The sequence below is a fragment of the Lagopus muta genome, chromosome 6 (genome assembly GCF_023343835.1).
Source record: "Lagopus muta isolate bLagMut1 chromosome 6, bLagMut1 primary, whole genome shotgun sequence".
Lineage (NCBI taxonomy): Eukaryota > Metazoa > Chordata > Aves > Galliformes > Phasianidae > Lagopus > Lagopus muta.
Window position 1 is genome coordinate 5,960,950 of NC_064438.1, and position 71,571 is coordinate 6,032,520.

The 71,571-nt window shown below is 45.6% G+C and overlaps 2 protein-coding genes across 4 annotated transcripts in view; both read right to left on the reverse strand.

The window, feature by feature from the left end:
* Positions 1-3,166: 3,166 nt before the first annotated feature.
* On the reverse strand, positions 3,167-37,117 carry BAHD1 (bromo adjacent homology domain containing 1). 3 transcript variants are annotated; one of them, XM_048947292.1, is made up of 7 exons: positions 36,973-37,117; positions 13,727-15,367; positions 10,659-11,020; positions 8,919-9,078; positions 7,940-8,016; positions 5,708-5,799; positions 3,167-3,616 (listed from the first exon to the last, which is right to left on the reverse strand). In XM_048947292.1, the coding sequence occupies exons 2-7, from the start codon at positions 15,348-15,350 to the stop codon at positions 3,427-3,429; spliced, it is 2,505 nt and encodes an 834-aa protein (XP_048803249.1). In that variant the 5' UTR covers positions 15,351-15,367; positions 36,973-37,117; the 3' UTR covers positions 3,167-3,426. The 3 variants fall into 3 exon arrangements, with proteins under 3 accessions (XP_048803249.1, XP_048803250.1, XP_048803248.1); XM_048947293.1 differs by having other exon boundaries at positions 36,958-37,117; XM_048947291.1 differs by lacking the exon at positions 36,973-37,117 and adding an exon at positions 15,670-15,688.
* A 19,984-nt stretch (positions 37,118-57,101) lies between these two features.
* Positions 57,102-71,571, reverse strand: part of IVD (isovaleryl-CoA dehydrogenase) — a 16,289-nt gene continuing 1,819 nt past the window's right edge. Inside the window, exons 2-12 of the mRNA XM_048948924.1 lie at positions 70,500-70,589; positions 67,775-67,826; positions 66,076-66,245; positions 65,613-65,706; positions 65,051-65,187; positions 64,266-64,362; positions 59,987-60,080; positions 59,232-59,313; positions 58,865-58,969; positions 57,941-58,013; positions 57,102-57,831 (exon numbers count right to left, since the gene is read on the reverse strand). Of these exons, the coding sequence (XP_048804881.1) occupies positions 57,698-57,831; positions 57,941-58,013; positions 58,865-58,969; positions 59,232-59,313; positions 59,987-60,080; positions 64,266-64,362; positions 65,051-65,187; positions 65,613-65,706; positions 66,076-66,245; positions 67,775-67,826; positions 70,500-70,589 (1,128 nt within the window). The 3' untranslated portion in view covers positions 57,102-57,697. The remainder of the gene's footprint in view (positions 57,832-57,940; positions 58,014-58,864; positions 58,970-59,231; positions 59,314-59,986; positions 60,081-64,265; positions 64,363-65,050; positions 65,188-65,612; positions 65,707-66,075; positions 66,246-67,774; positions 67,827-70,499; positions 70,590-71,571) is intronic.

The following is a 71,571-nucleotide window of genomic DNA, read 5'->3' on the forward strand; positions in this document are numbered from 1 at the left end:
TCGGTAGTGGGACCCATCTTGTTTAATATCTTTATTGATTACCTAGATGAAGGGATTGAGTGCACCATCAGCAAGTTTGCAGATGACACCAAGCTGGGAGGTGGTGTTGATCTGCCTGAGGGTAGGGCAGCCCTTCAGAGGGATTTAGACAGGCTGAACCGCTGGGCTGAGGTGAATGGGATGAGGTTCAACAAGGCCAAGTGCCGGGTTCTGCACTTTGGCCACAACAACCCCATGCAGCGTTATAAGCTTGGGGATGAGTGGCTGGATGATTGTGGAGAAGAGAAGGACCTTGGGGTGTTAGTTGATGCTCGGCTGAACATGAGCCGACAGTGTGCCCAGGTGGCCAAGAGGGCCAACAGCATCCTGGCCTGCATTAGAAATAGTGTGGCCAGCAGGAGCAAGGAGGTGATCATCCCCCTCTACTCAGCACTGGTGAGGCCGCACCTCGAGTACTGTGTTCAGTTTTGGGCTCCTCACTACAGGAAAGATGTTGAGGTCCTGGAGCATGTCCAGAGAAGGGCAACGAAACTGGTGAGGGGTTTGGAGCACTAGTTTTGTGAGGAGCGGCTGAGGGAGCTGGGATTGTTCAGTCTGGAGAAGAGGAGGCTCAGGGCAGACCTCACTGCACTCTACAACTTCCTGAAGGGAGGTTGTGGTGAAGAGGGATTTGGCCTCTTCTCCCAGGCAACGAGCAGGACATGGGGCAATGGCCACAAGTTGTATCAGAGGAGGTTTAGGTTGGACATCAGGAAGAACTTTTTCTCTCAGAGAGTGGTCAGGCACTGGAATGGCTGCCCAGGGAGGTGGTGGAGTCGCCGTCCCTGGCAGTGTTCAAGAGGTGTCTGGATGACGTGCTGCGTGATATGGTTTAGTACGAGTGGTGGCAGTGGTGATGAGGAGACAGGTGGACTGGATGATCTTACAGGTCATTTTCAACCTTGTGATTCTATGATCTTTCTCCGACTGTGCAGAAATGCTCAGGGTTGCCTGGCCAGTAGGTCTTGATGAATCCTTCATCAGATGGCACTTGGGTTAGTGGAAGGCAGCTGCAGGCAACTCACCTGCTTCAGGCTAGGTGTCAGGAATCCCTACCAAGTCAAATGTGTGTATTTAAGACCATCAGTCACCTTTCCATGCTGTTACCACATGCCCATGGCCCCAGGGCACAGCCACTCTGTTCCCCCATCACCCTGTATCATGACAGCAGGAATGGCTCTGTTTCTCCAGTGTCCTCCCTCTCAGCAGGGATCCCATCCTCCAACATCTCCATGCTCCTCCCTTCCCCATGCCATTTTCATCCACCCAAAAGAATTCCTGACTCCCACTGGGCGATATCGCACCATGCAGCCCAACTAAATCATTCCAAGAGACCATCAGTGCCCAAGCTAATTGTTAAGGAGAAATCTGAGCAATTACTTTGACACTAACAGTATCTTGAGGTATAAATGAGATAAGATACTTAGCCCATGAATTCCTGCCCACGCACCTAGCATCAAGCCTCCTGAAGCTGGGCATTCTCCCTTGGGCAAGGACAACAGGGTTTTTCCAACATCTTCTCCAACACTCAGCAGAAATCGTTCCCCCAGCAGCAGAGAGATGCATTCCCTGCTGTCCCACTATGGTGGGTGCCAGTTCTCATCCTCTCTTTTTATGTCCTCTTCCTCTAGACACTTTCCCCTCTTTGGTATGTAGAGCAATTCTGGAGATCTACAGCATTAACAAGCTATTTGCATGTAACAGATTTGATGCCATGGGGTTTTCTTTCCAGACCAGGCGTGCAGCTGTTGGAGCAAGCCAATGCTGTTCCCTCCCACATCCACTGACAGGACAATGTTAAAGCAGTTTCAATACTTCCACTGTTTTACATGAGTTCAGAAGCCCCGCAGAAAGCAGAAAAATGCAAATCCCTACAATTCCAATAAGTGGCTCCAGCCAGCAGGCACACGGGCTAATGCAGCACTGGTTCTCTTTCTTTACATTAGTGCAATCTAAATGTGGATTCCCGGCTTGGTGTGGCTGACTCAACGGACTCTGTTACATTGTCCTTTGGTTTGGTTTAGAATCAACTTCAACAGTTTGCATTGAGATAAGCTAAAGTCTACTTAGGATCTATACATGTAAGGCAAAAGGCAAAGAAATATTTATGAGGCTCAGGTTACATTTTTCAATGCAAACCCTTCCCCAATACTCAGTTCCTTTCAGGAGCCACAAAGCCACTTTGGTGAGCTTGCTCAGATGACAGGATGAGTTTGGAGATGGGGAGAAAGCTGCAGCGCAGCACTGAGACAGCTCTGCTGGTGGCTTCAATGAGAAACTCAGGGTCAGAACAGAGACATAAAGGGGGGTTAAATTATAAAAAAAAAGCTAAAAGCAACACTTTAAGTGTTTGTCATCTAGCTTCTTCACAATGAGAAGATGGTGTTAAAGGACATTACAGACGAATGAACTGGACGAAAGAGTAAACCCACTTCTATCCCTAAAGCTTTCTATGCTATATGAGCAAGCAGTGCTCAGAAGAGAAAACCTGGTTTCCACCAACGGAGCCCACTTGGTGCGCTCCCAGCTTTAGGGCAATGCACATCTGCTGCAATCCTGTGGGTGTGGGTACAGCTCTCCACAATGTCATGCCAGGACATAAAGCCATCAATCCCGCCAGGTCCTTCCCTGTCTCTGAGCTGGAGCAGATTTCCAAGTCTGGCTGCCAAGCCTCAGTCCAAACAGTGAGTTGCAAAACAGTTCTTAAGAAGGTGAGGGGAAGAGAAAGATGAGGAAGAAAAAAAGGGAATAGCTCTTCCTTGCAAAACCTACTCAAGTGTGACTCAAGGCTACTCTGCATTCAAGTAGCCTCAAAAGCAACTGCTGTATTTCGAAGAAGCTCTCGCTCACCAGGAATCCTCTCTCTTTCTTTTTGGACAGAGGAGGCTCCTGCGGTCTGCCAAGGAACTGGTCTCAGTCCTCCCACTTCACACGAGGACATGAGAACCACAGGACTATTACAGCTTGACTCACATAACACACCACCACATCCCTCCTGTGTCTTCCCACCACTCCCACCAACAATGGCTCTGATTCAGCTTACTGGCTTTTATCCCCTATAAACCCTTCTCAATATATGCATCTCTAGATACATATATAGATATAGATTTACATATGCAAGTACCTATATCTATATACATATATTTATTTTAACGTCTATATTTTCATTTATGCTTTTAACGAAGTGCTGTGCTTTCAACCACTGCCTTCCTCCACAGGGATCTGCTCCCATGCACGCCTTTCAGTCCAAGGAAAGAGCACTGAGAGCTCTTGGTTGCGAGCAGCACAAGATAAATGGGTGGGAGCACACAGATGTCCCAGGCTGCCGTCCTGCCATCAGCTCCCCAGCGCTGCTCACCCTCACCACAGTCTCAGTGCAGAGCCATGCTACTGTGGATTCTTCAAGATGCGCCCGTGTCTGAAATCGTAGACATGACGACAGAGAAAAACCAGCTCAGGGTCAGTGTCCTCAGGCACCTTGCGGTGCAGAGGTGTGGAGTATTCTTCCGAGGGAGGAACCATGACGGCTTTCCTGCCAGGGATCCCTTCGACTCGACGCTTTGCCAAGGCACAGAATCTGCAAAGTAATTGCATCGGAAGAGTTAGTATGGATTCACATCATCTTTCACCACACAACTTCTGCTGTTTGTGTCAGCCTTTCTCATGAGAGTGGCTGCCCAAGGATAAAGGGCACAGGGGAAGGGAACATGTAGGAGAATTACCCTTTGCTCAAAAGCAGGACGGCTTTTGATCCCACATTGAACCATACAAAGCAGTTCAATAGTCTTGCTCTCTATACTGGCAGACTCCATCCAGTAGGAAAGATGCTCCAGCAATCCACTTCACCTTTACTACTTTGGCCTTGTTTTTGTTAATTACCTCCCCCAAAGTCTGGCACATCAGGCCATCATTTAGACAGATGCAAGTGAACTGAGTACAACAGGTACCGTGTTTTCTTCCAGCTACCTTCATGCAAGACTGGGACAAAGCATTTAAGCTGGAGGGTCAAATACAATTTTCTCATCCAAAGCTCACGATAAGGGCCACTCCTTCCTTGCTGTTAGAGCAAGATCTTGGAGTACGTATTGACTTCAGGTCCTGGTGACCAAATGCTGTATGCCTACATACAGGAGTCAAAGTCAGGTTACAGACAAGCTCCTGAGTCAAGCTAAAAAGAACATCAGTTTTGTAAACACTCATGCCAGTTTCACACCACACTGTATACATGCATTTCCCTCACAAACAGGTTTTCAACACCAACTATCCAGTTGAAAAAAAGCTGGTTGAAGCATGACATATCAAGTAGCTCTAGGTCAGGGATAAACCTGTCCTCTACACCAGGCTAAGAGCAAAAGGAAAAAAGCTTCATTCTATCAACTGTACTAGCACTTCTAAGATTAATAAACCGGTGGGAAAAAAAGATATCTGTATTCTGGGTGCTTTGCTGTTCTCATGCAGGACACTTCAACAACCCTTCTGCAGGAGCTTGTGGTACAGACAGATTTTGTGGCCAGCTGATTTTGCATCCTACATTAGTAAACCCTTTGGCAAGACTGACCAAGGACAAAAGCCATCTCTGAGAGTTGATGTAAGTCAGCTTCAACTACAACTCCTAAATAACAAAGCAGCCTCTAAAAACCTTTATTTCCTTGTAGGACTTCCAGTGTAAGCAAAGGATAAATTCAAGAGGCCTTCAGGATTCTCAAAGGTGACCTTATCCACAACAGCACAAAAAAAATTCCTGCCTATTGGCAGGAAATTGGCAGGAATTGTTAGAAAGGAAATGAGTTGTCTGAATCCAAAGTCTAGTTTGCTTTTTAGTTTTCAGAAAGAACAAGATCCATTTTAAAACGAGCTGGAAAAGTTTGTTTTTAGAAATTCAAATAGTGGAGCCCTAGGTTAGAAGCAAAACAGCAAGCAGAGAGACTTAAATGCTCCCTCTGTAGTAAGACTCAAAAGTCAACCAGGTATGCCCAGCAAAACTGAAGACATTTCAAGTACTATTTTATGTTACCGGCTTGTGTGCCTATTCAACTCTCATTTTCTGAGAGATTCATACATCCAAGGCTGGCAGTCTTAAGTTTGAACACTCTGATATTCGTATTGACCAGGTTTAAATTTAATCAGCCAAAGCATATCTGTAAGTGCTTTAGTCAATAATCTGACTGATCCTTTTGTCAAAAAATCACTCAAATTTGCAAGCACATATACAAGGATCCAGTAGCAATACTGATATATCAGAAGACATTCTAGCTAGCCATAGCATCTGTGTATCACTGGGGATGAATGTACAAGGTGACTTCCAGACTTGCTCAGTTTTAATTTACCACTGAGTTAAGCCCCAGCACTGTAGGTTTTCCTGTACTGCCCTCCATTGATACCCACATGTGAAGATACCAAAATCATCCATTCACAAGCATTTGTAAACCCTTTAAAGCATCTATCATATACAAAACAATGAGATATGTAACAAGTCTAGCATGGAGGAAGCACTCCCAGGTTACAGTACTGAACCTGTATACAGAGTGAGCGTATCCAATTATACCTAGACTGAAGTCTGTAGGGCAGGGACTATTCTGCTGGGTAATGGCTGGAAAAGGAAAGAATGACAAGTGCTGGAGATAGATGCAGGTCTCGGGAACAGCAGCAAGTTAAGAGCACCACCTACCTGCAGTACTCTGCAAAGGTCAGCACGTAGCACTTCTCCTCTATGCAGGCAACACTGTTTTCATCCTGATGTCGGGATGCAAAGATCTCATTCTGCAAAAGAAAGAAGGAGGTCACCTCGCTGGCCAGGAGCCCCAGGGAGGTAAAGGCAGCTCTACACCATTACCTCAAAGGGGAGGCAACAAAAGCATGCTCAAAGCAGATATTCTTTAGAGCCAATATTTCCAATAATACTGACACTTTGCAGGTGTCCTGTGACCCACTTACAGTGAGTACCAGAATTTTTTCCAGGAACCCATCATTTAACACCCCTGACACTCTCTGTGAGCCCAAGTATTCACACCCTCCTCTCTTACAGAGAGCACAGGAAACTAAAGAAAACAACTCCTACATACGCTGCTTTTGCTCCAACTTATCCTAAACTTGACTTTGTACAGGGTTCATGTGGGCGGAGCCATCACACTACATCCAGAAAATCCAGTGAGTGATGCTTCTGCAAGCAGGAGGTTGGAGCACCCCCTACCCACACACTCCTCTGAGCTCCCAGGGAAGTTCTTCATTCATTTTCCCTTTCCTGTGCTGGAAACACTCCCCAGTCATTTGTAAAGCTAAGGGTAGAAACAGAGGTTGAATGGCACTTTGTCATCTTAACTACTGGCCTGTCACGCAGTATTAGGGCCTTCCTAATTTATTTTTATATCAAAGATAAAACAACCTGTTGTTTTCTCTCTATTTTTTTCATCCCAATTCAATTTAAAAGACTGTTTTAGGGAAGGGAGTAGTAATAGCCATTTTTCTCCCAGGGCAGTTTAGGAAACTTGGCTCTGGTTAGATATGGGACAACGCAGATGGAACAATTTTAAAGAATCTCAGATGTAATTAGATCAGCAAAGATGATCTGAGGCAATAAGGATGCTTTGCACAAGTTTGAAAGTGTTACCTGCAGGCTGTACTCCCGCTGACAGCCCAGAGGAAACAGTTAAGCTCTAAACAGGGCCACTGCTTGGGAACAAGCTTAATCAGAGAAACTGAAAATGCCACATCCTACTTCAGCACATTGAGGTTTTGCTCTGCTCCTTACTTCAAAATTATCTGAGTCATCTTTGGCAAGCCTATTGCAGCTACTCAGCCTACAAGGCAATCTCTCATTTGAAGTCTTGTGTAATTAAGCAAGTGTGCAAAAAAAGTGGTTCAGTTCCTCCTGAGCTGAATACTAGCGTGCTCTCTGCATTGAAATGCAACTAGTCATGCTTTTAATTATGGACCAGAAAAATACAAGATATCATATTTTGATTTAGGAATTAATCTGCGCTCTTCAAATCAGACTGGTACAATTCCCTGGCTGCTCCCCAGACCTGTACTCCCATGCTTTTTTCCTTTTAAGCAGAAGGAAAAAAAAAAAAAAAAAAAAAAAAAAAAAAAAAAAGCATCAAGGATTTTGAGGAGTTGAAAACAGCAGTAAATGTTCATTTTCTAGCTTGGAAACAGCTGTTCTGCCACCCAAAGCAAGTCCAAGCAAAGCTGAGTGAGGTGTGAAGTCACAGTGACTCACACATTTTTCTTTTTAAAAGTGAATGCCTTTACACTGGCACAACATCCTCAAATCAGTCTTAAGTTCTCATCATAAATCTACACAGGGGGCAGATGATGCATCTGCAATTCTGTACAGATTTCTAGAACCGAAGCAGCAGATTTGGGGGTTTTTATTGTAAAAAGGCAGCACGTGACAGAGCTATTCCAACATACTGCATAATAAAAACTGTGGAATTTCACTGGGAGTTTTTTCATCAAGCTCTGTGTTTCTGCATGGATTAGAATGCTCTTTTTGGAAAAGCATCTGATCTTGATTCAGTGTAAACTCAATTCTCTTTACTCTTAAGGTGGCAGATTAAAAGTTTTCGCTTGATGCTCAGGATTTTCTCAGACTGAAGGTAGAAGCATTAAGACCTAACGCAGTTGGGCATATGAAAAATGCAGAACTCCTGTTATGCAGTTATGCACAGCAGTAGACTGGGGGAAGCCCATGTGCTGGACACCACTGCTTCACAAATCTGGCAACAGCTGCACTGCAGCCAAGAGACAGCTCAATTTCACTCAAATGAGAAGCTAAGCCTCCTGAGTTTGAGGCCAACCAAGAATGCAGGAAGATCTCAGGCTACTCCCCCATTTCTTGCAAAAATGTGGGATGTACCAGGAGATCCCTTGCCTCAAGTTCCACATTTGGATGTCTCACCTGATGCATACTGGGATTGCGGCCTCCCTGAGTGTGCTCTGGTCTGTAATACCACAGTAGGCTCATCATCAGCTCCCCTGCAAGAAGATTTATTCCAAGATGTCAAGAATTGGTTTTGCTGCAGTGTTTTCCCACCAACATCCTGCTTCCTCCTCCCGCTTCATCCCTTTCATTTCCACAGCTCTCACGTAGAGACAGCTGTGTTGTGATAGGTATTTCACGCTGAACTAGGTATCCTTTTCTTACAGCAAGGAGCTGTATTAAGTCAGTCACACTGCTATTCCACTGCACCTTCACCCCGTTCTACTTCTGTTACATCATCACAGAGGTGAGTTATGCACAAAAATCAAATGTTTCCCTTAAAGTCTCCACTCCAGCTCACGGTCTGAAAAAACACTTATCCAAAGCTTGGTGCTTGTGGTATTAATTCCCACATTAACACCACTGCCACTTTCTACAAAAAACAACTTTTCTTCCTTTTAAGCTTGAACTGTACCTTGAAATAATTGGCACAGCATTCTTGACTTAACCATCAGTAATCAGATACAGGACCTTAACATCAAAACCAAAAACTCAAATGACTCTTTTCAGGGCCCACCAAGAACTTCTGCAGATGTGCCCATGCCTCATAACAACCCCCAGCCCAAAAGTTGGCTAGAGCATCTGAATAAGCAACAGCTGAGATGCCTACTTCTGTGGAATTATAAAGGAAATCATTGCTAAGATCGCAGTTGGCAGATATTATGTGCTTTCATGACTAGAAAGATTTTAATTACCAGTTCCAGACCAGTGATTAAAGAGATCCTAGAACAACCAGAACTAAAGCCATGGAACTAACCTCTTCCCCTTTGCCACCCAATCTGGCAGCAGCAGAGTGCATCAAAAAGCTTGCAGCTCTCCAAGATACATCACCTCCCTGGTTCCAGCTTGCTCTCATCTGCCTAACGCAGAGGCTAAATGGACCCTTTCGCCACAGTACCTGTTTTGGGGTCTTCCCACAGTGCCGATATCTTCGCAACATATGGCATAGATTTCTTCCTGGGTCCTGATTTCAAGAGGACAGTATCTCGTACCCGGATAATCTCTCCATCTCTCTCCACAGCCTGATAGCTCTTGCGAACGGCTGGTTCAGGTTCATTCTACAGCATTGGCACACAAAAGAAAGAGCAACCCAAGCATACAAGCAAAAAGTTAGTTTACTGTTTGCTAGCCCAATCCAAGACTCCTTTGGTCCTGCTGTGAATTAAAAACTTGCCTAAACCTGCTCAGAGCCAAGTCTTTCCAATTCAAGAGAGCTCCAAGAGAAATCACACGGTGTAAGGCCACTCACAGCATCCCTATTTCCACTTTGTTGGCTTATAAAAGCAAATTTTGGGTCAGAATGATTACTTCATCTATGGGTAGGGCATTTATATGTAATGAAAGTTTATCATGGAATAGCATCCAAATGTATGTAAGCTATCTGTGGTTATCATTCGCAAAGCGAAAGACAAAACAACTATTCTTCCTGCCTAGTCTGGCAGAAAGGAACAGGTCATCAACTAGACAGTAGGTCTCACAACAGGTCTCACAAAAGTACACACCTGTGAAACTAAAACCCTTTCAAATTAAATCAAGCTCCTTCAGTTCTGTAGGTAAAAAGCACAGTGACAAGTCTGAACAGTGGATGAAAGAGACCCATCTCCAGGTTCCATGGACTTTACCCTCGCACACCCCTTGGTGCCAGAGTACATCTCTGAGAGCTAAAGCTACAAACCCTCCCCTGGATAATGCTCTCAACAGCTTGAGGCTGTGCCACTGCATCAAGTGTGTACTGTTGGGCCACAACTTCCATTGCTGTGACATTTAGTTAGCATGGTCAATGCCTTGTCCCACCTTCCCAGACAGCAAATGGGTTCTGATCTTCATGCCCACAGATCTTACATTATAAAATGAAGGATATTAACTTTTCTTTCAATTTAGTTACTAGAAGCAAGCAGACTTTACTGCATTACTACAGTAATTACACTTTCTGTCAGGAAGTCTCCCATTTTACAGCAGCTACTCTCTGCACCTCAGTGCAGCAAATGAGTAAGCGCAGTTGAGAAGACTTCAAAGGAGTGACTGTCCATGCCAATGCGTGAATTACCAATTAGAGGCTACTGAATGCTAGAAAAAAAATCCATGTGGGAGTCAGGAAACTGTTTCAGTCCTCTGTGTGTTCTGGGAGATCTCTGCTGGACTATGGACACTATCTGTGAGAAGAACAAGTTTACAAGAGCTACCTTTGGACAGCTGCTTACAGCAAAGCTAAAACCTTCCTCTCCTCAAAACAGGTTTGACATAGCCCAGGAAGAAGAAGTTGGAGGATGATTTCCCTGTAAGATGGACTCACAGGTGCAGCAGGTAAATGCCAAATTATTCATCATGACAGCATTTCAACTGATGCTAGCAGAGGAGTGGCAGGTTTTCCATCCTCTGCAAACTGTCCATCATGCTGTGCAATGTAATATGAGAAAAACAAAGCCAACAGGTCAGCCACAAAGCCCAGCCCCGCTGATCCACAGCTTGTCTTCTAGAACACTGGACAGCTAACAACCACCACTACCCTGAAACAGAAGCCAAAACCCTCCCCTCTCTGTCATCTTCTACCACTGAAGATACACATATAGATATGGGTACACCAAAAAAAACCACAACAAAACAAAAAATCAAAAACAACAGCACTCCAGACACCTACCACAACATAGACAGCCTTTTCGCAGGCTGTGCCAACAGGTATCCAGCCATTGGTGGCCCTTCGCCTGCTGATGCGCTGTTGCTTTGGATGGGAATGGCCTCCCACTGTTTTGCTGTCAGAGGCATGCAGACAGCCTGGCGTATTTCGGAGACCAGATTTGGAGCCACTGGGAGGCTTTGAGCTCTGGGGACATTCACGGGCCATGGTCTGAGGGTCAGAGTTGGGGGTCTGCAGATGAGGAACAGGTTCTGCAGCTGGTGGCACGCTGGGTACAGGACATCCTGAGAGCGGGTGGGCAGGTGACGCAGGGTGCCCTGCCACCGGAATTGTGAGGTTCAGCTGGTCCAGAGACTTGCAGCCTTCTAAGTGAAGGGAAGAAAAAGAGATTATCTTGTTTGAAATTTAAGACTACTACACAGTCAAGACTGTCCCAGAGTACCGCCATTTTCCCCTGAAATTCTCTTTATGGCTGTAACGCAATTAAGGCCCTTCACACTGTAATTTCATTTTGCACTGTCAAGGGATTCCAAAAGCATGTATCCTTATTTCTAAACTTCCAACGTGTTGCTGCTGATGACACTGCACTACAACAAACCCAGCCGAAATTCCCCAGAGTCATGCCAGCCAGTAATATACAAAAGGCTGGCCAGAGTCCAAAGCAACTCCAGACTGTCAATATATATAAAAGAAATAAAAGGCTTATCAAAATGATAGGAAGGATTAAACCACACTAGCAGAAGAAGCAAGCTTCTTTCCAAAAGTTGAACTCAAGTAATCAGGGGAAAATTGAGAAGATTCTTCAAATTAACTCCTGAAACATGAAAAAATAATAGATCAAAACTATATAAAATCACGCAAGTTGCTGCTTCAACAAAACTATGTCCCCAAAACACATTAGTAACCACAACAGGTAAGCAATCTGGCTGATGCTGCCTCTCAAAAGCATCTAGAACACCTCATGCTACTCCAGAAGGCACAAGACAAGCCCTCAAACCAAGTCGTGGCTAAGAAAAGAGCAAGTTAGACCAGAATTACCCGGTGTCAGCAGAAAGAGAATTCCCAAATGATCTAAAATGCAACCCTAAATCTGAATACATGCTTTCTTAGGGTGACCCGAGGGCAGCTTTCATCAACCTCCTAGAGATGCCTGTAGACAGGAACACAACATCTCTGTGGGAGAATGCTGCTGCACAACACAGAGCTATATAGAAAAAGGTAACAAAGATCATCCACCTGGCCTCAGCAGGCACAGGATCGGTGGGGCAGTGAATCACGTTGTGCCTGTTTCACTCACAAAAGCCCTTTTAGGTTGGAAGTTGAACACCTTGAGTGTACTAAGACAGAAAAGCAAACCACTTTGTACATAACACTGGATCCTGCATATCAGGGTGGGATCTCAGATGGGAGCCTATTGCTTACAATCAGAGTAATCCTTTAATTCCTTAAAATAACCCATTTGAGGGAAGGATGAGAATTCAGAGGCACACACATATGTAAAAGCCAATATCTAAGTATAAACCCCTGTTAACATGTGGACAAACCTCCTTCAGTCTGAAAAACAAAGTCTAAATTATTCAGATATTAAAGCTTTTAAATCCAAGTTGCTCATGTGAAGGAAATCAAAAATCAAATATATGTATTTGATATACGTATACATACACATATATATAAATAAAGTCAGCTTTAACTCAAAATGCACTGCATCCAAACACCTGCTAGGAAAGGAAACTATTCTGCCACTTACTCCTCCACAAAGAGAAAAGACTGTATACACCTGAACTATTGCTGCCAGCACCAGAAGGAATCACCCTGTTTTCAGGGAGGGCTGAACTCTCAACAAAACTCATCTGCACTGCTGAGTCCTTTGTGAAGCTGGAGGCAGTGGCGTGAAAAGTTTCAGGAACTAAGTATTCTGACATGATCTCGGGGAACTATGCAGAAAAGTGTCAGACAAGAACACACTGCTGAACTTGTTGTCTTGCAAGCTTTAGAAGACACTAACACTGCCTAACTCCTGCTGTAGGAAGCAGCACCATGACAGCAAAGATATTTCAGGAATACAGAAATTATACCTCAACCAAATGCTCCCATGTTTCAGTAGTCTCCTACAACGGAAGATGACAAAGCCTTACTTAAACTGAGAGCTGAACCAAAACTCCATCCGCCTACCTGAAAATCTGTTTGGAGTAGCTAAGTCATGCCTTCCTTTGACTCGAACACGTGCACGTAGTTAACTGAGACATCAATGTTTACACTCCCAGCAGCTGAAGCAGCAGCTTTGACTACAGACTGCAGCACTAGCAAGCGGCAGCGCCTAGCTTGATGGCTTTTACACAAAGCACTGGTGTCTGGTAACCACAGCACAGCAGTTCAGCTTTAAATATTTCAAAAAGATGGATTTTAATAGCAAGGGCGGAGTGCCGACAATGTACAAAGTTAGAAAATACAACCCAAACAAACGGGACTGAAATAGGCCAGGCAAACAAGTACCCTACATCTTACACCATTGCTTGCCCCCACTCACTACAAAGAAATTCAAGCATCAGTTCAACCAGCAGACTCAAACTGAATCACTGCACAGCCCTGCCAGGTCAGATCTATAAAGCCTTACAAGACTGCATCCCCTACACAGCTTTCAACATCAAGAGTCTTAACAACGGAGGCACTGCCTGCTTCCCCACACTGCTCTGCGGGGATGATTCAGTACCAAGAGCAAGCTTTTGGGAACAGAATGACACCATGGTGTAGCAGGATAGAGAGAAGCCTTGCGGAGCATCTAGGAATTGAAACCACTCATTTTACACAGATCAAAGCAGCTAGTTCCAGTGCAACAAGTCATGAGTCATCTCCTCACTGCCTCAAATCTTTCAGCAGTTCCATGCCTTCCACACCAACAGTACCTTTCAATGGAGAGAAACCCTCTGGGCTAAAAATAGAGGGAGGATTCTTTTTGATCCATGGCAGAGATCTCAAACTTTGATAAGCCACAAGATAATCACCACTGCCCCAGAGAAGCCCTCATCTTGCTCAGTGTTCCTAGGAAAACAGCTTCGTGCTTTGCACCTTACCTGCTGCAAAAGGCATTTTGTAGGGGTAGCTGTTCCGTCCTGTGTGCACACTGCTGATCCTGCCATCCGGCACATGTACAACACCACAGACACTGTAACTGTTGATGGCTGTTCCTTCTCCACAGCAGTATGGGGAGCTGCACCAGTGGAGTGGCTGGAAATGAGTGCCTGATGGCAAGGAACCAGGCGATACCAAGAGCCCTTCACAGGTAGCAGGCTGCGAAAGTTCGTCCTTGGGGTAAACTGAGCAGTGAGAGTAGCCACGGTATCCACTTTGGCCATAACAAACATAAAACCCGTTCAACGGAGCCAGATCTGAGGATTCATAGAGACAGCCACAATCTGTGTGATTCCCAGGAACAGGCAAAGGGGGGAACTGCTGCACAGGAAAGGAAGGCTGATGAAATTCCTGTTTTGGAGTCGGGGATTTCTCTCCAGGTCTTCCATATTCTGGCTTCATGGAAGCTTGCCCACCCATGAGCAAAGGCAGTCTATGGTAGAAACCCTCCATACTAGACTGCGATTCATAAGGGACAGGTTGGGCTGTCCTGTAGAGCCCAGAGGAGTCCTGCTGTTCTGCTTTCCCGAAAGCACTCAGAGTGAGCCCTCGCCAGCTGTGCTGACCTTCCATTTTTAAGCTGGCCGCTTCCTTTTTGGACTTGACACAATTCTTCCTATTGGCTTTGGCCCATTTGAGCGTAGACTTTGAGCAGTGGTTCTCAGACTTGCCCTCTCCATCTGACTTACTCCTCTGCTTCAGGGGCTGGTCTTTCTCATGGGTCAGCTTCAAGAAAGCCACAGCGTTCAGGCTGGCCAGTCTCTTTGGGGTGGGATGATAGGAGATGGCACTATCCTCTCTCCTTAACCCGTCATCAAAGACCTCATCCAGTGAATGGTCACAGCTATTGTATTTCTGACTGGCCTCATGTCGATTTTTGCCTTTACCTGTTTTCACAGCTGTCTTTTCCAAGGCAGGCCAGCTGTCACCTGCCTTGCAATGCATGCTCTTGGCAGTACAGTCTCCACTGGCTTTGGCAGGGTCCCTCCGAAAGCGCCTGCCAGACAACAAGCCATCATCCCGCTCAAAGAGCAGATTGTTCACAGCCTCCGCATTCAGAGAGGCCAGTCTGCGTTTCCTGGGCTCTGAAGGAGCAGCATCAAGGTCTTCCTCTGTCCCTGGATAAGTTACTGTGCACTTTTCCCCAGCTGAGTCACTCTTGCCCGCCCCCACAGGCTTAACTTGTTCAGCAAAAAAGGTGGACCCCAACTCTTCCACCCAGCTGGGAAGTTCCTTTTTTTTGCAGCTGTGGGTCTCTTTTGACAGAGATCCAGCCACATCCTCCAGCCTGGTGAGAAGCACTTTGCAGGTCTTTTTGTTCACTGAAGGGAGCAGACGTTTCCGCAGCGGGTACGTTTTTCGGACTTCCTGCAAATTCTTGCTTTTGCTTGTCCCCACAAATCCACTCAAACTGCTGGCAACCTCAGTGGCATCCCTGTCCTTTTGCTCGCTGCACTCCGCCTGAGTCCTGTCCATCCTCCCGTTGCCTGTGGGTGATGAAACCTGGCCAGCAGAACCAGCTGGACGTTTCAGAAGGAAAAGTTGTTTCTTCCGGGCATGCGTCATAGGATCAATGTCTAGTCCTGAGAACAAAGAGAAGAAAGCATACCTATTAATACAGGCAAGAGGGACTCATCTCCTCACAACACATCAAGTGCCAATTAGGAAATACTTGGGGAATCGTGTTGCTATACACAGTCAAGCCTTTTTGGGTGACAGGCAGTTAAGCCAATTAGGAGGCAGGATGCAGTGAGATGTGGGTTAATATTAAGCTACAGAACACGATAGTAATTAAAGGTGAGGTAGTACAGGAGCCAGCTTTACCCAGCTCCCAGTTCAAGTAAGTTCCCTACTAAAGCAACACTGCCTTGAACATGCTACAAACTCATATCTAGTAAAGATCATCTGAATCCTGGTCCAGGGCACACAGTAGAGATAAATCCCAGGTATTTGACTGCTTGCACGTTGTTACAGGCAGGTGGTTTCATTGTCACCTGAAACAATTAGAAGAAAAACAGAGTCCACCTACTCACATAAAAAGTAAACTTCATCTATTAAACAGACCTATCAACATTAATAGATTAAATACATGCAAATTCCTGCACAGGTTAGAACCTGTCTACCTGTTGCTGTTGTCTCTTTCTTAGTTGCATTTTACAAAATCTGTGGACACTGTTCAAATTATCATGTTTGGCAGAGAAGCTTGAACAAATATCACATGCTTTCAAAACACATTTATAGAAGGAAAATAATTAGCTGCATAACATTCCTGATTTTTCATTTAGATGGTATGTCAAGACATCCTTAAAACAGACACAAATGTCTGAAATATGAAGAGATAAGATTCTTTGTGCTGGGAGAGGTTTGCACAGAGAGGAAGCACCAAAGAAAGGCAGACAAGCCCCAAGTGCCTTTATCTGGTATCAGTAGCAGAGGTTGGTTGCCCACCTTCCATCATGCCCTAGGCTTTCTGGCTACTCCAAGAGCAGCACCTTACTGCTGAGGGGGCTCTGAGCAGCTGGTAAGCAACAATAGAGGAATAGCTTCATCCCAGCAGTTTGTTCGGCCAAGTGCTGGCTTCAGAGCTATGCAAGCTAATACTGATTTTTCGTTTCCCCTTGTTTCTTTCTAGCAGAATAGTTACTGTGCCTTTGTACTCTTGCGTTTCAACTTCAGCAAGTGACCTGTGGTAGGCTTGTGTCAAATATTTGAGGGATTAAGTGATGCTGCAGTCCAAAAGAACATGTATTCACAGAAGAGTTTAAAGGCAAGAAGGGATACAGCAGGCGATATCTACAAACATTTTAAAAAGAAAGTCTAATTGACTAATACAGAAATCAATTCAATTAAGCCTGTATCGGAGCACAGGAAACAGCAGAAAAGGGCTGTTTCTTGCATGCAATGGTATTTATGAAGCAGTCAGATTCCCATTATCGGCACCAAAATGCCAGCCTTCAGATTAACACCGATGTAGGAGCAGTCTGGTTACCCCCACATCAAGTATCCAGCTGCAAGACATCTCAACTGACACAATCAGCACAGGTCTGCTACTTCTGAGACTGCTAATTAAAGCTACTGCATCTGTAGCAAAGAGAACAAAGCTACCAAATTACAAGAACTGTTCATTTGATATGGTTTAATCAAGCTGATAATTAGATTATCTATTTGAAATAGACCCAATGTGTTTTAACTGACGTCCTTATATATATTCATTAACTAAAGGAAAACTAGGAATTGAAAGCTACTGTGGCTTGCACAATATTTTGCAGACATCAGACTCTTTCCAAGGTGTCTCAGGGTAATGGAACACTTATGCCCCATCACACACGGGATAACTCCATAGCCTGTGCCTAAACTGCAGTGCTCTACGGTGAGCAAGCATTTATGTATATACCCATGTTGTTTCCAATAACCAACGCCAGTTCTGGAAATTAGGAGGATGGTTATCAATTCAGACTGACAAGTTCCCCCAAAATCAGAGTAATTCTTGGAGAAGCAGACACATTAACCACATACAACCTCTGGAGTTAGCAAGAGAATTTCTATTTAAAGCGTGCAAACCAAGGTTTGAAAGTGGTAGACCAAGCATCCTACAGAATCATGCCCTAGGGAAGATTACATCTCCATACAGGCCTGTGGTTCGTTTTACACCTCTAAACCTATTTTCTGTTGTCCCCAACAAAAGATGGAGCCTCCAGCAGAAATGGTTAGCAGAGATGGGAGAAACCCAGAAGAAACAAGTATGACTTACTTAAAAACCAGCATCAGTTATCTCGGTCTCCTTTAGCTTTCACCAATCTTCTATGAGCAGCAGTCGTCTCCTGACTACCACTACTCATCTGTCACATGCTGGGGCTTTATACTCCATCAGTGTTTGAACAAGGAAGAGATCTATTAAAAACTGAGTACTTTAGACATGACCTTCATCATACCAGACCTGCTCAAAAGATACAAAGAAGGCTGGGACAGATTGAAGGAAGGGAATTTTTCCAACAATGAAGGGGAGAATCATTAACAGCAAGAGCGGTAGTCTTCCCTGTTTGACCCCATGGAGAGGGTCAAGACAAACAATAGCTTAATTTAAGTATCTTTCCTGGAACATAAGCATAGAAATGCTTTCTGTTACAGTACTCCACGTGAAAACAGATTTTTAATACATACATTTCCTCCCACTGCCATAAAACCACCTCTCTCCGCAAAGCCCAGAAGCAAGATCTGCATCCTGGTGCAGCACAGGTAGCATCGTCTTGCGCACTGTGGCATATTTACAGGTAATACTCCACAACAGCTTTCATCACTGACAATTGCAACTGGGAACGTGAAGAGAAACACTCGAGTTGAACTCACAAAGATGACAGCAGAGATAGTAAAAAATCACACTGAAGTGGGAAAAGCACCAAGATTCAACACAGTACATTTCAGAGAGTCTCAGTTGCAGGAGCTCTTTGACACAAGATAATCAAGCAATCACAGGCTTTTATTAATTACTTGTCAGTAAAAGAAGGATATGTCTGCACAGATATCCTTGTCGCCTGGTCTTCAAGTTCTCCCCTTCTACTCAGAGCTCAGCTGCTTGAACACTATAAAGCACTTGTCTGCAAAGGAAGAACTAAATATCTGAAAATTTGTGCAAAGACAAAATAAGCAAACCCCATATGTTTTGGATAGCCATGCAAATCCTTTAAGTGCCAGCAAAGAAAACAGCTTCCCCATGATTGTAAACCCTCTGAAATGCAGCTCTATACAAAAGCTACTGAAACGCAATCAAAGTTAAGTAAAACTGAGTTCTGCTTTGTTCCCTCAAAAACTTCCACAAGATCCTTGGATAAAGAAAGAAAATCATCCGTGTTTCTTCCTGACCTACTCAAGTGTTCAGTTTGGAAACCAAGAGAAGGTTGTTTTTCCACATCAAACCCCACTGAAAACCTCAAATTAGAAGTGAGGTGAATTCTCTTTGTTTTCAAAAGCACTCAAAACACACCTCCTTTACTCTGCAGTATCTCAGAATTGGTAGTAGAAATAAACTGATTTTAAGCCTGCAAGTGGTCACTTACAAAGCATGGCTGAAAGGTTCAGTTTCTACAAAGGGAAGTTTGCCATGATATTGCTGCAATAAAACAACTGCCCCAACCCAGTTGAAACTGAAGTGTTTCTCTCCCTTTTCTGATACAACTCACTAGTAGAGGTGGGAACAATCAGGTTTAGCAACTATAATTACTCCTGTTATTTCAAAGCAGTATGTGAATTTATAACGAGACTGGCTAGGGGTGAGGGAGAAGATTCCAACAACTGACTTCATAACCCCCAGAAGCCAACTAGCAACATTTTAGATGTTAGATCTGATCCTTAACATCTCTTACAGATAAAGACTCTCAACCTTTTCCTGAAAGTACTCTCAGCCCTGAGAATCTGCTGTATTTCTCAGTTCTCTGTGTTCATACACAGGTGCAGAAAGAGCTACTCTGAGCCTTCTGCTACAGAGTGCTGCAGAGATGCCACTACAAGTTTTGGAGACTGTATACAGACACAGGCACCAAGACAACAAACAGCTAAAGCAGCAATTTATTCACATTATGAGCATGCATCCAGAAACAGGCACCAAGTCTTACCAGATTGCTCTCCTTACCTGGGATCCATTAATCCCTTCTCTTTCCCCAGCATAACACACAAGCAGAGCTTCCGAATGCTGCTTGAAACTTAAATATCTGACAGTGTATGATTCTTTAGAAATCAGAGTCACGCAGAGCTTACCAAGACCAGCTATTCACAGGGAGTGCCGCATTCCTTTCAGCTGGGAAGGAAGTGTCAGGGCACTTCACCCTATGCCACCTGCGCAGGGCTTCACAAAGCAAGGAGGAAAAACTAACTATACCCAAAAGCCTCAAAGAAATCACAACATAATCAGAAGAACTGAAAGTGAAAATACTTACAGCAGAACCACCCATCCCCTGCGTGCAGCAAAGGAACCGGATTGGAGGTGGGGAGACACTAATAGTTTACTTTAGAAGTGAAACAACTTTGACAAAGCAGCTTGGCCTAGTCCTCTGCATCCCAAACCCACTGAGCATTCTCACAGATGAAGTTGCTATCCCCTTCCTCAAACTGGACTAGTTTGAAAGAATTATATGAGAACTGTAGACCACACCAGACTGAAGAAATTCAAAAATTCAAAATGCACTGGTCTAATTCTGTGCTGTAGTAAAAGCACTACCCAAACAGCAAAGTCTGAAGAGAGATGATGCCTCATTAGCAGGAAAAAAAGCAAGTGTCTTAACAGCTGCACTTTCTGTAATCATGCAGCTGCAGCATCTGCCTCTCCCTCTTCATCACTTGATTGCAAGCGAAATTAAAAGACACCAGTCTGGGACTACCCATTCAAGTACCACTTCCCTTCCTAAGCTTTGCTATGGAGATGCGCCGGTTCCAAGGAGACGATGCCAAAAAGAACAGAAATGTAAAGTTTTTAAAGCTTCTAATCCATTTGGCACTTTAATAACAGAGTTACAACAACACGAATCTTACTCTCCATGCGCAGCATTGTTTTGCTGACTTTCAGTCCTTGTCCACTGGAAGAAGTTATGTGTTTTTGAAATGGTGCAGCTTACACTGTAACAACAGCCCCATAACTGTAGATGCTGGGAGTATTGGCTCCTTTCTCCTTGCTGCTTTTAAAGTCAGATCATTCTCAGCATTATAAAGGATATGCTGCATGAAGAAAACCTCCCAGGATCTCTTGGAAATCTGAGTAAAGCACAGAACTGTCAGGTATCCCAGGCTGAATTGTCTAAATGCAGTGCAAGTCCCAGGAGCATCACTTCAATCTTAGGCACACTGAAAAATTAAAATTGTTATGCATTACAGTTTGTCTTCTTAGGGTCCAGCTCTGATTTCTCTTTGGAGGCTCACTGAATGCTTTGTCATCCTCATGCTCCAGAGAAAACTGTCAGACAGGGCACTTACTGCAGAAAAGGCTTTTTCCCCTCCCCCATCACCATAATCCTTGCCATTTGCCAGCACCTCTTGAATATTAGGTGAATACTCAAGTCCATGCTTCAAAAAGGACAAGCAACAGGGGATCTGGGGCTTGCTCCAATTCCTGCACCACCAAGAGAGGCTCTCTACAAGTGTATGGACTGCCTGCTCTGCTCCCTGGTCCTACACTGACAGTTACAGCTCAGTTGTGAAAGCCCATGCCTCAGCCACATTGCTGCAAGTACTGAATAACATGTGATCCATGATAAATTGCCATGCTGAAGCAACAGCAATTATAACTGGATGCTTTAAAATTGAAGTGCTATGCCGATCTGAAAGCAATGGCACGCTGAGAACAACACACGCTGGGGTGTACTCCCTGCTTGCCAGCTGACCACTTGCATAAACAGGAGCTAGACCTGTTAACACCCCAGCAGAGAAGTTGCACAGCTGATTTCCTGGGAGAGCTTGTCCTGTCCTTGGTTATCTGCTTTCACATCTTGCCTACTGGCAGTGCTGTGAGCACTTTGCAGGGAAGCCAGAATTAAATTTCTCTGGCTGTTCTCACACTCTCTACAGCCCCAGTGAGCAGCTCTTGCAAGGGGAAGGAAAAATAAGAAAAAAAAAAGCAGAAAGAGGAAATAAGAAAAAAGAGAAATCACTGCTGCACCACTGAAGCCTGACCTCAACGCATGAAAGTCAAAGAAACCAGAGCCTTTCCAGCACCTGGAGCAGCAAGGCATTTCATTATCAGCACCATGACACAGCTCATCTTCCCTGGGCAGTGCAGCCCTTTTAAAGACTCAGACTCAGCAAGTGCAATTCTAAATTCCCCAGGCAAAGTGATGAGGGAAGCCTAAGCCAGCACCCTTTACTGGTAGGGAAAGCATTTCATGTCTACTTCATCTCCCCTGGCACTGCTAATAGCTGCAGCAATATGCATGCTGCCAGAGCGGTGTTGGTCCCACAGATACCTCCCAAGGGAGGGTTAGACGCACCTTGTACATCCTTTGGCAAAGAAATGTACCTGCTTTCAGAGAGGAGATGGGTATCAAGAGCTGCTCAACTAACCATCTTCATTCACTAAAGAAGTTTTTTTTCGCTTGCACACTGAACTAAACAGTTCATCACATCTAGCTGGGAAGAGCCAATTCTTTCTACACAAGTGGAAAGGCATTATCTACAAGTTAGGAGGAAACTGATGTTTCCTTGTAATTGATGACAAGGTGTGTTATTTGTGGAACTACCATGATATCTGGAAAAGACACTCCTTTTCAGAAAAAGCACCAGCTTCCCCCTTCCCCCATTACCAATGCTACGAAGCTGCATTACTGTGTCACCTTTTCAGCAACAAGCTACTGCTCAGGCTGAATGTTCAGTATCTGCTATAGCAAAGAACGCATCCGCTTAAGTACAGAAAGAAATGCACGACTTGAGCAACTCAAACATCAGTCACCAAAATCAGACCAAGCCTCACAGTCACAGTTTGTTTATGTACCTACACTATAGAGCACTGTTTCTAAGGCAAAGAGTGTGCTGAAAACCTGTCTGAATAAACACGATCAGTATTTGCAAAACCCATTTCCTTCCATCCTGCAGTCATCCATGGAGCCTCTCAGCAGCACCAGAAAGAACCCCTGGCCACCCCAAACCTCAGGGCGAGGAGCCACTGGGTTTGCATGTCTTTTCTAAACTGCCTAGTTGTGCAGAGCAATTCAGCGACCCTGGGGAAAAATAACATCCAGCCACGTCATCACAAGCAAAGAAACATACAGAATGGCAACCCCCTGCCCAAAGAGAAACCATTTCTTTGCCAATGCAAACACTGTAATTATTCCCCCAGCGCAAAGCCCACTGTTGGCTTCTCACCTCTCAAAACCAACCTTTAAAAAAGAAAAAAGCAGCAAGTGTGACTAACCAAGCCCCAAGCACGCCCTGTGATGAAAGCCCAGATAAGGCAGAGGAAATCCCTGTGCTTGCAAATACCAGGACATGAGCCCTTGGTTGGAGATCAGCCTCAGCTCATCTCAAGGCTAAAAACTTTCTAGCAAGCACTCAAGCTTCAGAGATATTTTGACACTCAGCCTTCTCTGTACCACTCCCCAGCACATCATTCGTAACAAATTCCTTTCAATAATGAAGGCAAAGTTCAGAGATTAAGCAAGAATAGCACCAACATAGAGGGAGGTGCACCACCTGAGAAACAGAAAACAATATTTACGGATTACTAAAGGAAAATTTTCAGCTGCAAGCGCAGCCTGAGACATTTGCATTTGAGAAATCATAATTTGATCTCTCCCTTCACACAGCTCTAAGAAATACCAGATGCTCAACCTCTCCTACCCCTACACAATATTTTGCAATTCTTATGAAATACCCAAGATCATCAGCAGCAACCACCACCATATATAAAACACTAGAACTGTTTAGTACCTATTGTTTATAAGGAATTGCCTACTAAGACTTTAAAACAGTTCAGTGTGAAGCTGCCCCCACGACAGCTATGCTAACAGCACCCAGTAAGACATCTATAAGTAGTCTGAAAAACTAAGTCAAAAATAATTCTCCCGCTTTGACAGTCACATTTTTAGAAGGAGCACAAGCTTTGCCAAGCAAATTAATGAAGGTTTAAAAAAAAAAAAAAAAAGGCCCTGTTCCTGATTTTTCATATACGCAAAACTCAAGCTAAATTCCTACACAGCAAAAGGCTGAGTCTGGTGAAATATCAATCACACGTCACTTTGCTCAGAGAGCCCTGGCTCCATTCCTGCTTACATGACCAAGATGGAGTAACAAATTACTTCCAAGACATGATTTTGAAGAGCAAGCTGCAAGATTTTTCTACACTTAACTTTAAAGCTCTTCTACATAATATCATCGCCCTCTTCCACAACCACCTCAGCAATTTCCTCCAACTACTCAGCTTGAATAATTTAAGGTGTGCTGTGATTTCATGGATGACACATGAAACTGTGCCACCTTTCGGGATTCCAGCAGCAGGTGCATCCCTGCCAGCTCCTCTCCATTTTGCAAAGCTGCCACTGCTGTCCTGTCTCTGGATCTGGACTTCTCTCCTCCTCTTTCAGGTAAGTGCCTCCACAAAGGTCTCTGGAAGCCCTCTTAACTCTTTTTTGCTGAAAACTGTCAGCACAGCACCCCTGAGATCCAAAGATAACATGCTCATCCTCAACTAGCTCAAAAAGAAATACCTAAAACTAAAAGCGATCAAACCTAAGTTTGATCGCTTAGAGGAAATGCAAGAAATACAGGACATTCCTTCAATTCAGTTGGCACTTACTCAACCACCTTTACATCTGACCTGAAAATCTAACTCCAAAAACACTGGTATTTACCCTTAAGTAATTTCACCTGATTTCTGTAACTTCAGCACATCAACCAAAATACAGAGCCCCATCTCCACACCTAAATCCTCAGAATTGTGGCTCCAGGTACTGACTTTCTCAGTTATAATCCCTGAGAGAGGTGCAGGTGAGAAACTGGATTTGTTTCCTCTTTATAGTAAAAATGCAACACACATTTCAAAAGAAAAGATTTCCTTATTTATTTTTTTTAATCTCTCTACCCTCACTCTCCTATCACTCTTCTATCACCTCCTATCATTGAAATAACAGCATCCTCCACACCTCCCCAGCCCAAGAACACAAGCAACAGAAGTTAAGCTGTGCAGTTCTCCATCATTCCCAAGCCAGAACTCAAGTCAAAAAGCTTCTTAGTTACCATCAGAATTCACCAATCACTCTCCTCCCCATGTCTCATAACCCACAGTGAACACTGTGCAGACCTTATGCCTGGAGCTGACCATGCTGCATTTGAACTTAGCACTGGAGAAGTAGTTCACTTGTGGCCGCAACTGGGATATTCTCATCAAATCGGACAAAACTAGAAACCCACAGCTTCAAGATGGGAGAAGTTATAGATTCCTCTTCAAATTTCACAGCTCAACTGTTTAATGCACTCGGTCAAGTACCCCCCCCCCCCCCAAAAAAAAAAAAAAAACAAAAAGCACAACTGAATGGTGCTGCAACACCTCCTGATAACTCAAAGGAGAAAAAGCTTTTTCATTCCTCTGTTTGCCTCACTTCCTCACTTCAGCTGTGCAGGTGAGTTTTCTGGAGCTGAATGTTCTTTGAAAGGGGCCACTAGCTGGCTCTCCATTAAGGTAATTAGACATTGAAATACATGCAGCAGGTAGAAAAGTGGGAGAGGGTTGCAGATTCAAGAGCTCAACTTGCAGGAAATCCTAAATCACAGCTGCGCTGGTACAAGAGACATGTTTTACTTTTGAACCTAACATTACTAATGTCTTTATCACAACAGACTGAACCTCCACCAGCCACTCAGCGATTAAAGTTAATTGCTTGGTCATTACACTTTTCATTACCAAGCAATTAGCCCTTCAAGGTTTTTAAGTACCCGGCATTGGCTCTTCCCCAGATTATTAGGGGCCTGGGATGGGCTGGGAAACCTGAGCATCTCCCAGGGACCACACAGCGCTGTCAAGCAGACTTGGAAGAAGGGACAGAAGTTCCAACCTAATGCCAACCTAAGTTTGATCGTTTCAGCCCAGGAAAGCAGAGGGACTCAACACCTATGTAGCCGTGGGTCCTGAGCAGAGGAGAGGAGTTTTAGGAGCATTTCTAAGATTCTAATCTAGCAAAAAAACACATGGGAGCAGACTCCGAGGCAAGACAGTTGGGTGCTACATACCTCCAGAACTGTTCATAGGTGTTAAACTGACAGAAACCACAAGCAAAACGGAGGTGATTCAGACCCCAGCCACTTTTGAAACTCAAAGCCCAGTTGCTGGATCGTCGCTTCCACTGAAGCCCATTTAACTCCCATTAGAAGCTGGCCCAGCTCCTTCAACCTTTACCCGCATCATTAGAAGTATATACTTAAACACACACATTCGCTGGCACCCAGGTTTGATCACTCATGGCAACACACATTCCCTTTAAATGGACTGGACAGGGTTTCCAGATCTGGGCTGGGAGTGATTTGTTTTATATCCACTCATTAACTTTCATTTATATACCTACAAGTGCATGACACTATTTGGCCATTTAGAGAGGGAGTGATTAAACATGCCTGGCTTTCAGAGCAATAGGTACAATAACGTGCTTCAGTATGGTGAGCCATTTAATGACACTGAAGTACTTTTCAAGTTACATTTCACACAGCTGGAAGGTAAGACAGACAAAAAAAAAAAAAAAGAAGAATCAAGAAGAGTGAATAAATTACACATTCAGCCCCAAGAGCTTTGGATTGAATATTCATTGTTCTGGTCAGTGAAGGTGCTCCATAGAGAGGGACTCTGTAAGGTTATGCTATACAACCTTACTCAGAAAACACGCCCTAAGACCTACACGTGAGCAAGTCCTGCTAACGGCAAATATTTGGGAGTCATCTATTTAATTTGCCTGGCTGCTGCCACTTGATTTGGTTAATGCTGAGCAGGAGGAACAAAGTGTTGGGTTTTGCCCCTCAGGTATTCTCAGGCTGCTTCTGGAACATTCCCCAGGGTTCACAGTATCATCCTGATGGGCCAAAGGAGCATCTAATAGAAGTTTAAAAGTGTCCATCAACAGTGACAAATTCAAGATTGCTATGCTGGACAGGCAGGAATAATCAGTGGCATAAACGCAACAGGTCAGCAAAGCGGCACCCCTCAGAAGGGGGCCAACGTTTATTAAGGAGTACAAGTTGAACAGCCAACTGTCAAGAAGAAACAAACATCATTCTAGAGTGAAATTCCTAAAATGCTGGGTGGAAGGAGAGGGGAACAGGCTCCAGCTCATGTCTCTGTGCTGTATCCAATGCAGGACAAGCCAGAGAGCAGCGAGGGAGTAAGAGCAACCAGCAAGGAGAAGGCGTAGGGGCTGAAGTCATGCAATTAAAAGGGTGGAGGGAAAAAGTCTGTAATGTATAAACTGGCAATATGGCATTCTCCAGGGGATGAGAAGGGCTTACACTGCACTAAGGGAGATTTTAAAAGATTCTGCCTGCATTCTTCCCTCCCGCTGGGCTAGAACAAGCATCAGACTGCCTCAAGAAGTTGAGGTTAAACATAAAAGGTTGGAAGAACAGCTGTCAGCAATGTTTTGGTACAGCTCATCCCCTGCCCCACAGCAGGGTTCATTACAACCACTCCAAGGTCCTTTTTTACATCCTATGCTGCCAACAGGTATGTGGCAATGGGGACAATACAGTTAGCACAGGAGCTGGGAAACTCGTCGGTGATTTTTCACTGCCTGGTTTTAAGAGCACACATGCTCAGCAGTGCATCTTCCTCCTGATTCCTACATCCATCTAGCATCAAAATCTCAGGCTAACGGCACTTCGCAAAAGATATCATGGAAAAAAATAGGCTAGTTAACAGAAACAAGTGATGGGATAGCTCCATACCATGTAACTGCAGAAGCTCATGTACAGGACAGACATTTTCTGGTGCAGATAAACTCCTGAGCACCAGAATTTACAGCTTGCTTCCAGGCTAGAATAGTGAATACCTCATCTATGCCCAACACCTTTCACACCAGACATTATGCTTGCAGCCTTGATGCCATGAGAAGGGCCTATTTCAGCATTTGCCTTGAACAGAGGTACCATTTCATTCCAAGGAGAAGCCAGCAACTTCAGGTGTTCAAAACACTTCAATTTTCATACCAGAGAAGGTCACCATTAAGGAAGCTTGAGCTCCAGAGGACAAGCAGACATCTGATTGCTGGCAAAGAAAATGTAATTAAGATGTTCTCTTTGGAACCACAAAGCTTTTGAGCAATTCAGCTTAGTTTTATGGAAGAATCACAGGTGCCTCCAACTGGATTTTCAGGAAGGTCCCTTGAAGTCAGGCTGTGATTTCAAAATACCCAAACGCGTTAGATGGGACAAAACCCTTTAAGTGCTATACAAGGTGCTCCTCACAAACACCTTGACAGTTCACAGACACCCTGTGCTTCCACCAGCTCTGGCTTCAAGGAGAGTACAGTGCAGAAAAGAACAAAACTTTCGATGAACTTTGAGTATTGGCAAATGGAGAAACTAAACAGCACTGCTCCTTGATCATCATCTCTGGAATCTGAGAATGCTGGCTGGGCTGTAAGACCAGAACACACCAAGGTACCCAACACGTGGGGCAAAGGACTGGGGAAAAGAAGCGCCCTCCTACATCCAAGTTGCCTACACAAGAGCACCAGTGTAGAAGACACGAGCAGTTCAGAGGTAGAGCCTCCAACAGACAAAATTCTCAACTGGATTGCTGTAAATCTGACCGGAGAGAGATGCCTGCAGCTGGAGGAGCTGCCAGCTGACACTGAGCCAAAGCGGCAGCAGGAGACACTCACAGCTCCTGACTGAACGATGGAAGAACCGGCAGAAAGTTTCCAGGAGCTGCTGGAAGAGAGAAGAAAGCTGCATGCAGCAGGCTTGGCTTACCCACAGTACGTGCAGACACAGATGGGTAAGCAGTTGATAAAAAAAGCATGCACTGCAAAGGCCCCCCACCGTGCACCACCACATTGTCCCAGAGTCCAAGACTACCAGAGCCAGTTTTGCTGCTGGCAGTCCAAATATTCAGAGATTTGATCCAAAGAGGATCCGATTTGATGTCGGACGACAGCTGCAAAGAGCTTAGAGCTGAGGAGCTTCAGCCTCAGCCTACAGTTACAATACACAAGGATACAATACAACCATGCAGGATATCCCCAGACACCAGGATTTCTGCTTCTGCTTCAGCTATTTGTCACAGTAAAATATTTTTAAATCTGAGCAAGCTAGCAGCATTCTTTAAACTAAATGACAGATAGCAATCAGGTTTAGAGCTCCAAAGTGAGAATCTCTCTATTCATTCCAGAAGCCAAGATAAACATTTTATTTAATGGCTGTGTTAACAGGCAGAAATACACCTCTCTCTGGAAAGCAAGGCAATTCTGACTGCTAGAGAATTTAAACTCTCAGTTAAAGGGAAATTCCTATTAACGGGGGAAAACTCATTTATTCTGAACAGAAACCAAGTGCAAATTTTGTCTCTGTCTCCGTACAACTTTAGAACAAAGAGCAGAGAAGCTTTTCAGAGCCCCATGGATATAAAAGTCCCATGAGTTCTCTGCGATGATCCATACAGTAGGCTGAGGGGGCTACAAAATAAGAGAGCAACAAGCCACACAACTTTCTGCTCAGGGTAATCTTTCAGGTTTCCTTTTGCCTTGGGTGGGAGATGAGCCTCGAGGTACTGCAGCACTTCCTGAGGTAAGAGCAAGCAGATACTCACCCACTTCTCCAATTCTTTCAGCATCACCTATCACAGTACTGAAACAGCGCAGAAATACTGTGCGTACAGCACTCAAGATGCTTTGCTGCTCTTTTAACACAACCAGGATACTGATTTTTGATTTGCCTAAATTTTCAACTTGTCTTTAAAGAACAAACAAACAAAAACTGAGACTCCTTTGGGTAGGAAAGAGCAAACATTTACTGCTCTCAGTCCAGAGGAGGATCGACAGGTTTTTATATGGGAAAATTAGGACAGCACTATGCAAAGCAATGGGGAAACATTAAGTTCTAAGAGCTGGAATGAAATCTTGAGGGCAGCCCCCAAAGCCACTTCACTTTTTATTTTAATTGACTATGTTTTATCTACACCCAACAGCCCACCTACAGCCTTGTCAAACAAGGAAGAATTCCACACGCTATTCTGTACAGGGTTTTGTAGCTAACCAGGTTTTAATCATGTTGGAGTACCAAAAAGCAGAAATGTCTCTGGTGTGCTCACCTTCCTGCCCCTCCATGGTCCATTTCTCACCATTGCCTCCAATGGTTTCCTTGGAAACATACGCAAGCCTAAGTTGGATTGACATACATTTAGTGGACAGATGGAGTTTTGAGCAGCCTGAAATTCAAGGCCAACTCTCAGAATAAGTCACAATATCAGTGCAAAAAGCACACTGGAAGCCCTCCATTCTTTGTGGAAAGCTCAAGAATCACCTAATTACTTGGTAACAAGCTTTGAGGCAGAACCCTAAGCAAGGTCAGCAATTACTCGTTGTATTAACACAAAAGAAACATTTTTGTTTGGAGGGAAGCATTTCATTTTTGTTAAACACCAAGAACACAGAAAAGTTCTTCAGCTTGTTAGTGGTTTCAGACGGGACAAGTGATGGAAATCACTCATAGGCTCAGCGCAGACACAGTTCACAGGTAGCAATGCACCTGCACTGTATGCTTGCACAAAGAACCTTGGTGCCAGACTGCAGTGTATTCCTAACAACTGTTTTGGAGCAGATCTAATGCTCAGATACTGAGCTACAGTCCGTAAGCAGAGCTGCATCCTCTTTGTTGCTCAGCATCAAGAGGCTCAGGGTCTTAAAACCGTATCTTTACAGAGGTCTCTGAACAGCAGTTTCAGAAAAGCTGGCAATTTATTCTGAAACAATTATTCTCTGGCTCTTCTTCCACTACCTGAAAAGAAATGGATATTGGAACAAATGGAAACGACTTTTTCAATTTCTATTTTAAGGCTGATTAAACAGTCCCTCCCTAATAGGGCTGTTTGTTCTCTCCCAGCTTTGAAATATTTTGCCTCTTTGCAACCAGAACACAAGAAAAATGGTAGAAATCCCTATTACATTCCTAGACATCATCCTTTAAATAAAGTACCTAAGAATGTGAGGAAAAAAATGATAGGGCTCTTGAGAGGGAGAAGGGGCACAGATATCCTGCCTCCACTGATACAAGGTTCCCCATTCCCCACAGCTCAGTACTTGGGCTACTTCTTTTCAACATCTTTATTGATGATCTCAACAAGGGGACTGAGTGCATGCTCAGTAGATTTGCAGGTGACACCAAGATGGGAGGAAGCGTTGATCTCCCAGAGGATAGGAAGGCATTACAGAGGGACCTGGATAGACTGGATCGATGGGCCAAGGTAAACTGCATGAGTTTCAATAGGGCCTAGTGTCATCCTGCATTTTGGTCACAACAACCCCATACAACCCTGCAGTCTTGGGGAGGAGTGGCTGGAAAGCTGCCTGATGGAAAGGGACTTTGGTGTTCTGATGGAGAGTCGGCTGAACATGAGCCAGCAGTGTGCCCTGGCCAACAGCATCCTGGCTTGTATCAGGAGTTGTGATGAGCAGGACCAGGGAAGTCATCTTGCCCCTGTATTTGGTATCAGTGAGGCCTCACCTCAAGTACTGTATTCAGTTTTGGGCACCTCAGTACACAAAGGACATTGAAGTGCTGGAGCAGGCCCAAAGAAGGGCAACAAGGCTGGGGAAGGGCTCAGAGAACATGCCCTACAAGGAGAGACTGAAGGGGCTGTTTAGTCAGAAGGAGGCTGAGGGCAGACTTTATTCACAGAATCACACATTGCTCTCTTCCAGTACCTGAAAGGTGATTGCAGTAAGAGCGGGGTTGGTCTCTTCTCACTGGTGACAGGACGAGGGGAAATGGCCTCAAGTTGCAACAGGGGACGTTTAGGTTGGATATCAGGAAAAAATTATTTACAGAAAGCGTTGTTAAGCACTGGAATAGGCTACCCACGGAGGTGTTTGAGTCATCATCCCTGGATATGTTTAAAAACCATCTGGATGTGGTGCTCAGGGACATGATTTAGCAGAGGTTTGTTAGAGTTACAGTCAGATTGTGGTTGGACTTGATGGTCTTGAAGGTCTTTTCCAACCTGGGCAATTCTATGATTGTAAATCATTCACTAAACAGTTAGGGATACGTAGGAGAACTGGGTTTACTACGTTTGGGATTCAGGGCACAAACCCATAAAAGCTAAGTTCAGCTCTGCTCCTTGTGCAGTTGGCTGAAATGTAAAGAATTCCCAATTTGAGATTCACCTGTCCAGAATGTCACCTGTCATTTAGCCAGGTGTCCTAAAGAAAACCCCTCTTCCTCTTGGTCTGCACATGATTACAGCAGACAAACCTCTTTCCTCTGCTACCTTCCTCACACTGGAAAGATGGTTTCATCTCCAGCTTTGGTTTCCTGCACTGATTCCAAGCTAGACAAAAAAAACAAAATCAAACATGCTTCTTGCATATTTGTATGTTGTTTTGTTAAATAAACATCACCCTTCACTTTACTCATCCCTCCAAATCATTGCTGTTTATCAATATGATTATTGCTGTTTGCTTCCACACTGCACCTCCATCCTCCCTCTGCAGAGGGAGATGCATTAATACCCTCCTCCACAAATCCTTTCCCCTTCCATGCTATTCCCAGATCAGCCAGAACATGTTCGCTCCCCCGGCACACTCACATAACACTGTCACCCTCACCAAGTCCCCTCCATTTTAGGGCCTCGTTAAATAATAATAAAAAAAAATAATCCAGTTGAAAGAACTTCCCCAGCAAAGGCTCTGTGCCGAGCAGGCACTTTCCGACTCAGGCAGCACTGTGAGCACCGCGGTGCTGCTGCTCAGCTGTGCTCCCCACCGCAGTGTCTGCCCCTCCAGCCTGCAAAAGTCAGCTCCTGCCTCTCCTCCGTGCGTACCCGCAGCTCCTTGGCTGCGGATGTAATCCCAAGCTAGGTATTCAGCAGGCAAAGACACAAAGAGGACACGATAGAACGCTGTGCAGCATGAAGGCAGACGGGAGCGGGCTATTTTCAGCGCTTTGCACAGGCCACAGCCAGGAACAATAGAAGGCCGTGCGCGGTGCAGGGACAAGGCAGCAGTGCCCACGCTGCTCGGTACTTCTCCAGAGCTGGGATTTTATTTCAAGGATGATCATTCAGACGGCAGCAAAGCTGTCAGCATTGAGTCAATTGAAAGGAAGCACCTCCTCTTTATTTCTGAAAGCATCGTAAATAATTTGAAATATCAATATGCAAGCAGACATTAAAACACGAGACCTTTTATACAGACCAAGTCTGCTGAGCTGGGCAAGCCACACGCACTCAAAGCCAAGCAGGAGAAAGCTCTTAAAAAAAAAAAAAAAAAAAAAAAAAACTGCTTGAAGAACAATGGGTGCCAGAAAGCATTCCTGTGATATGGCTTACAAAGCAGGAGGGAAAATCATCGTTTCCTTCTTTAGTCACACCTTTGTTCCAGAAAATCAGGACACAAGGAACACAGCAACCTGCAGCTCTGAAGCAAAGCACTGTCTTATTCTCAAACATGATGCAATTTAGCAAATTTAATAGATCCCATGACTACAGGTGCCAAAAGCATCCTGACTCAGCCCAGCTGCTCTGTGCGCAATTCCCAACATGTGGAATAGCACCAGGAGCACCTCAAGAGCAACTACGCTGCTGCACCACTCTGCTTCTGCAGGGGATGGAGGTGCCACGACACGTGCAAAGCCTCCCTGCCCTGATCTCTCCATCACTGTGAGGCTGGTCTTCATCCCAGCGCTGCAGTCAGCACCTCACAAAATCCCCTACTGTGAGCTGGGACACTCAAACAGCAAAGGAAGAACTGCAAAAAGAACAGCTGGAAGCAGCCCTTAGCAGTAAGCAAACCAAACATCTTAATGAAGATGCATCTGCAAGGCAGGGTTTTTAGAAGGTGGTAGAAGGAGTGCTCCTGCATGAAAAGCTTCAAGTGAGACCCTGGTCATGCTGTGCTCTCAGTGAGCCGATGCACATTCCTTTCCCGTCTTAATAAGTGTTTATTTGCCATGCTCCACTGCTAACAGTGTAGTTACGCACACCAAGTGTGTTTGCTTAGAGCCACCAGTCTCACATCAAACTACACCGCATGTTTTCACGGTACTTTAACCAGCCAAGGAAGGACCAACCGTCCCCACCACTTAACGCAAGCGAGCCCAGGCATTGCTTGAGCACATCAGGCAAAGAGCACAAGTGTCCCATGTCTCATTTTCAGCTTGCTTGCAGTCAACAACCACACACCCCTGCAGAAGATACTCCTGAAATCCAGTGCTTACCAGTGATGAACTGAGTATAGGAAAACTAACCATATCTCCAAAACCGTTATCCTCACTTCAGCTACTCCCGCCCAGGTGGAGGCTGGATGCCCTCAGCTCAGTGACTTCTACCACAAATTCACCTGAAACATTCTTTGGGATTTATATTAATGCATCCATGCTCATGCAGAGACTTAACATGTAAAGAAAATATTTAACAAAGAGGCTCAGGCTGCCTGTCTCTCCCAGCTGACCACATTTGGTGCACCCAGCCAGCTTCAGTTTCTGCCCTGTCTTCAATGGGGTTTTGCTTGCATCACAAGAGAAGAAATAACATTTAAGAGATTAATTAAATCCCAATTCCCAAATATTGACATAAGTGAGAGAACAGGTGCAAAACGAATTCATCTTAAACCAGATTTGCATTTATTCTGCTTAATGATACCCTACGCTTTTGCTTTAATGACAACAGCACTCCCTCATCTCACACTAACACAATATTGCCTTCACCCCATTCTTTCAAGGGAGGATTCTTCACTTTCACAGAAACACTGCAACTTCCTACTTAATTTTACTTCTTTCCAGTAAAAGTAAATGCTAACAATCAAGTTTGGGCAGTGAGTGGATGAAGGCCTATTGCACTTTTCCAACCAATCGTATTTCTTTCTGTATTGAGAAACAAATCCATCAGTTTTAGATTTAAACACATCTTCCCTGTTCAAAGGACACTGCTTGCCAGCATGGGGAGGCTGTAAGTGCAAAAACGTAAGAGGGTTTCACAACACTCTCATCAGAAGTAATTCCTTCGTTTAAGAGCAGCAATCTGGCCACACATTTTAATATATGTATTTACTTTTTTTTTTTTTCCATTAGAAGTGTGCAGAGGCTGGTGCTGGATGGCTACTAGCATTTCCAAAGAATCACCCTTTGCCCCAAAGGCTTCCAGAATTAATTGGAAGGGCATGACTCCCTGTGAGTACCAGCTAGAAAACTCTTCCTTTTTTCCTTTCTCCCCTTTCCAGACTTTACATCCAAAAGTTACCAACGGTCCTCAACCTTCACCGTTAGAGGAAATACTGAAGATTGACATAGAGCTGCGGGCACAAAAATAAACAGATTGAACACAGGCCATCAGTAACCTGCCTTCAGATGACACAAACACATTGGAAAGTGAAGCAAAGCAAAAGAGATCATCAGAAAACCTTATGGGCTGGGAGGAAAGCCCCTAGAAGCCACCACACTTTCCTCACCATCACATACAGAGATATCCGGAATGGTGCCAGCCCATGGCACAACACACAAGTTTTAATTTTACAGCTTCTCTAGGGTGTTTATTTTCCAGATTTTGTATTTCTCAGTTATCCAAACTGCTGTTTCATGTATTATAACAACACGCTAGCCGTAACTCCATCAGCTCGGCTGCTTGGGCAGGAAGCAGTGGTTTGTTACTGCCATGGGCTGCATTGCTACAGTTAACCAATGGGGCACAAAAATCCACACCATTTGCACTACCTCCAGCACCAGATTCACCTGCTTGATTTCCCAAAAATAGTGACCAAAAGCTGTCTCAAAAGGATATCCACCAGTCCCCCAGTCCATACAGTGCCATGATCACACAGTAACAACCAACACCATTGGTATCAATTTGCCCAGCAAGAGGAAAAATCCCACAGAAATAATATTACCAGGTTGGCAACAAGGTATTGCAGATGGTTCTAAGAAAGACGAAGCACAACCTTAAACTTAGTCAAAAGAACCCAGCAGCTTCTAAACCAACAACTTTGGGCTACAAAGTAAGGTTCCAATTGCTTTTACCTCCAAACACAACAGTTCTCAGTAAAATTGTACCATTCAAACGTCACTGTCAGTCCATGCCAAAGGGAGCATATCCAGGAAGGGTTTTCCACTCCCACAAAGTTATGTCACTCACAAGTTTGGGGTTTTCCAGCTGATTTTATACCCAGGAGTAATGCTACATGTCACCACAGACACAGCAGTTGGGAAACCCACGCTGCTGCTCCATCACTGCATTGAATTAATTAGGAAAACAAACAGAAATCAATGCTCAAATAATAATAATAATAATAAAAAATTAAAGTGCTGGTAAATCAGCCTAAGGCACACTTCATGACCACAAACAAGTATTCAGAGAGCTCCAGCTGAACTCGGGAAGGACTGAGGTAGCTCAAAGATGACACACACCAAGAATGGCTCAGGATAAACACTTTAGCAGGATATTCCTGGTAAAGATACCAGCAGCACACTGCTATTTCAACCACATTCACGTTTCAGAAGCATCAGTCCATCACACAACAACAGGAAGCCTTCAGCTGAGAATATGAAGACCCCAAAACTAAGTGCTCATCAGCAGGACCGAAGAGCTCGACCTTCAATTGCACCTAAGCACTGAATGGAACGAGTATCCGAAAGCTCCCGACAATTCTGACTTCGGGCCGGTGGGGGGGAGGAGGGGGGGGGAAGGGTTGGGGTGTTAAAATCCAACCAAACCCTCTTCCACAAGGAGAATGGGAAGGAAGAGGCAGAGATGAGAATATATCCCAAATGCTGATATTTTTTTTTTTCCCCCTTTTCCCCCCCTTAAGATCTTAAAGCTCGGCCCGGTCACATGCGCCGGTCTCGTGGAAGCAGCTGGAAAAGAGGGAGCCAGCGAAGCTGCCTCCATTAGAAGCTCTGCTACACAAAAGAAGAAGAGGAAACGGAGCAACGGGTCCAACGGCGAGAGATGTGCAAACGGGCAAGTGCAGCACGAAGAGGAAAGGGTGAAGAGATGGGGCTGTAAATCCAAACTCAAGCACGGCTCCTGAGCACCTGCACCGGGCGTGGGACAAAACGGGGAGAAGGTCCCACAAATCGAGGAGCGCGTAGGGTGTTGAGGTGCGGGTTCGGACTGGGGTCCTACAAAACGCAGCCGCCCGACGCCAACTTCTCCCTCGCACAGCCACGCAGGGCCGTTCCCCTCAGGACCCGCTTCGGAGGAACCTACGCGGGGACGCTCCCTTCACGAACCGCTTCAGGGAGACCCACGCGGGGCCGCTCCCCCTCCTCAAGGGACCGCCTCGGCGCTGACCCACGCGGAGCCGCTCCCCCTCAGGAGCCGCCCCCCCTCCCCGGCCCCGCCGCCTTTGTCCCGCCGAGCCCCGGGGGAGCGGCCCCGCCGCAGGCCCGGCCCCGCTCCCAACCGCCGCCCGCACCTGCCCGCCCGGGCCCGGCCCCCCCACCTGCCGCTTCCCACCCCCTCGCCCAAAGTTCCCGGAGCTCGGCGGCCCGGCACCTGCTCCCGCCTCACCGCGTGGGGACTCACCCCGGGTGGGGCGAGATCCAGCGGCGCCCGAACGCCGGGCTCCGCGCTGCTGCGTCAGCGTCGCTTCCTCCGCCAGCACCGGGATGGGGATGAGGCGCTCTTCCCCGCCGCCGCCGCCGCCGCCGCCGCCCGCCCTCGCCGCAGGGCGTCGCGATCCGGCGCGGCCCGGGCGGGCGGCGCGCAGAGGCCGGGAGCGGGGCGGGGGCCGGAGGGAGGGGAGGGGGGGCGGGGGCTGAGGGAAGGGAGAAAGGGGGGGGTGGGTGAGAGAGGGAAGGAGGCGCCGCCGCTACCGCCGCCGCTCGCCGCGAACTCCCCGCAAGCCGCCCAGCCCCTCCGTCCTCCTTCCTGCTTCCTCGTCCACAGCCAATCGCCGCCCGCCGCTCCGCCGCTCGCTTCGCCGCGGCGACCAATGGCGATCGGCCCTGCTCGCCGCCGTCGGCCAATCGCCGCGAGCGGCCCCGCCCCCCGATCCCGTCCCCTCAGAGGCCCGCGGCCCCCCCCCGCCCCCGCTAGCCTCGAGGGAGCCCCTCACAGCGTCGGCGGTCCTTCGCCCTGCCGCGGGCTCTGCTCCTCCCCAGAGCCTTGTGCCCGTCCCCAATGGCTGGTTGACAGTCCCCGGGGGAGCTCGTCACACCAAGGGGCTATGAACAAAAGTTGAGGGGCCCCAGGCGAGCCCCTGGACCCTCAGCTTTCCTCACACAGCCTCCCCAAGAGAGCAGCTGCAACGGGTGGTTTCCTGAGGAGAACCCGCTCCCGTCCAACTGTCACCCCTCGGGGCCGTTTGTTTCCCATTGTTTGTCCCCTTTATGCGCTGTACGCTGAAAAAGTTTCACTTCACAGGGTGCGGGGGAGAAAAACTTGGCGTGGGTGACACATGAGAAGTCATGCTGATGGTGCAGCCATGAAGAAGGGCAATCCTACTGCTTGGTGCAAAGATGGTCGCAGTTTTGTGTCAGTATATGGCAATCTTGGGCATTTCTACCCACCTCGTAGGCTTAAATTATGGCATGTTTTGGGGTGAAAAAAGGCCAGATCCCCAGTGCTTGGCTCAATGTCCTCATCACTGTGCCCAGCCCAGAGGACTCCTCCAACACAAACCCTTCCAACACAGACTCCTCCAACAGTCCCAACACACAGCAGCAATTCCTTTTGTCTCCCAACCAGCATGGCAGTCAACCCCCTCCACATATTGACAAAACTGATTTAAAAACCCACGGGTGATACATTGTTTTATCACAGATATGGTGTCTTGGGTTGGTGCAACTTTCATGGTGGTATTTTTTTGTTGTTAGCTTGTTTTCACTCCTCAACTTCTGAGAAGTTCAGTGTATGGAACAAGCAACTGAGAGGGAAAAATCATAGAATCATGAAATCGTTTGCATTGGAAGGGAGCGTTAAAGGCCATCTAGTCCAATTCCCCTGCAATGCACAGGGATACCTACAGTTCCATCAGGTGCTCCCATCCAGCCTAACTTTGAATGCCTCCAAGGACAGGGCTTCCACCACCTCTCTTGGCAACGTACACCGTAAGTTAAGTCTTCTCCAGCTCTAAGAGTCTGCTTGAAATGCAGCATAGCTGCAGGAAACTAGGAGGCTAACGTGCTTTTTTTCTGCCCTTCTTGTGGAGGTCCAAAGGACCTAGCAAGAAAGAGCAAAATCAGTGTCTGCTGTGATCTTAGCCAGGCCCAAAGTCTATGCAGGATGAAATTAAGGGAGAATTCAACTATTTGGAGGCACTGACTCAAAAAAAAAAAAAAAAAAAAAAAAAAAAAAGTGTGATTTCCTTAAATTTTAAGCCAAAGTTTCATTGCTTCCTCTGCATTCAATGTGTGTGACAATCCAGCATTTTCCCCCAGTCAGGATTTGAGCCCCACTTGATTGTGTATCAGTGAATTCTGTTGACTGCCATGCTTCTGGAGTGCCGTAGGAGAAGAGGAATCCCATCCAGAGGGTCAGAACTCTGCATGGGAGCCCCCGGTGGTGGTGAACACTGCATCTGAGCGTGATGTACAAATCAACCAGAAGCCTGCCTGAAACAAATACCAATCGTTGGTGATGCAGCAGAAAAGAACAGAGCTGAAATAGCCCAAACAGCTACAGTCCTGGAAGGCAGCAAGGGAAGTATGCATGCCTTTATCTGCAGCTCTCTGTATGAGCACATCCCCTATTGGAAAGTAGTGCACGCTCCTATCAGTCTGAACAATGAGCTTCCCCGGCTCTTCAGCAGCATTCAAATGGGAAACCGTTCATGCAAGGATTTATGAGACCACCATCACAGCATTATCTAATGAGAAGTTAGCAAATATTTTACATACCTAGCAGAACATAATGTGTGGAAAGACAGGGATGTGTCCCCAGTTTCACTTAGGAGGCTGCCCCGGGAGGTATGGCCATGCTTTACAGTGCAGCCACAGTCACTACTGAGTCACTTACTAAAATCTGCAGTAAAAGGTGCAGCCCCATGTTATTATAAGCCCCTAATTATAAAATAAGTGGATTTCTATCAAAAACCACATGACAGCTTGCTCCATCGATACAGCACTGCAGAATCATTCTTGTTCTCCATCACCTGCTTTAGGGGTTAGCTACTGTCCTTAAAAAGAGAGAGACACTGAAATGCTCTCCTTTACCCCATTTTCCCTGCAGAAGCATCCTCTTTGAATGGGACTTCTGCGGCCTCCATTTAACACAGCTGAGCATCACCCAGCGCTAAGGATTGCCTCTCTCCTCAGAGCAGAGAGCTGCATCGCGCTTCTCCCCCCTGATACTCACGTTTCTGCCAAACTGCCCTGTAAAAATTACATTTTTAGTAGAGTCCTTCCCTCTGCAGCAAGCCCCAGCCAACAGGAGGGTAACTAAAGCACCGCTGAGCACTAGAGTGAGTTAAATTTTAAAATAACAGAGAACATGCTCACACCAGTCATTAGATGTGTTTCAGCAGCTTCAGAAATCAGCTTCCTTGGACTCTGTTAGCTGAACAGAACCCAGCTTTGGAGCAGAAAAATGAAGGCACTGGAAATTACAAATCTCGGGAACTGTATGTTGCTACTGTGACATTCACAATATGGCTTCAGTAATTTAGCAGGGAAGCTCAGGAGGGTTTTGGCATGGGGACAAGGCCAGAGCCCCTTGGAGGACTGATGCACAAGGGCTGTTGGTCTTGCAGCCTCACTGTGGGTCACTCAGTGCAGGAGCAGGTTTTTGGAAACCTGCTCCTGCACTGAGTGACCCACAGTGAGGCTGCAAGAAAATACAAGCATGATTCTAACAGGCTGCCTGGAGTGTTCACCTGGGGTCTTCCAAATAAAAATAAAAGATCAAGGCACATGAATGAACCTCACATTTTAATTAGCGGTTCTCCTTTACTCTCCAGCCTGTACCTACCACCATTTAGTCTGTGTTACATGTAGCTTAAGTTGCACTGTAATTCCTGCAAATAAAACTACATCTTCCCAGCATTCACGAGGCAAATATTTGCTTAGAATTGATGCTGAAATTTAAAGATAAGTAGAGGGAATTCACATATTTAACAGCTTGTTTTCAGAAAAGGTGGAGGTGAAATCACTCTTCCAAGTACCCAGAACAGGACATCTTTAGGATGGGAAGTCAAGAATAGAAGACTGTATCCTCCAGAGTCCTACCAGGAGTATGACACAAAGCCACCTGCAAAGCTCCCTCCCTTTGTAAAAACCCAATTTGTTCTGAAGTGGGGCCTTCCATCATTCCTTTCTCAGAGGGATGAGGAGAAGGAAAAAATATAAAGCTAATTGCTGATTGCAGAAAAACACAGCCATGGGTCTGCTGTTCTTCAACCCATCAGCACACTGAGCAGATGAGACTTGGGCTGTTTTTTTCCCCTTTCTTTCATTAACAACAAAAAAACAAATCACCAAAGTCCCAACAGGAGATGTTCCTATCTCAACTTCTGGCTTGTTTTTTGGGGAAAGGAACAACACATAGGATTGCAGGAGAAGGATTTGTATTCCTCATCTCTGGTGGGCTATGGGGTTGACCAGAAGAAGATGTAAACCTCCACAGCTCCAGCACAATCCAGCAGGAATTAAGGGCCGGGTTTTCTCCACACAAATCAGCACCAGCGCCTGCAAAACACACCACTGTGGATGGAAAGCATCGTGACATAGGCAGCTTGCAAACAGGCTGGGAGGCTTAGGCAGCAAGGTGTACAACAGGTAAGTTCACACACGGAAAGCAGCAAGTCATGGCAGTCTGGAGGATCCTGCTCTGACTGGTTCCTTGGTCAGGCCTTAGGGAAGGAAGAGCGAAGAGCGGGACGATAGCCAGCTCCTACCTTTCCAGGTAGCACAGGATCCCTGAGGTCATGTCTTCACATGGCACCTGGCATGATGGGGCTGGGTTACAAATTCGTCTCTAGCAAGGGAGACCTGTTAATAAGAACTGAAAAAAATAGTACTACAACTAGTGTAAGAGAAGGCTTTTGGTTTCATTTAACAAAAGAGAACAACCTCTGCTCCTTCAGCAAAAAGTAACATGACATGCAGGTTTTCCAACCTCAGGTACTTGCTTAATCAGCTCTGCCGTCCCTGAAAGGAAACAGCCTAGGCTTACTCACATGCAGCTGCCCTTTCTATTGCAAGCACTGCTCCCTGCCCTGGAAAAAACTTCCCAGCTCCTCTGGCTGCTTTCTGTACCAAAGCAACTTAGCCCTTGCTTCTCCTGCTCAGTGCTCTTTGCAGTTTTTCCAGGCACCTCCTCAAATGAACAGGCACCAAGAAACCATCCCCAGCTCTGGAGTAGTGGAATTACCTCAGCCCTACTGATTCCTCGACATCAGTAAAATGCTTGTGCTGCACTGACTGTAGCAGCAAAAGAAAAGGAGCAGTCCCTCTCCTTCCCCCTCCAGCCCTGACTGTGAGGCTAACCCAGTAAATACTAAAGACCAAATTAATCCCTGGTGGGGCTCTATTGACTGACTTGGAATTATATTACACCAAGAAGTAAATTGGCTGTCAGTATTTAGGTGCGCAACATACCAGCTGTGGTTACATAAGCAGTTTCCGCTGAGATTTCTGTTCAAACATCAGCTTTTGCTCATTCTGAACAGGGTGAAATATTTCCCCTTTTCCCTTGAAAGCAGTCAGGAGGGATTTGGGCTGAATAAGAGGGATCTGACTGCATGAAGGTGCCCTAGATGATCTCGTTACCTGCAAAAATGGCAAATGCAAAGCATTGTGCTTGAGACTGAGGGAAGCATCTGTTTTTAGCTTTGCTGCTATGAAGGTTTTAATACACATATATATATTTAGTTTTAAAAAAGTTGTTGCAGTTGCATCAGATGCTGTCTTCTACCAATAAATGGTGTCAGGGAAACTCAGCACATGTGCACTGCAAAAGAAAGGGGGTTGTTATGTTATATTTCTTATTTTGCCTTTCATCTTAAGACATCGCTGTGCTTTAGTGAGGAACATGTAAGTGCTGTGAGCCAAATGCATTGATGGGGATTTAGAAAAAAAAGAGAGGGACAATGAAATTGGCTTTTGAGATGAGCATAGTAGGGACCAGGAAATGAGGTTGGATTGAATTAAAGCAGAAAATCACAGGAGTAAGAGTTAAAAACATACTTCAGTATTATCATGGCCTGAAGTGAGAAGTAGGAGTGTGCTTAAGAATATTGCCAAATACAGATTAAAAGCAAGGGCTCAGTCTTATGAGCTGGATCATGGCAACACTAGTGAAAAATTCATATGCACGGGAAGAATAAAATGTTATGCCTCGCGTTCCCTGGGTAGCCATTATTTTATGAAGTGTGATTCACAAAACAGAGAGACTGGAGAAATGTGAACACAAAACACATGTCCCAAAAAGATATGATGGGAACGCAAACAGTAATTATAGGACCATCTGCAAACGGTGAGGCTCAAGGATGGGGCAAGTCAGCAGGAACAAATACATTGCTATGTTTACAGCTCAAAACACTGACTTTTTTCCTTGCAACTAATACAGGAAACCTAATAGAAATCCCGACGGCACAAGCTAAGGACAGCCTGCATTTCCATAGGAAACAGCTGCATCACCACTAGAAATTCAGCCCTATTCTCTTTGTGTCACCCAGATGTAGTGCACTGAGGAACGTCTGCATGTCTGTGACAGTGACATTCCTCAGTGCTGCTCTGGTGTCCGAGGGGACATTTCTGCTTCTCCATGCTTCTGGGAGCTTCCATTACGCCAACTTGCCTTTGCTGACCAGGCTGGCAGAGAGGTGAAGTCTTGTCTAGGGGACGAAATGAGGGGTGGATGGTGTTGGCAGCTTTGTAAATCTGGGGATATAAGGATGAAGCACAGCCCTACCAAAAAAGGTCTTGGGAGTACAGGTAGATGGTAAGTCAGATATGAGCCAGCAATGTGCCCTCATGCATTTCTGGTTGTATCCTGGGCTGCTTCAAAAGCAGCGTGGCCAGCAGGATGAGGGAGTTGATCCTGCCCCTCTGCTCTGCACTGGACAGGCCTCACCTGAAGTACTACGTCCAGATGTGGAGTCCTCAGTGCAGGAGAGATGTGGACCTGGTCAAGTATGTCCAAAGGAGGACCACAGAAATGATCCAAGGGATGGAGCATCTCTCCTCTGAGGATAAGCTGAGAGAACTGGGGATGGAAGCTGACCTTAAGGGCATGGGCACAGAACAAAGCTGGCAGCTCTTTAAGGACACCTTTCTGAGAGTGCAACAGCTCTGCATCCCCCAGCAGAAGAAGTCGAGCAGGGGGGGCAGGTGTCATGGCTGTGCAAGGACCCGCAGCATAAACTAAGGAAAAAGAGATGGGAAATATAAAGAAAGTGGAGGCAGGGTTGTGTATCCTGGGAGAAATACAGGACTGTTATCCGTGTGTGTAGAGATAGGATTAGGAAAGCCATGGCACAGATGGAGCTGAACTTGGTGGGGGATGTGAAAGACAACAAGAAGGGGTTCTGAAGGTACATAGATAGGAAGAGACAGGCCACGGAGAATGTTCCCCCTCTGATGAAAGGTAATGGGGAGCTGGCTTCCTCAGAAATAGAAAAAGCTGAGGTACTCAATGAGTACTTTGCCTTGGTTTTCGTGGGTGGTCAGGCTTGCCATGTCTGCCAGGACCCTGAGCCTGTAGGGGAGGGTGAGGGGAGTGGTTTCTGTCCCGCTGTAACAGTGGAACAAGTCCGAGTCCTCCTCATGAAATTGAACATGTATAAGTACATGGGGCTGGATGATATCCATCTTAGGGCTCTGAAAGGGGTGGCTGATGTGGTTGCCGAGCCGCTCTCCATCATATTTGAAAAATCATGACTGTCTGATGAAGTCCCCAGTGACTGGAAAAAGAGAAACATTACTCCTATTTTTAAGAAAGGAAGAGTCTGGAAACTACAGTCCGGTGAGCCTCACCTCTGCTTTCTAGAAGCTATGTTAAGGCAAATACAAGATAAAGAAGTGATTCGAGACAGCCAGCATGGCTTCACCAAAGGGCAGATCGTGACTGACCAATCTGGAGGCCTTCTATGATGGAGTGACGGCTTCGGTGGACGGGGAAGGGGCGGTGGATGTCATATACCTGAGCTTCTACAAGGCCTTTGACATGGTTCCTCACCACATCCTTCTCTCTAAAGGGGAGAGGTGTGGATTTGAAGGATGGACCGTTGGATGGATGAAGAATTGGCTGCCTGGACGCAGGCAAAGGGTTGTGATCAATGGTTCTGTGTCAGGGTGAAGGCTGGTCACAAGCAATGTCCCTCAGGGGTTGGTCTTGGGACTGGTGCTCTTCAGCATCTTCATCAATGACACAGATGAGGGCATTGAGTGTACCCCCAGAAAGTCTGCAGATGACAGCAAGCTGAGTGGTGCAGTCAACACACCAGGAAGGGAAGCCATCCAGAGGAATCTGAACAGGCTGGAGAAGTGGGCCATGAAAACCTGATACGGTTCAATAAGGCCAAGTGCAGGGTGCTGCACTTGGATCAGCGCAATCCCAGGTATTTGTACAAACTGGGGGAAGATCTCCTTGAGAGCAAGCAGCCTTGCGGAGAGGGACTTGGGGGTCCTGGTGGATGCTCTTGGAGCGGGTCCAGAGGAGGGCACTAAGATGATCAGAGGGCTGGAGCACTTCTCCTGTGAAGAAAGGTTGAGGGAACTGGTCTTGTTTAGCTTGGAAAAGAGAAGGCTCCAGGGAGACTTCATTGCGGCTTTCCAGTATTTGAAGGGAGCATGTAAACAGGATGGGGAACGGCTGTTGATGAGGGTGGATAGTGATAGAACAAGGGGGGATGGTCTTAAACTGAGACAGGGAGGTTTAGGTTAGATATTAGAAGGAAATTTTTCACACAGAGGGTGGTGACACACTAGAACAAGTTGCCCAAGGAGGCTGTGGATGCCCCATCCCTGAAGGCATTCAAGGCCAGGCTGGATGTGGCTCTCGGCAGCCTGGTCTGGTGGTTGGCAACCCTGCACATAGCAGGGGGTTGAAACTAGATGATCATTGTGATCCTTTTCAACCCAGGCCATTCTATGATTCTATGATTCTGTGTGCAGCCTGGAGAAGGCTCCAGGGAGACCTGAGAGCAGCCTGTCAGTATCTAAAGGGGAGCTGTAAGAAAGAAGGGGACAGACTTTTTATCAGGACCTGTTGTGATATGACAAGGGGAAATAGCTTCAAACTAAAGGGGAGGAAATTTAGGCTGGATATAAGGAAGAATTTTTTTTTTTTTTTTTTTTTTTAAATAAGGGCAGAGAATCACTGGAGTAGGTTGAAAGGTATATAGTTCCAGCCCTATTCCTGGAAACACTCAAGTTCAAGCTGGATGGGGCTCTGAGCAACCCGCTTGTGCTGTAAGTGTTCCTGTCTATTGCAGGGCAATTGGACTAGATGGTCTTTTCCAACTCCAAAGATTCTATGGTTCTATGATCCCCTCTCATCCTTCTGCCCTGACTTGCACCCATATCAGTCTGGGCCACATTCTCCATTCTCATCCACCTGACACAAATGTCATCGCCTTTAAGGCTCGTACCTCCAAAAACCATCTCAAATATTGCAAGATTTTCAGGAATTTTGGGACCTCTGCAGAAAAAGTCCATCTGCTATCCTAATTTTCAGATTCATTGAAAGATGCCATTGTATGGAGCCTCATTAGCTTGAGGTGAATTCAGCTGCAGATGACTGGAGTTGTGAACGAGTTCCTAAGCAGACAAAATGCACGCAGGAAGGAAGACAATTCTTCTCACAAAGGACTTTGCTCATTTCTTTTATCACTTGTATCTTCATCAGAATAATGCTTTGTAGTAGCATCTGTAGTGTACGTTGTGAAAATAATGAAATCCAACTCACGTGAGACATGGCTCTACTAAATTTTTTCAGAAAGGTGAGGAGACCTGCCCACGTCGCAGGTTTCAAAGAGCTTTAGTAGCAAGTAGATTTAGGTGATTCTCAGCAGCAAGAAGCAATTCCTAGGGTTCATCCCTCTCTGCATCTATTTGCATGCATTGTTTGAAGCCATGTAAAAAAAAAAAAAAAAAAAGAATATTCAGACAAAAAGCTGATTTTCCCCAAAGTCCAAGCTCCTACATTCATATGATGCAGAAGCAGCTATGTTAACAATCTGAAGCTGGGAGTGTTTATTTCAGCTTCAAGAAAACAGCCAGGAGTTTTGCACAGTGTGGCACTCACCTCACAAATACCAGTGCATCTGTTTAAACTGGGGATGACACTTCCTTACTTTTGTGACATCCAGAGCACTGAGCATGTAGGAAACGCATTTATCATCTCCAGGTCACTCTTACTCATGGATGAATTCATCAGGCTTTCAGAGTAAAGGTAGCTCAGGTTTTATGCATTGGATGCAGTACTCCAGGTGGGGGTCTCATGAGAGCAGAGTAGAGGGGTAAAATCACCTTCCTTGACCTGCTGATCACACTTTTCTTGATAATCTTTGAAGTCCTTTCCAACCTAAGCCATTCCGTGATGATTTTCTCCAGGACTCCTCAAAATGCTGGTTTCCCATCACTCAGCCAACTTTTCCCTGCATCCGTTTTACGAGATCCCAAAGCAGCGCTGCACAGACGTCTTCTCTCTGGGTGTTGCCTTGGGTGCTTTAAGAAGGCATCAGTATTTCTGCTTTTCACCATTCTGTGAATCTACCAATCTACCATTTTCCATGTTCTGGCATATCCTGCTGGTCAGGCTCATGGAGCTATTCCTTAAGTTTCTCCTCATTTCCCAGTTGGGGTTTTGGTGCTGGAATACCTGCCTCTCTGTTTTCGGTGGGAGAAAACCCAGAGTATCACAGTGTACCTGGGTAGCTCAAACACATTTCTGAGCACATTTCTGCTTCATTGAGAAACCTGAATTATCCCCAGTCCTGCTTGTCTGCTTTCATGCTATGAGAAAGTGTGGTATGTGATGTAGAAAATATAATATGCTACTGGCAAATGCCAGGATTGGGCACATCTAGATAAGCACTCAGACACTTGGGCCTCTGCCTTCTCTATAATGAATACCAGATTATTATTTTAGTATGAAACAGGTGTTGTTAGATGTTTGTTTCCCTAAAAAACAACGCTTCCGTGCAGCTTGAACCCCAATGAAAGGGGAAGTGTGGGTGGTGGCGGGGCTTATTTGTTTCGAAACTCACTTGGTTATGTGAATCAGCACATCCACACCTTGTTCCTCTCACTGCTGCAAAACAGAGGCGTCCCTGCAGGTCATCTCCAATGATGGCATTCACGAGATGTCCTCAGAAAGGTCCAGGGTGAGCGAGGAGGCTTAGTTGTCTCACTTTCAAACAGATACAAAAGTGGACATAGATAGGCCAGCATCATTTTGCAATGATTTTATATGCAACAAATAGGGAACAGACATTTTGCAGGTTGTCTCTGAGGCTTTTTAAGAAAATAATCTCCATATGAAATGAAAATGCAACGTAACAAAATCTGCGCAATTTAAAAACAGAGGGAAATGGTTTACTGAGTGTGATGGGGATGGGTTGGACTTGAAAATCTTTTCCAACCTTAATGATTCTGTATTCTACTTAAGGACATGGTTTAGTGGACATGGTGGTGATGGGTACATCATCACCACTCACATGATATTAATGGTTCTACAAAAATCAACTCATTTTTTCCCTTCGTTGTTGTATGTACAAAAAATGTGAAGAAAACACACTCTGATCTCAGAGGTGAAATAAAGGAGTCTAAAAGGAGTAAAGCTAAGCACATCAACTGTGAACCTCTGCTTCATCCCATAGGTGGCAGAGATGAATTAGGGTACAGTGTTGGATTTTGGAGCTCATGAGGATGCTGGGAATCACCATCCCACCACGTTGAGCACTGGGAAAGCAGCAAAAGAGTTAAGAAAACAGGAGAGCAGAAAGTTTTATGGTGAGGCTTGGAGTTTAGCTGTACAAATCCTATTAGCATTAACATCAGCCGTGCAGCTAAATCCTTGCGTTCTGCACAGAAATTGAATCCCTAAGGGTCTGGCTTAAATCAACAAATACTACGAAAGACAGAACAGGGAGTGACATCCCTGTGCATAGGGAGTTTTGTCTGAGGACGGTGGCAGGGAGTAAATCAAGCAGAGTTTGTTGCTGTAATTTTTGGCATGCCAATTGACCCCAGCATGCCTGAGCACCCAGCATTTTACAGTCGTCATTCAGAAAGGCACTGGACTTCTCTTTAATCTATTTTCTCCCACTTTCCCTACCACTCTTTTATTACAGGAGAGAGAGAGAGAGAGAGAGAGTGTGGAGAAAAAAAAAAAGAAAGAAGGGGCAATCCTTTTCCTCCAAGGCTTTGAAATACTTTGGTTTCAGTATTGGTTTTTCTATATCATCTTCCATTGGAAAAGAAAAGAAAACTTTGCAGCTCTTTGGTCTAGGCATTGGATATCTGGAATGGCAGGAGGAGAGCCCTAAAACCAGGTCCCATCTCCCACTAGCCACGAGCAGCTTTGTGTCTTGCTCTGGTTCCTTTCTCACCTCAACCATTACGTGTTGGTGTGAACTTCAATTCACGAAGGCAAGTTTTTGTTGAACTCTAGCCTGGAAAGTGGAGCTGAATGTGTTTTGGATAGAGAACTGTGAGCACTTGGCCATCAGTGGGATCTGTTATCACCAAAATTAAGCTGCTGCCAAGATAAGATGGTTTCTCAAAATTGAGTTGTTGGCCACAGATTGGGCACAAGAGGCTGTGGGTTAGAGATATCTGAGATACTGACTGGGTGATAATGTTTGCTCTTGGCCTCAAATTTAATGACTTGTGGACAATTGGGAAAGATGGAGCAAGGAACTGGGGTTCTCTGCATTGCACACTGATGGAATAGTCGTATCAGAGAGAATCCACATTGTAACTCTAACAGAAATCCTGTGGTTTGAGCAGAATAGTGCTTACATGAAAGCCCACGGTGAGCAAAATATTTGGGGTTGGATCATCTCAATGTAAGTTAGCACAAATTTTCTTGATCAACATGGTCAGGAATTGCTTTCAGAAAGCTGTGCCATATACTATGGATGGACATGCAGTTTGGCAAGCTCAACAAAAATCCAACCCAAATGCATTAGTACTCATCATGGAAATGTCAGCATCTACTAAGTTTAAGCAGGGTGAGTAATTAGCTCTGTTTGGATATGGACTTATATCCAAAGCCATTCATTCTGCTATTACAATTCATTATTCCCTGCAGTGTTCTCCTGGATGTTTGAACTGCGATCTGCCTGATCCTGCAAAGCCCAGCTTTCCTTGTGCCAGAACATTGAACAAAGTCATAATTCCCATCTGCAGCTGCACTGGCTGTTGCTATGGGAATGCTTGCAGTGTAATGGACTGAGCGATGCTGTGCCTCTGTGCACGCAGGTAGAAAGTATGGAGCTCAGAGCTTTCCTGGGTGTGTACACTGTGCCCTCTTGACAATTAACCAGGGAAGTTACAAATTATCTTGCACAGCACCAGGGTTCTTCCTGAGCTCATTGGTGGAAAACTTGCTAAAAGCTGTCACTGATGGCATAAAGTTTACATTTGCACGGGGAAATTCAGAGTCAGGTGAATTTTCAAAGCTCATCATGCAATGAAACTGCTGCTGACCACAGCCTCCTTCAAGCCTGGGGGAATAAAAAAGCTTAAAAGCAATGAAGTTGCAAGCAAAGAAAGTCAGTTCTGAAAATAACCCTTCTTTTCTGTCACTCACTGAAAATATTTCAAAAAATATTCCAACCCAACAGCCGCCCTATATCTAAAGGAGAAGAAATTTGGCTTTTCTGGATGCACCTTTTCAGCATTCCTGGGCCTGCAGGTGGGAGAGCCTCACAGAAGCATATTGTCCTATTCCTCTCATCTCATCTCAATCATGCCTCTTGCTGTTCTTGAGCAACAAAGGCCCTGATTAGCCCACAGTGGCTGGTTGCTTAGGTAGGATCACAGAAGTGCAGAGCTCTTTATCATGCCCTTAGGTTATTTACATTTGGGAAAAGCTGTAGGGCTGGATCTGCCCTTCTCCACTCCTTACCACAGCAGGTCAGAAATTGCCAGATCCTTTAGCATCAACACCACCAGACCCAAGGGCATTGCACACCCACTGCCAAATCCCCTTTAATTGGCTGCCTCCCTCCTTGGCCAGCCCCAGCTATGCACTGGATCACAGCTTTAATAGCTCCAAAGAGACTTGAAATTATAGTTCATTTTTTGAAGTGCTCACAGGACAAATGGGCATTGCAGTGCTGGAGGGGACGGGGCTGTTGCAGTGCGGGGTTTCCAGTCTATGTGGGCTCCAGCAGCACTGGCTCTGCTTCTGAGGCGAAGACACAGACAAGAGACATCCCCAACATGGGCTCCTTCTTCCCACTAATATAGCTGGGATGGGGATTTGGATTAAAAGCTGATATTCCTGTTTTGTTGCCAAACTCACAAAAGGCATCTCCTTCACCAGTATGGGATTGGCTGGCAGATCACACACTGAAAGTCATCTCTTTACAGAATACTTTTAATTACAAAACAACCTAACCTAAGGACAAGAGAGCACAGAACACTCAGCATCTCCCTGCGTGAAGCAAGGATATGAAGATTTCTCTCAACCCTCCCTCCAGCTCTGCTCAGAAATGGGAAAATAAGAAAATTGAACACCTGAAAGTCATTAAATTATGGAATCAAAGAAAAGTTTGGGTTGGAAGGGTCCTCCCTCTAGATCAGGTTGTTCACAGCCCCATCCAGCCTGGCTTTGAATGCTTCCAGGGAGGGGCATCCACAACCTCACTGGGCAACCTGTTCCTGTGTCTCACTTCCCTCACAATAAAGAATGTCTTCCTAATATTTAGTCTAAATCTACCCTCTTCCAGTTAAAGCCATTTTCCCCTCGTCCTCTCGTTACCTGCTCATAAAAAGTCGTTTTCTCATAAAAAGTCCCTCCCCAGTTTTCTGTAGCATTCAGGTACTGGAAGGCCACTATAAGGTCCCTCCGGAGCTTTCACTTTTCCAGGCTGAATAGCCCCAGCTCCCTCAGACTGTCCCCACAGGGGAGGTGCTCCAGCCCTCTGATCATCTTCATGGCCTTCTTCTGGACCTGTGTCTCGCTCCAATTTATAGGAGGGAGAGGAGGTTCTTTTATTATCTATATACCCGGCGTGAGATTAAGAAGCAACGGTTCAAATGTTGGTCCGACCAATTTATTACAAATCTTAATCAGGGAAATGGGGAAGGGGAGGACGGACACTATTATGAATTAGGGTAATGGGGAAGGGAAGGAGGGCGATAGAAAAGATAGAAGAGAAGAAGCAAGGAGTCTTTATAGGCAGCAAGAGGGACATAGTCACCACCATGGATCCAGCGAGGTTAGTAGTTCCGTCTTTGATCCTCAGTAGTGGTGGGTTGTTGGGCAGAGTTGTTCTATTGACGACGATGGCGAAGCATGACGACAAACATGGTGATGATGGCCCCTTTTCAATAGTTTCAGAGTGGTCGAGTCAGCTGTCTTTGGAGTGACAGCTTAAATCCAAAGTGGTTGAGTCAGCTCTCCTTTGAGTGGCAGCTTCTGGCTCTGGGATCTCAGCAGAAACTCCTTTGTTCCCATCTTCCGGGCCTTGCCAGCAGATAAGAGGGAGCAGGGATGCCCATCTGCATCCTGTTTCTCACAGAACACGATGGTATTGTTCCCCAATTTTCCCACACCTAGCTGGAGCTGTTTAGTCGCAGGCCAGATCTTCCGCCAGTAAACACTCCTGAGCACTCTCATCCACTCTTAAGCAGCTCTGGAGGAAGGGGCTTTCAAATGTTCCCAAAGCGATATCGATTGTCACACAGTTAGCACCCATCAGTTGCCTCCTCAACAAATCACTCAGAGTCTTATCACAATAAATACCTCAGGAAGTAAGCATTGAGCCAAAAAACAAAGAAGGATTCTCATAACCCGCTCATGACGTCCTTCTTGCGTTGGGAGCCCCAGAACTGGATGCAGTACACCAGGTGGGGTCTCACAAGAGCAGATCAGAGGTGCAGAATCACCTCCCCCGACCTGCTGGTCACACTTGATGCAATCCAGGATACAGTTGGACTTCTAGGCTGCAGGAGCACATTGTTGGCTCTTTATCTAAATGGAGCCAAAAAAAGCACGGCCCATTGACCATGGACAAGATCTGCCCATCAGCCCTTCTTCTCTCTGATAGCTATCCTTAATTTCTAATTTTGCCACCTGCCCGACATTTCATAAAATTTTAAAGCTAATGCTCTGCCACCCTCAAATGGCACTCGAGCAGACATTTAAGTGCAGCCCCAGATGAATAAATCATGGGGTGCATGGAAGGGCCAGGGAAGGAAGGATGGGATTTGATGGCAAGAAAATTGGTTTAAATGATGTCATCCAGTGGGATCATCTGAGATTTGCTCTTCAGGCACAGTCAGAAGGAGAGAGGCAGCAATTAAAGCCTACTGATAGCATGCAGTTCCTCCTCAGTCCTTTGGGGCAGATTCAAAAGGAGAAGCTGTTGTCTGCTGTTGGAGTGGAGAATTTCTTCTTTCCCATCCACAGATAAAGTGGATTCCACCCTTTTGGAGTGGTCATATATCAAGAAGCTGGAAAGCGAAGCAGAGGGGTTCAGCCAGTCTGTGTGGGGCTGACATTGTTGTGCTTGGGAAGCCTGATGCTTGGAATGAATGTCAGGGAAGGGGTGAGCTGCAGAGAGGAAGCATAGAGATGATTTGGGGAAGAAGCTTTGTTTCTTACAACTTGTCCAGGTCATCCTTCAGAGTGTTGACTGCAATGTATAACCTGGATGTTAAAGAGCTTTTTAATTTCTCAGAGAAAGGCACAAGGAGAATCACTGGCTGGATCCCAAATCCAGATCCAGCAGGACCAATCTGGCAAGAGGGAACAAAGCAAAGAACAGGAGGCAAATGAGGGATCATCTCATTCCAGATCAATGGGGTTGTCTCCCTGGATGTTCAAACAGCAGTGCTGCCCCTCAAGTATGTTTATCTTCATTCGTGGGAACCAAGGCAGCAGTGTCTCAATGCTGTGATAAAGAAAACAGATGTATGGAGATGAGATAGAGGTGCCCAAAACCTCCATGCCCCTGGAGGTACCCAAGGCCAGGCTTGATGAGTTTCTGGGCAGCCTGATCTGATGAGGGGAAGCAGCTCACAGAAGGGTTTGGGGCTGGGGGGGCTTTCAGGTCCCTTCCAACCTAACCGTTCTATGACTCTGTGATTCTGAGAAGCAGTCAGGTGCAAAGTTGCAGGGAGACTTTGCTGTGACTGGTGATAAACAGTTGTCCAAATTGTGCTGAGTCAGTGGAAAGGAAGATATGTGCCCACGTGCTGTGGCAGCAGCTGCCTCCTTGGGAGAAACAAAAACCCCTTTGCATGGGGACAATTCTGTTTGCGCTCAGTGCATTGCTGCCAATCCTCGCTGGTCCGAGCAGGAGCAGCATTGGAAACACAGCTCTGTGGGAACACTTGGCCCAGAGCTGCAGGCACAGCTGGCAGCACCAAGCTCCTGCAGCATCATCGCCGATGTGGCCCTGAAGGACAGAAACATGGATGGACAGACATGTGGATGGCCTGCCATTTTTTCTGGAGAGCACTGAGCAGAGGCTTTTTATTTTTCTATGTATTTTTCACCCCTCACACTCCCTATTCATGCTGACAACTGGGCCTGGGCATCAGCTGCTCAGTGTTCTGCCTTTCAGCCAACAGCAGGTGCAAGCGGTGCGACCCCAAGCTTCACTGCAGTAATCCCCGCTCCCCCACTTGGCTCAATATTGTCCTCTGGGCTCGAGAATGTTTTTGTCTCTCCTTAGCAGTTGTCAATTCTTTTATGTGGGGGGGAGGAAATCTCTTTCTAATCTTCCTGCCCAGAAGTGGGCAAGGGGAGTTCAGCACAGCTGTGCAGCATTCTGTGGGGCAGCTGCTTTGCGTGGCACCCCCCAGCTGAGTCCCTTCCCCATTTCCAGCATGGGCAGAGGGTGTGGGACTGTGTCATCTCCCTGCCTGCCTACGGGACAGTGAGAGTGTGCAAAGGGCAGAGCTCAGTGTGCAGAACAAGGAGGTGACTCAGCAGCTCCGTCACCAGCTCTAAACCACAGCAAAGTGAAAGCTCTGAATGCAGAGAGATTTTCAATGGGGCTTCATGCCCGAGGGAGGTACTATATACAGAGATGGTGCAGCATCACAGAGCTTGGCCTCAGCACATCCCATCCAGAGAGTGGAAGCGAGAACTTCTGCCACCTTCACGATGTGTTATCTTGTACTGAAATTGCACAGCAACACCCAGCCCAGGAGGGAAACATCATTTACCCCTTCCTCGTTGCCACGAGCACTGAGGAGCAGCCCAACAGGCTCAAACCACATCCCCTGCTGTACGCATGCAGGAGAACAAGCCCTAGACACGGCTGGGGGGGGGGTCTACCTTTGGGTCATGGTGCTTCGGCTGCACTTTTATTGGGTCTGCAATCTCAGAGGCTGAGCTGCAGAGCAGCCCTGAGCACACAGCAAAAAAAATTAATCACCTGAGCTGGTTCCCCATAGCCAGCAGCTTCAGCACATGAACCCAGGGTGGTTTTAATTCTTTCCAGAAATTGATAAACTCTGAATCTGGAAAACTTACCCAGCTGCTGCAGAAGAGAATGCTTTCCTTGTTCGGGACAACAATGGCTGCACCCCAAACATCATTCTGTCTTCAACTCTGCCCTTCCCAGGAAGCACCTGCAGATTCCTGATAAGCTAGGAGAAGATTCACTATGATTCTGCCTCCTTCCAACCCTCCCCCAACCTCATTTTCCATAGGCTGCTATTGCTACACGCTACCAGGTTGTATATTAGGAAACATTTCTTCTCAAAAAGAGTGCTCACACACACGCTGGCACAGGCTGCCTAGGGAGGGGGTGGAGTCACCATCCCTAGAGGTGTTCCAGAACAGTGGAGATGTGGCACTGAGGGCCACGGGAATGGGTTGCGGTTGGACTTGGTGAGCTCAGAGGTCTTTTCCAACCTTAATGGTTCTATGAAAAAATCTACTTTTCCCTTTGGGAGTAATTTCCACTCCCTCCATTCTTGTTGCTGAGCAGTCAACCAGCTGCCAATAGAGCAGGCATCTTCAGAACCAGGCAAGGTGCAGCAATGCATGGACCCTGCCATCATCTACTTCCATTGCAGACTCACAGCAGACACTCTTAGGAATGCATCTAGAGGCACTGAGCCCTCATACACTTTTCCTTGTTAACTCTGCTGCTCTCAAGAGGAGGCCTGAGGCATGACCCAGATGCATCACTGTGTATATAAACACATACACACATAAATATACCCACACGTCTACATATATAAACATACCAAGTAGCAGTTGAACTCTACACCTCTCTGGGAACCACCCCAAGACCACAGGGCTGCCCAGTGCAAGCTGATCTAATCACACTGCACACAAACCAATGCCCTTAACCTTGAATGCCAGGAGCTCTGTTTTGGTACTACAGCGATAAGCACTCGGTTGGAAGCAGTCCATGCCTTAGGAAAGGGGGATGCATAGGAACTTCAGTTAACAAAACCCCGCTCAGAATTTATGAGTCCCACCCTGCGCCCCACCCCACAACGCATTTGACATTGATTCACAATGCCTTTAATTCCAAGGTGCTGATCAGCCTAGAAAGTGAAGGCACTATTTCTTGTTTGCATATTAAAAAAATAGACCTCTACTATGATAGAAGGCAGGTTTAAAAACTTGTGCGTCTCCTGCAGCTTAGTGTACATATTTTGTTTTAAACACTCTGATGTGGCTCTGACCTTTGTTTTGGGGGAAGCTCCTCTGGCTGGAGACAGATAAAAACACAATGATTCAGCTCTGATGCCCTTCTGAGAGCCTTCAAGGAAGCATGTAGTGATTCATCCCCAAATTAAAGAGCTGAGGAACATGCAGGTATGATACAAGTTTCCCACCACCTTTGGGAATGAGATTTGCCACTTTACTGAGGCTGAGAAGATGCACCTACAGGTGAGCTCTGCGGTGTTCCTATGTGCTTGGTGACCAATTCAGGCTTTTCAAGCTGTAGCATTTAAAAATTCTCTATTAAGCTACTGCCACCTAGTAGAAATAGACTACAAGCAAAAAAAATAACAATACAAAAAGCTTTAAATTCTTTACGTTACAACTTCTGGGAGTTTGCCTGTATGGCAGCTCTTTAATTCATTCTTCCGTCATATTTACAGCATCCAAGCTTTCAGCGTGAATCAACCCTTGAAGGCTGGCAGTGGAAGAGAATTGAGGAGTGCAATTCTCTTTAATAAGGTGAAACTTCAATGTGCTCTATGCAACATACACCGAGGACACCCACAAATACTGCTGCTCTCGCTCTGACTTCCTCAGCCAACCATCAGCAGAGCATGAATGCATGCTTTTGCCAAAAGAACAGCCTTCAGGAAAAGGAAAAAAAAAAAAAAAAAACAACAAGAAAAAAACCAAATAACCCCAAACCCAGAAGTCAGCCTCCCCCTGCCTGCCTCATTCATGGATGTCACAATACAGGTCTGACGTTTTAACTGTTCCTGGATGATGGATGGCAACACTGGTGGATGAATAACACAGCAGGAGGCAGTCCATCAGGGAGGCAAAGGCTTTGGGCTGTGCTGAAGTATCTTGAGAAGCAGCAGGACAAGGAAAGGAAGTATGCACAGAAACAGATGTGGTATTTTAATGAAATTTTAAGAATCATCACCTTAAACGCTGGTTGGGCACCCACGATGCTCAAGCATTCCAAATGGCTGCCCCCACAATGCGGTTGGTGTCACATTCCCCAAAACAGAGGTTATTCATCCCACTGGAAGATCTCAATGGGAAATCCCTCTTTCCAGTAGCAGCATGCTAACTGCTAGCTATTAATGGCACAATGTTTTAAAAAGAGAACTGAAATCATCCCCACAGTCATTTTTTAGATCGAGTTTCTGATTCAAACCCAAGCAATGGCTTTCCCCTGGTTCCAGCCACGCTGACTGCTGCTTTGGTTACCATACGTCCTGTGGATGAACCTCAGCTTGGCAGTGCTGAGATTTAGGATGGCTTATGGACAGGATGAATCAGGCTGATCACAAGAAGAAAACAAATACATTTTCCTTCTACACTGCAGTCTGATTCATCTGATCGCCGAGCAGACACGCTTCACAAGCATCAAGACAGGAATCACGGGAAGAACAAATTTGTGCGCTCCAACCTCTGTGTGAAAGGCCTCGTGGTGCTCAGCAGGCTGCCCCTCCACTGCTGGAGGTTACTTGAAGGCTGCATTGAAGGCCCTGCCGATGACCAGCCTGCGCACCTCACTGGTGCCAGCTCCAATCTCGTAGAGCTTGGCATCACGCAGGAAGCGCCCCATGGGGTAGTCGTTGATGTATCCATTCCCACCTACGACCAGAACCAAGGCACAAGTTACTGCTTTTCTCTCATTTGAGGGGCTGAGAGGCCCACTCCTGCAATCTCCCAGAATAACACACTGGCAGTGATTGTGTCTTACCGAGACACTGGATCCCATCCAGAGCCACCTGGGTAGCACATTCTGCTGAGAAGAGGATCACTCCAGCACAGTCCTGCAAGAGGAGACACAAATAGTGACAGAGGCACGGAAGATGTCACCTGCCCTTTTCCCCACCTGTGCTGCTCTGACATTTTCATTTCTCTACAGACATCTGCTAACAAACCTGAACCACTTCATCACAAAGGCACAAGATTCATCCTCTGCAAGCAAGAAGCTGACACCGTCTTTCTGTCACTTTTGTCAGACTACATGAAGGTAGAAAATAGAGTGCAGCAGGGAAGCTCTCTGCCTCACAAACGGACATCATACCCCCTGGAGACCAACATGATTTGATTTGGGATGCAAGGCTCAGCTCTGCTAAATGCCTGGTGCTCTCCCCCGACAGACACGGTGATATGTCAGTTGTGTCAATGACACCACCTCGGGATGACTGCCATAGCCTCTTACAGCAGGCAGGATACTGGGTTTGACTTTCCAATAAAACCTACCCATTCTGCTACATCTGTTCCCTTGTACAAATACAGTTTATTTTTCTTGTACTGTGGGGGTGAGGAGGGTAAAACAAACACTTGGAGAGTTCTGAGTCATTTTAACCCCCAGTATGCCCACACTGCTCACGATGAGGAACCAGGCTGTCCAGCAAAGCAGTGGAGTTGCCATCCCTGGAGGTTTTCAGAAATGTGGAGATGGGGCACTGAGGGACATGGTTTAGTGGTTGGACTTGATGATCTTGGAGGTCTTTTTCAACCTTAATGATTCTATGATTCTATTCAGGAACATGGTTCAGTGGGCACAGTGGTAATGGTTGACACTTGGATTTGATGATCTTGGAGGTTTTTTTTCCAAATTTAATGATTGAAGGAAGAGAATTCAGACACAACCCACATGGAATTGCAAGCTCACCTTTGCATTAAAGTGGCCCTGGTCACAGGCTTTGGCCACGTTGTAGACATACTGCCGACAGGCCATCAGCCGGGTGTACATATCAGCCATTTTGCCCTGCATGAGCTGCACATTGCAGAAGAAAAGAGACACATGATGTAGATACTGAAACTTAACCTAAGTCCACAGGGATTGAGGGGAAATTGTTTTCAGCTTGAGCTCTGTGAATCAGCTGGCTTCATACAATGCATTCCCCATGGTCTCTCAAAAATCAGTCATAACTCCAGGCCACCTTCCTCACGAAAAGCCCTCCCAACACAGAGTGCCCCATCTTCTCTTTAAGAAGAAGAAAAAGACAAACAAAATCTCAATTCTTTTTCTATCTCACCTGGAAGTGGCCAATTCTCTGTCCAAATGCTTCTCTTACATGTAGGTATGGAATTGCATGGTCAAGAACAGCTTGCATGAGCCTGAGAAAAGCACAGGTAGGCAGGAAAAGAAAGACAACAGAACAATTAAAATACTGATTAAATCTTGGAAGCTCAATCTAAGGCAAAAAGGTTTTCCTACCTAAGAAGATATGGTGCTGTCTTCCTATAGCTCCACTCAAAAAATGCTAAGAATGAAGTCCAAAAGCCCATGTTTTCTCCACAGTGTTCTACACGTTGTTCATTTGGGATATCTTGTAGTAGGGTTTTACTTTCTTAATTCAGGAGAGGGTAGAAGAGCCTTCTTACACCTGCTGCTAGGGCAGTTCGTGCTGCCTTGTGTCTCCAGAAGACCAACAGAAGGGGCGTGAGCCAATTTTGTAAAAAAGCGTAGACAAGATTAAGAATGGTAAGAAATCCTCTTTCTGCTTTGCAAATGACAGTCTGTCCATACAAGGGTTTTAATGCAGAAAGGAGCACAAGGAAGGGGACAAAAGGACTGTAAAGTAAAAAATGTTTATGCCAAGACCACCATGTTCAAAATCACGGTCTGGATGGTAAGTCCATGGAACCACCTTGCTTATGCTACACTGGAAGGCAGAGATTCCCAAAACTTTCCTTCTTGCATTGCTTCTATGAGAAATGGAGAGGTAATATCAACCTGGCTGGGTGATCTTTCTGGTCTTACAAACTATGAAAGGTGGCAAATCCTTACCCCAGTGGCCCACCAGACAGCACGAGCCTCTCCAGGTCCAACCCGCTCATCAAAACGTAGACTCCTTTGCTCAGCTTCCCCAGGATATTTTCAGCTGCAACCAAAGAAAAATGATTTACCCATGTGCAATCCTAAGATAAGTCATTGTCTGAGGGTCTGTGTTCTCTAGGCAAAAGATTCAAATCCTCACTTATGTTCACCTTACCTTCTGGCTTGAGACACATTCAGGATGAGCTAAATAGGCTGAGTTTTGGTGCATATGCTCCCTACCACTGAAACATCTTAACCCAAACAAAGCCAAAAAGCAAAAGGCAGTAAAGAGTTACAAAGACCACCTACAATTGCTGTTATTCTCTATCCATGTTCTAGAGAGTAAGGAGCGCTCCAGAGACCTCTCAGTGTAGTGTTTGTGTAAATGGGAGATTCAACAGCCTTGGAGGGCAAAATGGGAGCCCTCTTCTCCATCTCATCAGTTTGTATCTAATCCAATCTGACAGTGACCAAAAGGTGCTACCATCTGATGTCTGCTGAGGAGGGATTTGAAATGAATGTGAATCCTAGTCTGATACGCCTACATCACCTTACTGAACATTCCTAATAAAGGAACCAAAGCTTACGCAGGCAACCAGCCAAAGCTCACCACTTAGCATGCACTGGGGTGATCTACATTGGCCTTCTGGGACTAGAAAATCTGAATTCTTGTTATCACTCCTTCCATGCGAGGGACTGAACAGAGCATTGCATATTACAAACACACATTTCAAAGCCAAGTATTATTTCTGTGAAAACAGAACAGAAAAAAGTACATCAGATTAAGGGCTGGCAAAAAGGCTCAAAGCCATGTCTTTGTGGAACAACCTAAAGAACGCACTGACATTAGCAAATATCAATAGAGACGCAGGACCAAAAGGTTCATCTCAGTAAGGCAGGGGAGAACTTGAAGTCTATCAGCTCTGCTTTGTAGACAGACAGAGATTATTCACTCATCATGCCATGAAGAGGAACTGACATGTGCTTCAGGCTTTGATCACAAGAGATCCAAGAGGTGCAATATGCAATGTGAAAATGAGGCAGGACTTGTGGACCCACAAACTCCCAAAGCAAACACTCTCTTTCAGTGATATCAGCCCAAGGACTGCATTGCCTTCTTACTGAAGAACACGTTGATGTGCTGTGCAGAGAAGTGTAACCCCTACAGAGGCAGAGACATGATATTGGATCTTAGAAGTGAAAGAATGAACCTGGCCCTCAGAAAAACTTCAACATTCCCCTTCCTCCCACTCCCCCCAAAACAACAAAGAGAAACACTAACAGCAAATGTTACTTTGAAGAACAGAGCACAAACTCCAGCATCAATAATAGTAAAATTAGAAGTAATTACATTCTATATTTAAAAAAACAAACAAACAAAACAAAACAAAACAAAACAACACAAAAACAAAGAGGACCAAACATTCTGAATGTTCTCCTGTACATCCAGGGAAAAGGGATGGATAGGTATGCAGGGAGCTGAGAGAGATGTGCTCCCCACTGTAAGGGCAGAGCAAGTCCGAGAGTGCCTCCTTAGACTGAATGAATACAAGTCTATGGGGCCGGATGGCGTGCATCCCAGGGTCCTGAAGGAGCTGGCCGAGGTGGTTGCCGAGCCGCTCTCCATCATATTTGAGAAGTCGTGGCTGTCAGGTGAGGTCCCGGACGACTGGAGGAAGGGTCACGTCACTCCCATATACAAGAAGGGGAGCAGGGAGGACCCGGGGAACTACAGGCCGGTGAGTCTCACCTCCGTGCCTGGGAAGATCATGGAACAGATCCTCCTGGACAACATGCTCGGTCACATAAAGAATGAGCATGTGATCCGAGACAGCCAGCACGGCTTCACCAAAGGAAGGTCATGCCTAACTAATCTTGTGGCCTTCTATGATGGAGTGACGGCATTGGTGGACGAAGGGAAGGCGACCGATGTCATTTACCTGGACCTGAGCAAGGCCTTTGACATGGTCCCCCACCACATCCTCATCTCCAAATTGGAGGGAAGTGGATTTGATGGGTGGATGACCCAATGGATAAGCAATTGGTTGAAAGGCCGCAGACAGAGGGTGGTGGTCAATGGCTCTATGTCCAGGTGGAGGCCGGTAACAAGTGGTGTCCCCCAAGGGTCTGTCTTGGGACCGGTGCTCTTTAACATCTTTATTAATGACATCGATGAGGGAATTGAGTGCACCCTCAGCAAGTTTGCTGACGACACCAAGCTGAGTGGTGCGGTTGATACGGTGGAAGGAAGGGATGCCATTCAGAGGGACCTCGACAGGCTGGAGGGCTGGGCTCGGGTGAACCTGATGAGGTTCAACACGGCAAAGTGCAAGGTTTTGCATTTGGGCCGGAAGAACCCCAGGCACCTGTACAGGCTGGGAGGAGTGGTCCTTGAGAGCAGCTCGGCAGAGAAGGACCTGGGGGTCCTGATGGACGAGAGACTGAATATGAGCCAGCAGTGCGCTCTGGCAGCTCGAAAGGCAAATGGGATCCTGGGCTCCATCAGGAGAGGGGTGGCCAGCAGGGACAGGGAGGTGATTGTCCCTCTCTACACGGCTCTTGTGAGGCCCCATCTGGAGTACTGTGTCCAGGTGTGGAGCCCTCAGTACAAGAAAGACATAGAGATTTTGGAAAGGGTCCAGAGGAGGGCGACTAAGATGATCAAGGGGCTGGAGCACCTCCCCTATGAGGATAGGCTGAGGGAGTTGGGCTTGTTCAGCCTGGAGAAGAGAAGGCTGCGGGGTGACCTCATTGCAGCCTATCAATACCTGAAGGGAACCTACACCCAGGAGGGGAGTAAACTCTTCAAAAGGGCTGACAACAGCAGGACTAGGGGAAATGGTTTTAAGTTGAAGGAGGGAAGATTTAGGTTAGATGTTAGGGGGAAGTTCTTTACTAGGAGAGTGGTTAGGCCCTGGAACGGGCTGCCCAGGGAGGTTGTGGATGCCCCGTCCTTGGACGTGTTTAAGGCCAGGTTGGACGGGGTCCTGGGCAACCTGATCTGAATATGTATGTTGGTGGCCCTGCTAGGCAGGGGGGTTGGAACTACATGATCCTTGGGGTCCCTTCCAACCCGGGTGATTCTGTGATTCTGTGTGATTCTGTGATTGCACAAGGAAGGGCAAGTTTGCTGGCTGCACATCACAAAGAAATGCTGAGGTTCTGAACCAACTTTTACCAAATCAATATGACCAAATGAACTCAGGGACAACACTCAGTATGAGAAAAAACCACTCAGTGGAGCACAGCTGACAATGAAACCCATATGTTTTAAAGCAGATGGAATTGCAGTGCTAGAGGAAGACATCTGAGACAAAGATTCTGCAGACATGTGAAACAACATCAAACTGGTTCAGCTTCCAAGGTAGAAAGAAGATCAGACGTAGCATTAATTGCCAGAGTGCAAAATGTGTTAACTTCCAATGGTGCAATGATGTGTTTCTCCAAGTTATCAGAAAATTGAAATCTTGTTACCATGAGAACACACTGTTCTGCACAAATGATTATCCAGATGATAATCTGAAGTCTTGGGTACTGCCCTTTCTGATTTCAGACTACAGGGGTCTGGTCAAGTTAGACATGTCAGATTTCAGCTGAAACTTCTACATTCTGAAAGCAGCTGTTGCTGCTGTATAGGGAGCAGTGGAACTGCTTTCTCTGCAGATATGCAGTTAGGAATACAGATAAGGGATCTCCTCTGCTTGCTGTATAGTGGCTGTGAACTTTCTATCAGAAAAAAAACAAACCAACAAAACAGCCAGTGGAGTAACGAAAACAGCCACTACAGTTGCCCCTGTTGTATTAATGATGGAAAGGATGTTTTTTCTTTAAGGCCTAGACTCCATAGAATTGTTAAAAGTAAAGCAGAAGTCTCTCTCAGGTGGTCTTCTGTGATTTTGGAGAAAAGAAACTTTAAGACAAGTAAGTTCTCCTACTTATCAGATGGGAGCTCTAGCAGCAGCAATCAGAAGTTTCTCTGGAATCCTCATACAGGTTTTGTGTATGAGTCAAGTCCCTGAGGGAGAAGTGGGAGTGATCCAGCACAGGATGTATTCACTCATGGAATCCATCAGACTACAACTTCCCAACTTCACCAGCTCTCTTGTGAGGCTGTTTAAGAGCAGGGAGCCATCCCCAAAGCCCTCTGGGTCACAGTCTGAGCATGCACACAATCAATTAACCGATTTGCCTACACAAGAAGAGAGCGCAGCTCTCACATGCATACTGCCACAATTTGGAGCCAACTCACCAGGGATCTTACAGTCCTCAAAGATCAATTCACAGGTGTTAGACCCTCTCATTCCCAGTTTATCAAGCTTCTGTGCTGTGCTAAAGCCTGGCATTCCCTGCAAAGCCAAGACATCAAAACTAAGGATTACAAGCACTGACAGCGATAGAACTATGCTAATCTCTCCGTCAGGTAAGTCCATCAGAAAGTTTACTGATCTCTGAGAGTTTATTTTATTACAGCTTCCTCATGGGAAGGAAGATGTGCAGAGCATACTCTCAGTTAACTAAAAGGGAAGAAAAACCCCAGATTCCTGTTTCCCAAGGGCTCTATCCAAAGGACTCTGATGATTTTTGCCTGAGTGTTTGGGTTGCTATAGGATTCCAAAAGGGCAGCAAAAGAAAAAGGGAGAAAAATTAATAATGTTATTTCAACATCTTGGTATTAAAAAGAAGGCAAGAATGAAAAATAGGTTAGTAGGATATTTATAGAGCCTCCAACAATTTTGGGAAACAAGCAAGTCCTTCTTTACACAGATCTTGTCCTTTCTCTCCATATCTCTAGTCCAAAAGACTGTGTGCCTGCATACCCAAATCGAAAGCTGCCAGTGCAATATGCCATGTCACTGGGGCAGAGGACAAATCTCACAGGTTTATAAGGTTCAGGCAGGGAACAGTTTGTCTTTGAGCAAGGGACTGACAGATACTGAGTTGGTTTCTAAACAGTCCACTTAAAGTGAAGAAGGTAGCTTTAAAAGCACACCAAGATAGAATTGGGAGAATTATTAAACAGTAACTGAAACCTACCTTCTCCACAATGAAAGCAGTTATCCCTTGGGAGGCTGGAATGGCATTAAGGTCAGTTTTAGCATAAACAATGAGAACATCTGCATCTGGCCCATTGGTGATCCAAAATTTGTTCCCATTCAAAACATAGTAGTCCCCTGGAAGCACAGAGCTGCAGTCTGTTACTTTGTAATAGATAAACCAACACTTACATCCTCACTCTTTATTTCATTGGTGATCTTTAAGATCCCCATGAACAACATGCACACATCGCTCCCCAAAATCAAGAAGACTCATCACCTTCATTTCTGGAGTCCAAAGACAGCTTAACGAATGCCTGACAAACTAAGGCTCCTAGCACTGGTTCCATCACATTATCATCCTCCACCACCATAATCAGAAGTCTATTTGGGATCTTCAACCACCCACCCTGTGTCTTCACTATGTTGTGTTATCATGCACTGATTACTCTGGGAGGAAGCACAAGGCTGCCAAAGTGGCCTGAGAAATGCTGAATGGCGTTAGGGAGGTTAGCTTCAGTTTACAAGAGACATTTGTGCTGGAAGCTCATGACAGGCTTTACCTTTCTTGTCTGCCTTCAGCTTCATGGACACAACATCAGACCCAGCATTGGGCTCGCTCATTGCTAAGGCCCCAATGTGCTCCCCACTAATGAGCTGAAAAAGAGAAACAGAAGATCCACCTCTGGCACAACTTAAGGACATTACGTCTCGTCCTTATTCAAACGAATTCAGTCAATCAGTGCATTTCAACATAAGTCTCAGTGATATACTCAATTTTAGTTAATGAAGTACTAATAAGAACTTGGTTCATCATGTTTCATGGCAAGTAATTAAAGTGATTGCACTACCTGTATTGAAAGCCAGTGAATGAGGGCATTAAAATACACCTGAGCTGCAATGAGGACAATTTGGGGTCACATATCACCACATTGCATAAGGCTCATTTGAGGAGTGGAAAAATAAAAAAAAAAAAAAAAAAAAAAGGAAAAAAAGACCCCATCCTGCCATTTCCCAGCATCATACCTTGGGCAAGTACTTCTCTTTCTGGGCTTCATTGCCATTCCGCACCAGCTGGTTGATACAAAGGTTCGAGTGGGCTCCATAACTAAGCCCAACAGCTGCTGATGCGCGGGAAACTTCCTCCATCACCAGCACGTGGTCCAGATAGCCCAGAGCAGATCCACCATATTCCACTGAGAAGAAAAAGCTCACATGAGCCACCACAGAGTACATCATGTATGCATGAGATCCCAGGGTTGGGCTCAGTCTTGAATAAGATTTGAGACAGTTACAGGAGAGCTCTTGGGTTTGATTGGCACTGTCTCTGGGCTGAGCACTTCTGGCTTTCCCCATCCTCTCCGAAATTTTTTACAGAGTTTTCTCATCTTAAAGAAAGTGACACAATTGCGTACATACAAATGCAGTCACAACCAAAAGTAAAAGGTTTGTTTTACAGGCAAGGAGCAAATGATTGTTCTCATAAGAGAACTATAACAAGAGGACATAAACACGCACCAGTCAGGGAAGTGATGTGCACTCACTGGCCCTCAGTATGAATGCTGGAAGCAAGCAGCAAGACCAGCAAGAGCTACCATGAGTTCACACAACAGCTACTGGCTTTAGACGCAGCCTTTCTCCCATGTCACTCACTCTGACTCCTGTCTTTATCTGCAGGGCCACTTCACCCTCTGAAATCATCCCAATCAGAGTTTGGGTTTTTACCCTCAATATCCTGAAACATGGGTTTATCCTTTTCTGACATATGCTAAAACAAAAGATTTTCTACTAGTTCCTAAAGTGCTGCTGGGTTGGGTGTTACTGCCCCCAAAAAGAACTGTGTTACTGTCACACCCTAACTCTACCTGCTACAGCAAAACCAATGCCATTAGAGAAAGCACACACAACAAAAGCAGAAATTAGAGGTGAATCTCAGAGGGAATCAAAACAGACAGCACTCATGAGGCGATGGCTTATTTATAGCGTGGGAAACTGCTGCAAGCCTCAGGCACAACATCAAAGAATAAAGAAGGTAAGAGCGAGAAAAAACAGGAGCAGCAGTAAATTGGGAAGAGTAAAGAGAGAGAGCAGGAAGAGAGTTCCAGATTCAGTGCCACTGAAAGAAGAGCAGAGGCATTATTTTAAGGTGCTGCTGTTCAGCTTGCTTCTGCAGAAGCCTTTGCACACACACATGTAGAAATAGACTTCATGAAGTGGAAATAAAGGCCCCAGTGGCTGCTTTTCTACACTAAGACTCTTCCTCATTACACTGTGTGCCTCAGTAATCCGTAACATTAATCAGAACACTTTTCAGCTAACCTGGATGAGGCTGAGGAAGTTTGCCCTAATTTATTTATTTATTTATTTATTAAAGTTCTGTGTTGTCAGTTCTCCATTAGCAATCACAGCTTTCCACAATGTCTTTTATATCCTGTAACTTCTCTGATTAGAGCTGGATGTTTGCTCTGGGATACTTTTACCCATAACTCAAAATTTACAGCAAATGGAAGCAGCACAAGGAGGTTGTAGACGCCCCACCGTGGAGGCATTCAAGGCCAGGCTGGATGTGGCTCTGGGCAGCCTGGTCTGGTGGTTGGCGACCCTGCACATAGCAGGGGGGTTGAAAGTACATGATCATTGTGGTCCTTTTCAACCTGGGCCATTCTACGGTTCTGTGATTCTTCTGTGTGAAGCATCACCTGACAGATGGTGGGAATGCACTTACCAGGAGCTGTGATCCCCAGAACTCCCAGTTCCCCAAGTTTCTTCCAGAACTCCTACAAACACAGAAGCAGCAGTCAGGCCAGTGGGAAGAGAAGTAGCTCCCTGGACACATGGATTTACCTTGTTGGTGCGAGACCTCAGAGATAAGCACATCAACACTACTGCAGCAGCAGCTTCACCCTTCAGACTAAGAACCCACACAGCCATAATGACATTAGTTATGCTACAGTCTGTTGACTGAAGGAAGGTAACTCATAACCCTAAATTTAATTTGAGGCAGACGGGTGCTAAGATTTAATACATGTCCAATTTAAGAATTTAGATGAATGTAAGCCTCCTATTAACTTCAAAAACTGCACTTTTAGACCTTCTTATGCTGTATCTAGCTAAAGATAATTTAAGGCGTTGGGATTTAAATTTATATTTGCCTTTTACCTCATACAACCTTGTTAACACTGTGTGGGTCTATTAGCCTGTGACTGCTGCAAATAGCACATAGCATAAGTTATCCACAAGCGAGACTCTGGAAAACTCTGAGAAGAGTTGCAATCGCTGAGCAATTTAAGACTCTTTCAGTAACACAGAAACTGGTATGGAAAGCCAAGGAAACTTCCTTCTTCAAAATCTCTTCAAAGGAAGTGTTAAAGCTGAGGCAGGAAAAACAACCACCGAGGAAAGCAAAGGTTCTGGAAGAGCTATAAGAGCTGGCCTTCTGGTGAGCACTTTGGACTTGGAGATTCAGATCCTTTACCTTCATAAGGGCCACTCAAGAACATAAACTTCAGTGTTTTTGGGATGGCCAGGATACTTGATGCACATGGGAACTGGACAAAGTTGTTGTGCATTGCTGGACACACACCCTACAAAGCTCATCTGCTAGAGGACAGGCTGTATTCCCTGACCTTCCTTTGCCCATTTCCCAGATTTCTCCTCCTGACAAGACCACTGCATAAGCAACTGCTGCTCTGCAGCCACATGATCTGAACTGTTCTGAACACAGAATTGTTAACACCGGAAGGGACCTTCAAAGGCCATCCAGTCCAACGCCCCTGCAATGAATAGGGTCACCTACAGCTCCATTAGGTGCTCAGAGCACCATCCAGCCTGACCTTGCATGTCTCCAAGAATGGGGCTTCCATTATGTCTCTGGACAACCTGTGCCAGTGCCTCGCTATCCTTATCATAAAAAACATTTTTCTTATATCCAGTATAGATCTCCCCTCCTTTAGTTTGAAACTGCTTCCCCTTGTTCTATCAAAACAGACCCCTCTAAAGAATCTGTCCCCTTCTTTCTTTTAGCTCCCTCTTTAAGAGCAAGACAACTTCCTAGCTCTCAAGCACCCCTGGTAGCAACGACACTGCTGTCAGCACAGCAAGAACTATTCTCCATTGCCCTTTTTATTGTAGGACAGAAATAAAATACTTTCTGATATGCTTTCAAATGGGAACAATTGAAGATAAATAAATTCCACCAGAATCGTGGAACGGTTTAGGCTCCTTCCAACCCAAACCATTCTTTGACTCTCTGAATTCATCACTTTCAGTATTTTTATGCTAACAAAACTAGAAGTTGCTTCCACTGACCAACAACCTGAAGTCACACCACAAGAGGTTCAGACTGGATATTAGAAGAAAAATCATTCACGGACAGAGTGGTAAAGCAACAGAGGGCTGCTCAGGGAACTGGTGGAATCTAAAAGACTGTAAGAAATGTGTGGATGTGGTACTAAGGGACATGATTCAGTAATGTGGCTTTGGTGGGTCAAGTTGACAGTTGGACAGGGTGATCTTGAAGTCCTTTTCCAGCCTAGATGATTCTGCAAGTCACAGAATCGGTAGCTGACACACAACACACACATCAGCTGTGCCTAGCACAAAGCATCACAGAGAAAAGGGGAAGCTGTGAATAAATGCAGTAGGGACAAAACCACCAAGGGCCACTTCTGCTGCCACTTCAGACTGTGGGCTCTCCTCCATTGTACAATGGACGTTCAGGTAAATGCTTGTTATCTATGAATAGCCCCAAGAAACTTCAAAAGGTATTATTCAATAGCACTGGATGACATCTGGTGCGCCAGACTAAACCCATATAGTTAACTTCAAAGCTACACATATATCCCTGAAAATATCAACATCAGAGCTCTGAGAGATCCTAGCAGATGTTATGAGTGTCTTGTGGAGCTTATGAAAACCAATAGTGAGAGCTCTCATTTTCATCAATCAAACCTCCCTATTGCACACAGTTTGTTGCTTCTGTTAGGAAGAAAACTTCCAGCTCAAGTCAAACAGCTCTACGTTTCCTGCATTCGCACGCAACACTTCCAAAGCAAAATGGAGAGGAGACTCAGATATATAAGAAAGAGTTGTGCACAAAGTGAGCCCTAGCAGGGAGAATGAGAAGCACACATCAGAGGAGGAGTCTTTGAAGACAGCCAGGCACAAATGCCACAATGAAAATCTAAACAAGACCATGATCAATCCATCTTTTTTTTTTTTTTTTTTTTTTTTTTTTTTTAAATCAGATGCTGGCTCAGTTCTTCCCCAGGTTGTTCAAAGTTACCAAAAGAAGAAACAGGAAATCAAAAACTTTTTTTTTCTCTGCTGCTTTCAAGTCTGAAAAGTTGATGCATATCTTCCTTTGGTGCATACCGGGTCTTTGTCTGAACTTACATATAGATCAAAGTACAGACTGCCATTTATTTCATAGGCACACATCAAATACTTACCCGCATGCCTTTGAATTCATTCTCCTGGTCAATTTGTTGGGCCTTTGGAGCCAAATGCTCTTGACAGAACTTTGTCATGGTCTGCCTAAGCTGAGAAAAGAAGTGAGGAGAAATGCACATGTTACACTCCGTCAATATATCATCTTCTTCCCTGGGATACTCCCAGCATCCACCACTGGGTAATTCTATGATCTCAAACCCACAAACACAAAATCATAGAGAAATCTCTATTTCAGGTTATTAGCTGAAATATAACACAAAAGGCCCTGAGCTTTTTGAAGAGTGGATTTGACAGAAGTCCTTAAGTTCTCAAGAGGGAACTGAAGTTCCCCTTGACATCCAACCAAAAATGACACATGAGAGAGACACATGCTACTGAACTACTGCCTGCCTGCACTGGGGCTCCAGGGGAAACTTTCAAAGTTGACAAGCAGAGCTTATGATTCATTATCCTCCTTGAGTACTTGCTCAGCATTTCATTTAATTTTATGAGCACGTCTGCAGTAAGAACACGTGTTAAATAACAAGTGTGGCTTATCAGGCTGGGACTATATGATCTATTCTGATATCTTCTATAGAAGAAAAATGTCATTGAATCAGGTATGCTACTTGTTCTAAAGTGTTGAAATAAAATCAATTCAGAGTATTCTCCCAAATTTTAAGATTAATTTACTTACATGCGCTTTGCAGCAGTCTGTACGTATTCCAAATAAACTTAATCAATATCTTATGTGTTTATAATAAGAAGACTTTTAAAAAAAAGTAAAGACATCACAGTAGAGCTTAGAAATCCAGTTTTAACTCTTGGTTCTTTATTCCCTTACATTAATGTCAGTGAAGGAACCTTCTGCTGTTTAACCAAAACACTGAGAAGGGACAGATGCAGCAAAGCAAAATCTGCCTCGTCTGCTCTGCCTTTCTCCTTTGTTTCAAATTAAAAAGATATGTTAGTTACCATGGCTACCCAGATCCTGGATTCCAGTGCCACCAAACAAGTTTATCCCTCTCTGGTAGACTTTTTTTTTTTTTTTTCCTCCTTTTTTTAGACCTTAATGTTTCCATCACGACAGAA

Coding starts and splice junctions, on each gene's coding strand:
- BAHD1 (XM_048947291.1), bottom strand. Junction 9,079..10,658: donor AAAAGGCTGTCTATGTTGTG/GTAGGTGTCTGG, acceptor CCAATGCTGTAG/AATGAACCTGAACCAGCCGT. Junction 3,617..5,707: donor ACCTTTGCAGAGTACTGCAG/GTAGGTGGTGCT, acceptor ATTACTTTGCAG/ATTCTGTGCCTTGGCAAAGC.